The sequence below is a fragment of the Triticum aestivum genome, chromosome 7D (assembly GCF_018294505.1).
Source record: "Triticum aestivum cultivar Chinese Spring chromosome 7D, IWGSC CS RefSeq v2.1, whole genome shotgun sequence".
Lineage (NCBI taxonomy): Eukaryota > Viridiplantae > Streptophyta > Magnoliopsida > Poales > Poaceae > Triticum > Triticum aestivum.
The window spans coordinates 546,251,782-546,323,870 of NC_057814.1; the positions used below are offsets into that span (position 1 = coordinate 546,251,782).

A 72,089-nucleotide genomic window follows, 5' to 3' on the forward strand; every position below is an offset into this window, starting at 1 on the left:
TCCGGAGAACGGCGTTTTAGTCATCTTGCCCATGAGGCACGGTTCGCAAGTATCAAGTGATTCATAATCAAGTGATTCCAAAATCCCATCAGTATGGAGTTTCTTCATGCGCTTTACACCAATATGACCTAAACGGCAGTGCCACAAATAAGTTGCACTATCATTATTAACTTTGCATCTTTTGGCTTCAATATTATGAATATGTGTGTCACTACGATCGAGATCCAACAAACCATTTTCGTTGGTGTGTATGACCATAGAAGGTTTTTATTCATGTAAACAGAACAACAATTGTTCTCTAACTTAAATGAATAACCGTATTGCAATAAACATGATCAAATCATATTCATGCTCGACGCAAACACCAAATAACACTTATTTAGTTTCAACACTAATCCCGAAAGTATAGGGAGTGTGCGATGATGATCATATCAATCTTGGAACTACTTCCAACACACATCGTCACCTCGCCTTTTACTAGTCTCTGTTTATACTGCAACTCCCGTTTCGAGTTACTACTCTTTAGCAACTGAACCAGTATCAAATACCGAGGGGTTGCTATAAACACTAGTAAAGTACACATCAATAACATGTATATCCAATATACCTTTGTTCACTTTGCCATCCTTCTTACCCACCAAATAGTTGGGGTAGTTCTGCTTCCAGTGACCAGTCCCTTTGCAGTAGAAGCACTTAGTCTCAGGCTTAGGACCAGACTTAGGCTTCTTCACTTGAGCAGCAACTTGCTTGCCGTTCTTCTTGAAGTTCCCCTTCTTCCCTTTGCCCTTTTCTTGAAACTAGTGGTCTTGTTAACCATCAACACTTGATGCTCTTTCTTGATTTCTACCTTCGTCGATTTCAGCATCGCGAAGAGCTCGGGAATTACTTTCGTCATCCCTTACATACTATAGTTCATCACGAAGTTCTACTAACTTGGTGATGGTGACTAGAGAATTCTGTCAATCACTATTTTATCTGGAAGATTAACTCCCACTTGATTCAAGCGATTGTAGTACCCAGACAATCTGAGCACATGCTCACTAGTTGAGCGATTCTCCTCCATCTTTTAGCTATAGAACTTGTTGGAGACTTCATATCTCTCAACTCGGGTATTTGCTTGAAATATTAACTTCAACTCCTGGAACATCTCATATGGTCCATGACGTTCAAAACGTCTTTGAAGTCCCGATTCTAAGCCGTTAAGCATGGTGCATTAAACTATCAAGTAGTCATCATATTGAGCTAGCCAAACGTTCATAACGTCTGCATCTGCTCCTGCAATAGGTCTGTCACCTAGCGGTGCATCAAGGACATAATTTTTCTGTGCAGCAATGAGGATAGTAGTCATCATATTGAGCTAGCCAAACGTTCATAACGTCTGCATCTGCTCCTGCAATAGGTCTGTCACCTAGCGGTGCATCAAGGACATAATTTTTCTGTGCAGCAATGAGGATAATCCTCAGATCACGGATCCAATCCGCATCTTTGCTACTAACATCTTTCAACATAATTTTTTCTCTAGGAACATATCAAAAATAAACACAGGGAAGCAACAACGCGAGCTATTGATCTATAACATAATTTGCAAAATACTTCAGGACTAAGTTCATGATAAATTTAAGTTCAATTAATCATATTACTTAAGAACTCCCACTTAGATAGATATCCCTCTAATCATCTAAGTGATTACGTGATCCAAATCAACTAAACCATGTCCGATCATCACGTGAGATGGAATAGTTTCAATGGTGAACATCACTATGTTGATCATATCTACTATATGATTCACGCTCGACCTTTCGGTCTCCGTGTTCCGAGGCCATATCTGTTATATGCTAGGCTCGTCAAGTTTAACCTGAGTATTCCGCGTGTGCAACTGTTTTGCACCCGTTGTATTTGAACGTAGAGCCTATCACACCCGATCATCACGTGGTGTCTCAGCACGAAGAACTTTCGCAACGGTGCATACTCAGGGAGAACACTTATACTTTGATAATTTAGTGAAGGATCATCTTATAATGCTACCGTCAAATAAAGCAAGATAAGATGCATAAAGGATTAACATCACATGCAATCAATATAAGTGATATGATATGGCCATCATCATCTTGTGCTTGTGATCTCCATCTCCGAAGCACCGTGCTTGTGATCTCCATCTCCGAAGCACCGTCATGATCACCATCGTCACCGGCGCGACACCTTGATCTCCATCGTAGCATCGCTGTCGTCTCGTCAATCTTATGCTTCTACGACTATCGCTACCGCTTAGTGATAAAGTAAAGCATTACATGGCGATTGCATTGCATACAATAAAACGACAACCATATGGCTCCTGCCAGTTGCCGATAACTCGGTTACAAAACATGATCATCTCATACAACAAATTATATCACATCATGTCTTGACCATATCACATCACAACATGCCCTGCAAAAACAAGTTAGACGTCCTCTACTTTGTTGTTGCAAGTTTTACGTGGCTGCTACGGGCTTAGCAAGAACCGTTCTTACCTACGCATCAAAACCACAACGATAGTTTGTCAAGTTGGTGCTGTTTTAACCTTCGCAAGGACCGGGCGTAGCCACACTCGGTTCAACTAAAGTGAGAGAGACAGACACCCGCCGGTCACCTTTAAGCAATGAGTGCTCGCAACGGTGAAACCAGTCTCGCGTAAGCGTACGCGTAATGTCGGTCCGGGCCGCTTCATCTCACAATACCGCTGAACCAAAGTATGACATGCTGGTAAGCAGTATGACTTATATCGCCCACAACTCACTTGTGTTCTACTCGTGCATAGCATCAACGCATAAAACCTGGCTCTGATACCACTGTTGGGGAACGTAGTAATTTCAAAAAAATTCCTACGCACACGCAAGATCATGGTGATGCATAGCAACGAGAGGGGAGAGTGTTGTCCACGTACCCTCGTAGACCGACAGCGGAAGCGTTATCACAACGCGGTTGATGTAGTCGTACGTCTTCACAATCCGACCGGTCAAGTACCGAACGTGCGACACCTCCGAGTTCTACACACGTTCAGCTCGATGACGTCCCTCGAACTCCGATCCAGCCGAGTGTTGAGGGAGAGTTTCGTCAGCACGACGGCGTGGTGACGATGATGATGGTCCACCGACGCAGGGCTTCGCCTAAGCTCCGCAACGGTATTATCGAGGTGTAATTTGGTGGAGGGGGGCACCGCACACGGCTAAGAGATCACAAGGATCAATTATTGTCTCTGGGGTGCCCCCCTGCCCCCGTATATAAAGGAGCAAGAAGGAGGCAGCCGGCCAAGGGAAGAGGCGCGCCAAAGGGGGGAGTCCTACTCCCACCGGGAGTAGGACTCCTCCTTTCCTTGTGGGAGTAGGAGAAGGGAAGGGGGAAGGAGAAAGAAGGAAGGGTGCGCCCCCTTCCCTAGTCCAATTCGGACCAGACCATGGGGAGGGGTGCGGCCACCTTTTGAGGCCTTTCTCTCCTTTCCCGTATGGCCCATTAAGGCCCAATACGAATTCCCGTAACTCTCCGGTACTCCGAAAAATATCCGAATCACTCGGAACCTTTCCGAAGTCCGAATATAGTCGTCCAATATATCGATCTTTACGTCTCGGCCATTTTGAGACTCCTCGTCATGTCCCCGATCTCATCCGGGACTCCGCACTCCTTCGGTACATCAAAACTCAATAAAACTGTCATTGTAACGTTAAGCGTGCGGACCCTTCGGGTTCGAGAACTATGTAGACATGACCGAGACACCTCTCCGGTCAATAACCAATAGCGGGACCTGGATGCCCATATTGGCTCCCACATATTCTATGAAGATCTTTATCGGTCAGACCGCATAACAACATACGTTGTTCCCTTTGTCACCGGTATGTTACTTGCCCGAGATTTGATCGTCGGTATCTCGATACCTAGTTCAATCTCGTTACTGGCAAGTCTCTTTACTCGTTCCGTAATACATCATCCCGCAACTAACTCATTAGTCACAATGCTTGCAAGGCTTATAGTGATGTGCATTACCGAGTGGGCCCAGAGATACCTCTCCGACAATCGGAGTGACAAATCCTAATCTCGAAATACGCCAACCCAACAAGTACCTTTGGAGACACCTGTAGAGCACCTTTATAATCACCCATTTACGTTGTGACGTTTGGTAGCACACAAAGTGTTCCTCCGGTAAACGGGAGTTGCATAATCTCATAGTCAGAGGAACATGTATAAGTCATGAAGAAAGCAATAGCAACATACTAAACGATCAGGTGCTAAGCTAACGGAATGGGTCAAGTCAATCACGTCATTCTCCTAATGAGGTGATCTCGTTAATCAAATGACAACTCATGTCTATGGCTAGGAAACATAACCATCTTTGATTAACAAGCTAGTCAAGTAGAGGCATACTAGTGACACTCTGTTTGTCTATGTATTCACACATGTATTATGTTTCCGGTTAATACAATTCTAGCATGAATAATAAACATTTATCATGATATAAGGAAATATATAATACTTTATTATTGCCTCTAGGGCATATTTCCTTCAGATAGTGCTTAGCGGCGACTAACCCCTAGCCTAGAGGTCGAGTGCGCGTCTATCTGTTCCTTTTCTGTCCTCCTTTGGTTCGCAGGGCACATGAGCACTTCTGCTGAGCTACTCGGAAAGAAGGAAACGGACCGGCGCCCCGACCCCGGCGAACCAGAGTTGCCGGGGGCTGCAAGCACAAGGATCCAACCGCGGCAAGATGAGATTGCCGGGGGCTGCATATCCAGATAAGTCTTTTATCCTCTGTCATGCATTTCGGAACCGGACTGGGGTATGTGAAACCTCGTTTTTATCTCTAGGCTGCCGTGCTCCCCTTTTTCATATACCTAAGGATTATTTTCCAGGGTCCAGATTTGGTTGTAGCCGCGGCGGCAAGGAGGTAGAACGAGGAGCCTAAAGCCCACTTCATCCCTGCCTCCGCCAAGAGCGCGAGAACGGTCGAGTGGAGTGGGGGAACGGCAAGGCCTGCTGCCGGGCGAAAAACGTTTATCTTAAACAATAACAAGGATTCGCTCCTTGTCGCGGGATTTACCCACGAACGATAAACCCGGCAAGCATCCCTTTTTCATTAAAGACATCCCATACAGGTACAGTTCATACAGAATGAAAAACATGAGCAAGGGGATTACAAGTTCTAAATTTAACGAAGGTCCGCGGGCTTACAAACTAAAAAAGAGATAAGGTGCTCGTAATCCCTTTCTTGTCCCTCTCCTCAGGAGGCAGGTCAAGGAGGTGAAAGGGCAAAAGGGGCGCCTAGGCGAGCTACGAGCAGCAGAAAACACCAAGAGAACACCTCGGTGGCCGCCCACGGGTGGGCCGGTGATGACGGTGCCGGGAAAGGAGCTAGAAGACGAGGCGGCAGGACCGGCAATACGCGATGAAGGCGTCGGCGCCTGCGTACTCCGAGTTGACGGCCTTGCCGCCCGCCCTCTTCCTCTTCCACAGCCTCCCGATGCCAGCCGCCCAAGGAGACGGCCCCGAGAAGTTCAAGGAGCTGGCCCCGCCCCCGGCAAACCTCTGCCGGAGGAGCGGCCAGGTGCAGATCCTGCTGCTGCCGCACCCGCCCAGGCGTGGGGCGTCCGACGACTAGTCGGACTCGTCCCCGTCATCTGCCCCGCTGTCCTCGTCATCACTTTCGCTCGAGGAAGAGCTTCCATCGTCAGAATCTCCATCGGAGGAGCTCTCCACGCAGCACTTCAGACGAGTTCCAAATTCTCCGAAGACCTTGACGGAGAGCAGGCTGTCCTCCATTAATTTGAAGTAGAGGACGAGCCCCGCCATCAGGCTGTGGATGCGAGCGAACGTCTTCCACCCACGACGGAGGTACATGACCCGAGGAGCAGGGAAGTCGACGTCGACCCGCGTGCCCCCATTCCCACAACCCCTCATGTGCAATATGAGGGATTGGGGCCGGTCACGCTCCATCTCCCGAGCGAACGGGGCAGGAAGACGGAGACGACTACGCGGAGGCCGGCGTAGCCTGATGAAGAACTCGCGGGGCTGGTCTTCGACATGGCCTTCGATCGGGAAAGGCACCATTGGCGGGGGCGAAGCCGGCGCGCCGCCCCGTCCCCCTCTTCCCCGAGCAATGCGACCTCTGCCCCGGCCTTGCCCCCTCCCCCTTCCCCTCGCGGCCGGTTCCACCACCACGGGCTCAGGGGGAGGAGGGACACGTTGTCGAGCGGCGACCCTCGCCGCCACCGTCGAGGGACCGGGATTCCCCTTCTCCATGACGAGTGAGGGGAAGAAGCAGAAGCAGGAGGAGATAGAAGATAGAAGAATGTGGGATGCCATCCCCCCCTTCCCTCTCTTTATAAAGGAGCAGGGTCGGGGCTCGGCCGCCCCGCTCGGCCAATCCAGCCACCGGAGGCGCGGGGAATCAGAACCGACCCGCTGCCCCAACCAGCGACGGCCCGGTTTCCCGCCTCCACCGCTTGCCACCCCAGACGCATGAAGGACGCATGGCGAACGTGCAGAACCGAGGGAACGAGTGAAGCGACCTCTCCTCACCCCGTGATCAAGGGGTGTGGGCGCCTTGAAGACCGTGGCCCGGCCCCATTCTGTACATGAGCCGCGCCTCCACGCCTCCCTCTTTTTACAGGGAAGGCGCGAGCCGCCTCTTTACTGCGATGTGACACATGCGTGCGGAAACCGCCCCACGCATGCCGCTCACGTCACGCACACCCCTCCACGCCGCGCCGCGCACGCGGGTCATGGGAAGCGCAGCACGCAAAAAGTCTTACCGCGGTAAAAACCGCCCCGCCTGCCCGCGCACCGTTTTGGGCCTGACCCAACAACGTGTCGCGCTTATGTGTGGCCCAGGCCCGGGGGCTCCTGTCGGTGTACAAAAAAGAGGGGTGCATTTTTGTACCCCCTATACATGTGCACGGGCAGTCGGAGCCGCGCCTACGGTCACGCTAAGCAGAACAGGGGAGGTGAGGCAAGGTAAGACCGAAGCCCAAGATAATCAGAGCAACGCCAAGACCAAGACCACAAAGAGCAGAGGGATGAAGCAGGTTCCCCTGGCAAGACCCTTGCCGGGGCAGCCTCAGCAGCCCCGGCAAGACCCTTGCCGGGGCAGCTCGCCCCACACCAACAGAGCGAGCCACCCTTGAACCCACGGACCCCAACGCCATCATCCACGTGGGGCCAGGGCTCGGGAAGGCACCTCTATGGTGGCATGCAGATCTTTGTGAAGACATATTCAAGATCAGATGAGGATTAGAAGACGACGATCCTCGGCAAGATCCTTGCCGAGGAAGGCCACCAGACCCCCGGCAAGGCACTTGCCGGGGACGACAGCGCGCCACGGCAAGACCCTTGCCGGGCCACCCGGCAAGGCCCTCACCAAGAACGCCAGCAGGGCCACCACCAGGCCCACGTCAACCAAGCTTCCACCGCCGTTCACATGCAGCTGCCAGCCCAACCAGCTGGGCGGGCACCTGCGTGGCAACATGCAGCTCCCAGGCCAACTCATCAAGCGCCTGCGTGGCGGCATGCAGATCTTCGTGAAGGCTCCACCATCGCGCCACCTCAGCTGCCTGCCTGCCTACATGGCACCGCACGCATCACTGGCCGAGGCGCGTGTCGAAGCGAGGAGCAGCGGCGACGGACGGGACGGGCCTCGCCCCCGTCCCCGATAAAGCAAGGGGACACCTAAGCTACGCATTAAATGCGTCTTGTCCTGTAATACGAGCGATAAGCTCAGGGCACTGTACGCCTTTCCACCTCCTATGTGCCACTGTGGCAGCCCCTTCTGACTATAATAGGAGGCCCATGGCATACTAGAGAGGGATTCGGCTCTTTCGAACCACACTCTGACCACAGCTAGTTCGAGAGCTCAAGAACTCTCTGAAATACACCCACCAAAGCAGGACTAGGGTTTTACGCATCCTCGCGGCCCAAACCTGGGTAAACGATCCTTGTGCTGTCTACTAGCCCTGCTCTTCTTGCAACCCCGCGCCCCGGCAACCGTAGTAGGGATTCTTGTGATCCCATAGGTGTCGTTCCACACCGACAGGACCCCGCTGCCACGGTGGGGTAGGACAAAAGATGGCATGCAAGTTCTTTTCCATAAGCATGTATGACTATATTCGGAATACATGCCTACATTACATTGATGAATTGGAGCTAGTTCTGTGTCACCCTATGTTATGACTGTTACATGATGAACCGCATCCGGCATAATTCTCCATCACCGATCCAATGCCTACGAGCTTTTCACATATTGCTCTTCGCTTATTTACTTTTCCGTTGCTACTGTTACAATCACTATAAAACCTAAAAATATTACTTTTGCTAATGTTACCGTTATGACTACTATCATACTATTTTCCTACTAAATACTTTGCTACAGATACTAAGTTATCCAGGTGTGGTTGAATTGACAACTCAACTGCTAATACTTGAGAATATTCTTTGGCACCCCTTGTGTCGAATCAATAAATTTGGGTTGAATACTCTACCCTCGAAAACTGTTGCGGTCCCCTATATTTGTGGGTTATCAAGACTATTTTCTGGCGCCGTTGCCGGGGAGCATAGCTCTATTCTTTGAGTCACTTGGGATTTATATCTGCTGGTCACTATGAAGAACTTGAAAGACGAGAAAACAAAAATGTATCCCTCAACTATGAGGGGAGGTAAGGAACTGCCATCTAGCTCTGCACTTGATTCACCTTCTGTTTTGAGTAAGCTTGCGACACCTAAACCTGATTCTGTTATTAATTCTGATATGTCGCATGTTATTGATGATGCCACTTCTGCTATGCATGATACTTATGATGAAACTACTTCTATGCTTGATACTACTGTGCCACTTGGTGAATTTCTTGATGAACAACTTGCTAGGTCTAAAGAGAATGAAATTATTGAAACTGATAATATTGATGAAAGTGATGATGAAGACTCTCCCCCTAAATATGAATTGCCTGTTGTGCCTGAGGGCTATGTTATGGATGAAGAAACAGATAGAGACTTTCTTGCTTGCAATGATAGAAGTGATCTTAAGAAATTATTAGCTAAGCTGAAACAAAAAACTCTGAATGCTAGAATGAAATATGATCCTGCTTATGCTACTTCACCTATCTTTGTTACCTATAAGGATTATGAATTCTCTGTTGATCCTGATATAATTACTTTGGTTGAATCTGATCCTTTCTATGGCTATGAATCTGAAACTGTTGTGGCACATCTTACTAAATTAAATGATATAGCCACCCTGTTCACTAATGATGAGAAAACTCGCTACTATTATATCCTTAAAATATTTCCGTTCTCATTAAAGGGTGATGCTAAGATATGGTTTAATTCTCTTGATCCTGGTTGTGTGCGTAGTCCCCAAGATATGATTTATTACTTCTCTGCTAAATATTTCCCTGCTCATAAGAAACAAGCTGCTTTAAGGGATATATATAATTTTCTGCAAATTGAAGAAGAGAGTCTCCCACAAGCTTGGGGGAGGCTTCTCCAATTACTTAATGCTTTGCCTGATCATCCTCTCAAGAAAAATGAAATACTTGATATCTTTTATAATGGACTAACTGATGCTTCCAGAGACCACCTGGATAGTTGTGCTGGTTGTGTTTTCAGGGAAAGAACACCAGATGAAGCTAAAATTTTATTGAATAATATTTTGACCAATGAAAATAATTGGACACTCCCTGAACCAACTCCTAAGCCAACTTCGAAGAAAAGGGGTGTTCTATTCTCAGTCCCGAAGATATGCAAGAGGCAAAGAAATCCATGAAAGAAAAGGGTATTAAAGCTGAAGATGTTAAGAATTTACCTCCTATTGAAGAAATACATGGTCTTAATTTACCGCCTGTTGAAGAAATACATGATTTTAATTCATCACCTATTGAAGAAGTACACGGTCTTGATAACCCGACACAGATAGTAAAGGTAAATTCTCTCTATAGATTTGATAAAGCTGAAATCCCTCCTACTAAGTTTGCTGGCCAATGCTTAGATGAGTTTGATAATTTTATGGTTAAGCAAGAATATTTCAATGCTTATTTTGGTAGACAATTAAAACACAATGCTTATATGATTGAACACTTGGGTGATTATATGTCTAGAGTTAAAGGTGAAGTTAAACTCATTAATAAACATGCTTCTATGGTTACCACTCAAGTAGAACAAGTACTTAAAGCTCAAAATGATTTGCTCAATGAATTAAATAGTAAGGATAATGATTTTGCTGTTAGAGTGGCTACTAGAACTGGTAAAATGACTCGGGAACCTTTGTATCCTGAAGGCCATCCTAAGAGAATTGAGCAGGATTCTCAGAGAAATAATATTGATGCACCTAGTCCTTCTAAAAAGAAGAAAAAGAAAATGATAGGACTTTGCATGCTTCTAGTGAACCTATTGCTGAACCACCTGAGAATCCAAATGATATTTCTATTTCTGATGCTGAAACACAATCTGGTAATGAACATGAATCTAGTGATAATGTTAATGAAGATGTTCATGCTGATGCTCAACCTAGCAATGATAATGATGTAGAAATTGAACCTGTTGTTGATCTTGATAACCCACAATCAAAGAATCAACGTTATGATAAGAGAGACTTTGTTGCTAGGAAGCACGGTAAAGAAAGGGAACCATGGGTTCAAAAACCCATGCCTTTTCCTCCCAAACCATCCAAGAAAAAGGATGATGAGGACTTTGAGCGCTTTGCTGAAATGATTAGACCTATCTTTTTGCGTATGCGATTAACTCATATGCTCAAAATGAATCCTTATGCTAAGTATATGAAAGAAATTGTTACTAATAAAAGAAAGATACCAGAAGCTGAAATTTCCACCATGCTTGCTAATTATACTTTTAAGGGTGGAATACCTAAGAAACTTGGAGATCCAGGAGTACCAACTATACCATGCTCCATTAAAAGAAATTATGTTAGAACTGCTTTATGTGATCTTGGAGCCGGTGTTAGTGTTATGCCTCTCTCTTTATATCGTAGACTTGATTTGAATAAGTTGACACCTACTGAAATATCTTTGCAGGCTGATAAATCAACTGCTATATGATGTCTACTACGCAACCTTCTTCTTGTAGACGTTGTTGGGCCTCCAAGTGCAGAGGTTTGTAGGACAGTAGAAAATTTCCCTCAAGTGGATGACCTAAGGTTTATCAATCCGTGGGAGGCATAGGATGAAGATGGTCTCTCTCAAACAACCCTGCAACCAAATAACAAAGAGTCTCTTGTGTCCCCAACACACCCAATACAATGGTAAATTGTATAGGTGCACTAGTTCGGCGAAGAGATGGTGATACAAGTGCAATATGGATGGTAGATATAGGTTTTTGTAATCTGAAAATACAAAAACAGCAAGGTAACTAATGATAAAAGCGAGCACAAACGGTATTGCAATGCTAGGAAACAAGGCCTAGGGTTCATACTTTCACTAGTGCAAGTTCTCTCAACAATAATAACATAATTGGATCATATAACTATCCCTCAACATGCAACAAAGAGTCACTCCAAAGTCACTAATAGTGGAGAACAAACGAAGAGATTATTGTAGGGTACGAAACCACCTCAAAGTTATTCTTTCTAATCGAACTATTCAAGAGTCCGTAGTAAAATAACACGAAGCTATTCTTTCCGTTTGATCTATCATAGATTTCATACTAGAATAACACCTTAAGACACAAATCAACCAAAACCCTAATGTCACCTAGATACTCCAATGTCACCTCAAGTATCCGTGGGTATGATTATACGATATGCATCACACAATCTCAGATTCATCTATTCAACCAACACAAAGTACTTCAAAGAGTGCCCCAAAGTTTCTACCGGAGAGTCAAGACGAAGACGTGTGCCAACCCCTATGCATAAGTTCACGAGGTTACGGAACTCACAAATTGATCACCAAAACATACATCAAGTAGATCACGTGATATCCCATTGTCACCACAGATAAGCACATGCAAGACATACATCAAGTGTTCTCAAATCCTTAAAGACTCAATCTGATAAGATAACTTCAAAGGGAAAACTCAATCCATTACAAGAGAGTAGAGGGGGAGAAACATCATAAGATCCAACTATAATAGCAAAGCTCGCGATACATCAAGATGGTACCACCTCAAGAACACGAGAGAGAGAGAGAGAGAGAGAGAGAGAGAGAGAGATCAAACACATAGCTACTGGTACATACCCTCAGCCCCGAGGGTGAACTACTCCCTCCTCGTCATGGAGAGCGCCGGGATGATGAAGATGGCCATCGGAGAGGGATCCCCCCTCTGGCAGGGTGCCGGAACAGGGTCCCGATTGGTTTTTGGTGGCTACACAGGCTTGCGGCGGCAGAACTCCCGATCTATCTGCTTCCTGATGGTTTTAGGGTATATGGATATATATAGGCGAAAGAAGTCGGTCAGGGAAGCCACGAGGGGCCCACGAGGGTGGAGGGCGCTGATACGTCTCCAACGTATCTATAATTTTTTTATTGTTCCAAGCTATATTATATTCTGTTTTGGACATTAATGGGCTTTATTATACACTTTTATATTATTTTTGGGACTAACCTATTAACCGGAGGCCCAGCCCAGAATTGCTGTTTTTTGCCTATTTCAGAGTTTCGTAGAAAAAGAATATCAAACGGAGTCCAAACGGAATGAAACCTTCGGGAACGTGATTTTTGGAACGAACGTGATCCAGAGGACTTGGACCCTACGTCAAGACATCAACCAGGAAGGCACGAGGTAGGGGGGTGCGCCTACCCCCCTAGGTGCGCCCTCCACCCTCGTGGGCCCCACGTTGCTCCACCGACGTACTTCTTCATCCTATATATACCTACGTACCCCCAAACTACCAGATACGGAGCGAAAAACCTAATTCCACCGCCGCAACCTTCTGTACCCGTGAGATCCCATCTTGGGGCCTTTTCCGGAGCTCCGCCGGAGGGGGCATCGATCACGGAGGGCTTCTACATCAACACCATAGCCTCTCCGATGATGTGTGAGTAGTTTACCTCAGACCTTCGGGTCCATAGTTATTAGCTAGATGGCTTCTTCTCTCTTTTTGGATCTCAATACAATGTTCTCCCCCTCTCTTGTGGAGATCTATTCGATGTAATCTTCTTTTGCGGTGTGTTTGTTGAGACCGATGAATTGTGGGTTTATGATCAAGTTTATCTATGAACAATATTTTAATCTTCTCTGAATTCTTTTATGTATGATTGGTTATCTTTGCAAGTCTCTTCGAATTATCAGTTTGGTTTGGCCTACTAGATTGATCTTTCTTGCAATGGGAGAAGTGCTTAGCTTTGGGTTCAATCTTGCTGTATCCTTTCCTAGTGACAGTAGGGGCAGCAAGGCACGTATTGTATTGTTGCCATCGAGGATAACAAGATGGGGTTTATATCATATTGCATGAGTTTATCCCTCTACATCATGTCATCTTACTTAAAGCGTTACTCTGTTCTTATGAACTTAATACTCTAGATGCATGCTGGATAGCGGTCGATGTGTGGAGTAATAGTAGTAGATGCAGGCAGGAGTCGGTCTACTTGTCTCGGACGTGATGCCTATATACATGATCATACCGAGATATTCTCATAACTATGCTCAGTTCTGTCAATTGCTCAACAGTAATTTGTTCACCCACCGTAATACTTATGCTCTTGAGAGAAGCCACTAGTGAAACCTATGGCCCCGGGGTCTATTTTCCATCATATTAATCTCCCGTCAACAAGTTATTTCTAGCGTCGTCTTTATTTTGCTTTCTTTACTTTGCATCTTTATCATAAAAATACCAAAAATATTATCTTATCATATCTATCAGATCTCACTCTCGTAAGTGACCGTGAAGGGATTGACAACCCTTTTATTGCGTTGGTTGCGAGGATTTATTTGTTTGTGTAGGTGCGAGGGACTCGTGCGTGGCCTCCTACTGGATTGATACCTTGGTTCTCAAAAACTGAGGGAAATACTTACGCTACATTGCTGCATCATCCTTTCCTCTTCAAGGGAAAACAAATGCAGTGCTCAAGAGGTAGCAGGCGCGCCCAGGGGGGTGGGCGCGCCCCTGCCTCGTGCCTTCCTCGTTGCTTCCCTTACGTACACTCCAAGTCTTCTGGATTTCTTCCGTTCCAAAAATAACTCTCCCGAAGGTTTCATTCCGTTTGGACTCCGTTTGATATTCCTTTTCTGCGAAACACTGAAACAAGGGAAAGAACATAAACTCGCACTAGGCTCTAGGTTAATAGGTTAGTCCCAAAAATCATATAAAATAGCATATAAATGCATATAAAACATCCTAGATGGATAATATAATAGCATGAATACTTCATAAATTATAGATACGTTGGAGACGTATCAGCATCCCCAAGCTTAATTCCTGCTCGTCCTCGAGTAGGTAAATGATAAAGGAAATAATTTATGAAGTGTGAATGCTAGCAGGTGCACAAGTTTGATCAATGATAATTCCAATCACCTTTTCTAGCATCATTATATGTCATAACAGTAGCTCAACTCATAAAACTTTTCATGATCAAGTAACAAGCTATTCACATGTTAAAGCATAGACCATAAACTTTCTTGAAAACTAACAAACTATGTTCTCAGTCATCAAACAATTGCAATTAATCTTATTTTCAGGAAGGGTCTATGTAAGAGCTTTGATTTAGCAAATCCCACATACTCAACTATCATATAGTCTTCCATGATTGCTACCACTCAAAGCATATGTTTAGAACAAATAGCATTCATCGAACACAGAGAAAGATAGGGGCTTAATGTTTTGCCTCCCAACCTTTTACCTCAAGGGTAATGTCAACAATAATAATTCATGATCAAATATATTTGAATGGCCATATATGCTTAGATCTTTCTCCACCACATGATGCTTGCCAACTAAAGAGTAGGTTGGAATGAGAAGGAATACTACTGACTCTTGCATAAAAGTAAAAGATAGACCCTTCGCAGAGGGAAGCAGGGATTTGCAGAGGTGCCAGAGCTCGAAGCTAAAATAGAGATGAAAATAATTTTGAGAGGTATGCTTTCATTGTCAACATAATGACCAAGAGTTCCCAATATCTTCCATACTAGATACATTATAGGCGGTTCCCACGCAGAAAGGTAAAGTTTTTACTCCCCCTCCGCCAACATTCACACTCCAAGGCTTGTCCGAAACAACGGGTGCCGTCCAACTATCAACATTCCTAGGGGAGTTTTGTTTAAATTATTTGCAATTTTGTTTTTGATCTTTTGATCATAGGACTGGGCATCCCAGTTACCAGCCATTTTCTCGTGAATGATGAGCGGAGTCCACTCATCGTGAGAATAACCCACCTATCATGGAAGATACTGACAGCCCCTAGTCGCTACATGAGCGATTCGGGCATACAAAACAGATTATTATTTGAAGGTTTAGAGTTTGGCACATGCAAATTTACTAGGAACGGCAGGTAAATACCGCATATTGGTAGATATGGTGGACACTCGTGGAAGAAACTTGGTTCAAGGAATTTGGATGCACAAGCAGTATTCCCGCTTAGTACAGATATTTTGGCTAGCAAAGGATTCTAAATAGCAAGCACCACATGTTAGGGGATCCATAACAATATAACTCCTATACAAATATACCCAAGCATAACTCGTTATGTTCTCTTCCTTGTCCAACTTCAACTAATTTGCTCAGGTTTCAAAATAATTAATGGGGCTCACAATCATAGAAGATGTCCAAGATAGTATATTTATATGTGAAATCTCTCTTCCTTCAATATTCTTTCATGAATTGTTCAAGTGACCAATACAATGTTTGCTAACCTTCAATGAATTTACCACCTCTACTTCTTATATGTGAAGTCATTACTCCCCATGGGATAAGCATATGAAACATATATAATTTCAGATTTATGATATTCAATTCATTCAACCATTTACTCATAGGATATAAGTGAAGCACACGAGTAAATGACAAACTACTCCAAAAAGATATAAGTGAAGACCAATGAGTAGTTAAATAATTATGTAGCTATGTGAAGACTCTCTCTCATTTAAGAACTTCAGATCTAATGTATTTTATTCAAGCAGCAAGCAAAGCAAAACAAAATGACATTTCAAGGATAGCACACATCATGTGAAGAAGCAAAAACTTAGGCTCAACCGATACTAACCGATAATTGTTGAAGAAGAAAGGTGGGATGCCTACCGGGGCATCCCCAAGCTTAGACGCTTGAGACTTCTTGAAATATTATCTTGGGATGCCTTGGGCATCCCCAAGCTTGAGCTTTTGTGTCTCCTTAATTCCTCTCATATCACGGTCTCCCTAAATCTCAAAAGCTTCATCCACACAAAACTCAACAAGGACTCGTGAGATAAGTTAGTATAAACCAATGCAAAAACCTTATCATACTCTACTGTAGCAAATAACTAAAATTCTTATTCAACATTGCATACTAAATGCCTCTGCATATTTAATAGTCCTATCCTCAAATAGAATCATTAAAGAAGCAAACATATGCAAACAATGCAAACATAACAGCAATCTGCCTAAACAGGACAGTAAGAATGCAGCAAGATCCATACTTCCCTAGCTCCAAAAATCATGAAAGAAAATTCCCACTGTAGTAAATTTATCAGAGCTTATTATGCAAAAGGTTTCAACATTTTATCACATTCTGAATTTTCTAGGGAATTTTTGCAACAGCGGTAAACTTTCTGTTTTCAAACAGCAACATGTAGACTTGTAAAATAGGCATAGTAAAGTCTATCAATGCCACTTTTATTGAAATAAAAGATGCAAAACATTGTTCTAAATAACAGAAATAAAATCCTAACAAAATAAATTGACGCTCCAAGCAAAACACATATCATGTGGTGAATAAAAATATAGCTCCAAGTAAAGTTACCGATGAACGAAGACGAAAGAGGGGATGCCATCCGGGGCATCCCCAAGCTTAGGCTCTTAGTTGTCCTTGAATATTGCCTTGGAGTGCCTTGGGCATCCCCAAGCTTAGGCTCTTTCCACTCCTTATTCCATAGTCCATCGAATCTTTACCCAAAACTTGAAAACTTCACAACACAAACTTAACAGAAGATCTCCTGAGCTCCGTTAGCGAAAGAAAACAAAACACCACTTCAAGGTACTGTAATGAACTAATTATTCATTTGTATTGGTGTTAAATATACTTTATTCCAACTTCTCTATGGTTTATAAACTATTTTACCAGCCATAGATTCATCAAAATAAGCAAACAACACACGAAAAATAGAATCTGTCAAAAACAGAACAGTTTGTAGTAATCTGTAACAAACGCAAACTTATGGAACTCCAAAAATTCTAAAATAAATTGGTGGGCCTGAGGAATTTGTCTAGTAATAATCTGCAAAAAGAATCAACTAAATAGCACTCTCCAGTAAAAAGTTTTAGCTAATCTCGTGAGCGCTAAAGTTTCTGTTTTTTACAGCATGATCATAAAGACTTCACCCAAGTCTTCCCAAAGGTTCTACTTGGCACAAACACTAATTAAAACACAAAAACACATATAAACATAAGCTAGATGTATTATTTATTCCTAAACAGAACCAAAAAGCAAGAAACTAAAATAAAATTGGGTTGCCTCCCAACAAGCGCTAACGTTTAACGCCCCTAGCTAGGCATGATGATTTCAATGATGCTCACATAAGACATAAGAATTGAAACATAAAGAGAGCATCATGAAGAATATGACTAGCACATTTAAGTCTAACCCACTTCCTATGCATAGGGATTTTTTGAGCAAACAACTTATGGGAACAATAATCAACTAGCATAGGAAGGCAAAACAAGCATAACTTCAAAACTTTAAGCACATAAAGAGGAAACTTGATATTATTGCAATTCCTACAAGCATATATTCCTCCCTCATAATAATTTTCAGTAGCATCATGAATGAATTCAACAATATAACCAGCATCTAAAGCATTCTTTTCATGATCTACAAGCATAGAAATTTTACTACTCTCCACATAAGCAAAATTCTTCTCATTCGGAATAGTGGGAGTATCATAAGAGACTTGAATACTATAAATTGTTTCCACATTAAAAGAGTAATGTTCAGAAAAAGGGTAATCATAATCATGACAAGTTTTATAAATATAATCATCACTGCTTTTTATAGCATAAGTTTCATCACAATAATCATCATAAGTAGCAACTTTGTTCTCATCATAATCGATTGAAACCTCTTCTAAGATAGTGGACTCATCACTAAATAAAGTCATGACCTCTCCAAATCCACTATCATAACTATTATAAGATTCAATGTCCTCCAAAATAGTGGGACCGTTACTTCCTAAAGTTGACACTCTTCCAAACCCACTTTCATCAATATAATCATCATAAGTAGGAGGCATGCTATCATCATTATAAATTTGCATATCAAAACTTGGAAGACTAAAAATATCATCTTCATTAAACGTAGCATCCCCAAGATTGGGACAAACATTAATTGCAGCAAATATATTCTCAAAAACATCATCTTCATCAAACATAGCATCCCCAAGCTTGGGCCTTTTCATATCATAAGCATAATCACTCTCATCATTAATAGTATGGATAGCATCAATAGTATAGCAATTATCATCATCACAATGAGTAGTAGGAGCAACATCATTTGGGAGGGATACCTTTTTACCTTTGCTTCTCCGTTTTTTCTTTTTCTTCTTCACATCATATGCGGGTTTATCCCTCTTTTTTGAGCTCCTTATTGATGAGATTGGTTGAATAGAAGGCTCCTCCTCGTTGCCTGATTCATCATAAGAAATAATAGGAGAATATTGGGAAGTCTCTTCCCTTTCATTAGTATTCTCTTCATCTTCTATTTGTTTTGTTTTCTTTATGTAATTGGCAATATAAAGATTTTCAATGCAATTCACCGCACAATACATATAAATCTCTTCTAGATCAATATCGAGGAATTTCTCGAGGTTATATTCTGGAATAAACTTAGTTTGACGTTTCAATTCTTCATAACCCAAAAGCAGACTAAGTTCATTATGATGTGCAAGGGAAATCAAGTCATCACAATTTTTGGACATGATTCGATCATGAAACAATTTGCATTTGGTATTTAAATGACCATGTTCATTGCAAAGTTCACAAGTATGGCTAACATATTTTAAATTTTCAGCACCAACATTTAGCCGCTCTTGCAACCATTTAGTTTCTAAGTACTTGTGCCTCTTACAAAATATATCTTCCCTTTTTGGTATGTATTTGCAAACTCTATGCACTCCACAAAAATCGACATGCTTATAAGAGATATTTTCATCATGACTACTGCAAACATCATTAGTACCATGGATATTCAAGGAGTTCATACTAACAACATTGCAATCATGCTCATCATCAAAGATTTAGTGCCAAACATTTTAATGCATTCTTCTTCTAACACCTTGGCACAATTTTCCTTTCCATCATACTCACGAAAGATATTAAAAAGATGAAGCGTATGAGACAAACTCAATTCCATTTTTTTGTAGTTTTCTTTTATAAACTAAACTAGTGCTAAAACAAGAAACAAAAAGATTCAATTGCAAGATCTAAAGATATACCTTCAAGCACTCACCTCCCCGGCAACGGCGCCAGAAAAGAGCTTGATGTCTACTACGCAACCTTCTTCTTGTAGACGTTGTTGGGCCTCCAAGTGCAGAGGTTTGTAGGACAGTAGAAAATTTCCCTCAAGTGGATGACCTAAGGTTTATAAATCCGTGGGAGGTGTAGGATGAAGATGGTGTCTCTCAAACAACCCTGCAACCAAATAACAAAGAGTCTCTTGTGTCCCCAACACACCCAATACAATGGTAAATTGTATAGGTGCACTAGTTCGGCGAAGAGATGGTGATACAAGTGCAATATGGATGGTAGATATAGGTTTTTGTAATCCAAAAATATAAAAACAGCAAGGTAACTAAGGATAAAAGCGAGCACAAACGGTATTGCAATGCTAGGAAACAAGGCCTAGGGTTCATACTTTCACTAGTGCAAGTTCTCTCAACAATAATAACATAATTGGATCCTATAACTATCCCTCAACATGCAACAAAGAGTCACTCCAAAGTCACTAATAACGGAGAACAAACGAAGAGATTATTGTAGGGTACGAAACCACCTCAAAGTTATTCTTTCTGATCGATCTATTCAAGAGTCCATAGTAAAATAACACGAAGCTATTCTTTCCGTTCGATCTATCATAGATTTCATACTAGAATAACACCTTAAGACACAAATCAACCAAAACCCTAATGTCACCTAGATACTCCAATGTCACCTCAAGTATCCGTGGGTATGATTATACGATATGCATCACACAATCTCAGATTCATCTATTCAACCAACACAAAGTACTTCAAAGAGTGCCCCAAAGTTTCTACCGGAGAGTCAAGACGAAGACGTGTGCCAACCCCTATGCATAAGTTCACGAGGTTACGGAACTCACAAATTGATCACCAAAACATACATCAAGTAGATCACGTGATATCCCATTGTCACCACAGATAAGCACATGCAAGACATACATCAAGTGTTCTCAAATCCTTAAAGACTCAATCCGATAAGATAACTTCAAAGGGAAAACTCAATCCATTACAAGAGAGTAGAGGGGGAGAAACATCATAAGATCCAACTATAATAGCAAAGCTCGCGATACATCAAGATCGTACCACCTCAAGAACACGAGAGAGAGAGAGAGAGAGAGAGAGAGAGAGAGAGAGATCAAACACATAGCTACTGGTACATACCCTCAGCCCCGAGGGTGAACTACTCCCTCCTCGTCATGGAGAGCGCCGGGATGATGAAGATGGCCACCGGAGAGGGATCCCCCCCCTCTGGCAAGGTGCCGGAACAGGGTCCCGATTGGTTTTTGGTGGCTACACAGGCTTGCGGCGGCAGAACTCCCGATCTATCTGCTTCCTGATGGTTTTAGGGTATATGGATATATATATAGGCAAAAGAAGTCGGTCAGGGAAGCCACGAGGGGCCCATGAGGGTGGAGGGCGCGCCCAGGGGGTGGGCGTGCCCCCCTGCCTCGTGCCTTCCTTGTTACTTCCCTTACGTACACTCCAAGTCTTCTGGATTGCTTCCGTTCCAAAATTAACTCTCCCGAAGGTTTCATTCCGTTTGGACTCCGTTTGATATTCCTTTTCTACGAAACACTGAAACAAGGGAAAAACAGAAACTGGCACTAGGCTCTAGGTTAATAGGTTAGTCCCAAAAATCATATAAAATAGCATATAAATGCATATAAAACATCCTAGATGGATAATATAATAGCATGAATACTTCATAAATTATAGATACGTTGGAGACGTATCATTATACCTGTCGTATTTGTGAGGATGAGCCTGTTGTGGTTGCAAACGTTACTATTTTAACGGACTTTGTTATTCTTGATATTCCCGAGGACGATAGTATGTCAATTATTCTTGGAAGACCCTTTTTGAATACTGCAGGGGCTGTTATTGATTCTAATAAAGGCAATGTCACTTTTCATGTTAATGGCAATGAACATACAGTACACTTTCCGAGGAAACAACCTCAAGTCCACAGTATCAATTCTATTGGAAAAATTCCATCGATTATTTTTGGAGGTTTTGAATTTCCTCTTCCTACTATCAAAAAGAGATATGATATTCTTATTATTGGGGACGTCCATATCCCCGTTGAGGTGGCATAGTGTTATTCGAAATTTCTCCGGTTTCATGCAATTCGGAATGAGTTTGTTAACAAGACCTGATCAACCTTGTTAGTGGATTCCTTTTGATGAGCATGAGATGGATGAAGTTAGAAGGCACAACCTTCTGTACCCTTCTTTTACTTTCTGTTATTTAGAATAAATAAAGCAAAAATAGTATTTTTCTGTCTGTTTTCTGAATTGTCCGTGCAATATAAAAATACCCCGAAAATAAAAGTTCTCCAAATGCCCTGAAATTGAAATATGATTTTTTCTAGAATATTTGAGAATACCTGGCACTGAGAACACATCAGGGGGAGCAAGCACCTGGGCACGAGGGTCCAGGGCGCGCCCCCTGCCTCGTGGGCCCATGGTGGCTCCCCTCCACTTATTTCTGCACCCACACACTTCTTCTTCCTCCCAAAAAAATCACCAACCAACTCAAGCACGAGTTCTAGCTCATTTTGCTGCGATTTTTGATCTCCTAGCTCAAAGCACCTCTCACAAAACTGCTTTGGGGATTGTTCCTTGGTATGTGACTCCTCCATTGGTCCAATTAGTTTTTGTTCTAGTGCTTTATTCATTGCAAATTTTTGCTGCCTAGGTGACCATGTTCTTGAGCTTGCATGTCAAATTTATATGGTTCCAAGTAGTTCTAATGCATGATATAGGCTCTAGGCACTTGTAGGAGTAGTTGCTATCAATTTTGTTGAGCTTGGTTCACTTTTATTTGAAGTTACTAAAAATTCAGAAATTTTCAGAAAATGATGAAGAGATTTTTGAGGGGCTCATCGAGCCGAAGCTTGAAGGAAAAGCAAAGTGAAGAAGCAGAGAGGCCCAAATATAATCTGCCTCGCACCGTGGAAGTTCGGCCATGTGAATGGCCTTGTGATGATTTCTTGAGAGCAGCCGGGATTTTTGATGATTTTTATGAGTTGGCTGAGAACGCAGGCCTCACCGACTTCCTCCGCGACCAATGCGAACAGTATCTCTTACTCGCCAATACCTTTGTGCAAAATTTTCATTTCCATTCTAGGAGGTCACCACCTATGGTGGATTTTTATTTATATGATGAGTATAAGGAGATGACCCTTCGTGAATTCTGTGAGGTGTGCAAGTTACCTTTTCCGGGTTTCATAGAGGAACCACATAGTAACAATGTGGAGGGGTTTATTGATACAATTGTTGTAGGGGAAACGAGGAAGGTTTCCGGCGCACGAATCACTAGCATACACTTTCCTGTTCTACGTTACTTTGCTATATTTGCTAGTAGATGCTTAATTGGTCGCGGAAACTGTGGAAACTTGAGTGTCCCCGATATTATTATTTTGTTCCATGCCTTGTTTCGTGATGACACATTTAGTATGGCCGCTATTGTTGCAAAGCGGTTAAATCTTAACCGTACTAAGGGCCCCATCTTGGGAGGCATCTTCGCCTCGCGCCTCGCTGCATACTATAAGATACCTATTAGGCACTATGAGAAAGAAGAAAAGTTGTTGCCTACTGTTTTTCTAGACTATAAGAGTATGGTAGCGCATGATTTTATTGTTAAGAATAGGGAAAGGGCGCTTAAATACAAACTGTTATTTGATAAAAATCACCCTGAGACTATTACCTTGCCTGCTCCTTCCTTGTTTGATTTGTCTGCAGGCAAGTATCTCGTTCCGCTGGCGGCCATCCACGCCTGCCGGAACCCTACATCAGCTACAGAGCCAGAGCTAGAACCACAATTTGATCCTCCACGACAGTCTAATTACCAGTGGGATCCGGAGGCGATTGCCACCCAGTGGCAATCCGAGGCTTCTTCTCAGTACGACCCCAGCTACAACTTTGGATATCCGCCAGGCCAGCCGTGGCAATAGACCAACTTAGGCCAAAAGTCTAAGCTTGGGGGAGTACGTATTTCTCACCGACATTACATTTATGTCCACACACTCATGCTAGTTGTCGGTGCTCATACTTTTTCACTGTAATATCCATGCTAGTTTACTTTCCTTTTTCTTGCTTTCTTCTTGTGTGTTCGATAAACCTTAAGAAAAACTAAAAAAAGTAGTAGTAGCGTTTAGCTAGTTTACTTTCTTGCTGTAGTAGTAGTAATTAAAAGAAAACCCAAAAATATTTCTCGTTCTTCTTTTGCTTGTTGGGAGCTTTCCCGTGTAAATAAGTTTTTATTCCTTTCCTTTTCTTTGGGGGTCGATAGGAGAAGACCATGATGAAATTGTTAAAATGGCTCTTATATGCATTATTGTTGATTTAAGCAAGAGCCCATATTACCTTGTCTTCTCCTGTTTATTGAATGCTCGCAGATTCCAGCTTAGTCCAATGCACGTGCACTATTATTATTATTCACATCGTTCGGTCGTGCAAGTGAAAGGCAATTATGACGACATATGATGGACTGATTGAGATGAGAGAAGCTGGTATGAACTCGACCTCTCTTGTTTTTGTAAATATGATTAGTTCATCGTTCCTGATTCAACCTATTATGAATAAACATGTTTGCAATGACAATTAGAGATTATAGTTACTTATGCCATGCTTAATTATCTAGGAGCTTATAATGGTTTACCTCGCGTGCCAACATGCTATTAAAATGGTGGTGATGTGGTATGATGGGGTGGTATCCTCCTTTGAATGATTCGAGTGACTTGACTTGGCACATGTTCACACATGTAGTTGAAACAAAATCAACATAGCCTCCATGATATTTATGTTCATGGTGGATTATATCCTACTCATGCTTGCACTCAATGTTCATTAATTTTAATGCATGTTCATGACTGTTGTCGCTCTCTAGTTGGTCGCTTCTCAGTCTTTTTCTAGCCTTCACTTGTACTAAGCGGGAATACTGCTTGTGCATCCAATCCCTTAAACCCCAAAGTTATTCCATATGAGTCCACCATACCTTCCTATATGCGGTATCTACCTGCCGTTCCAAGTAAATTTATATGTGCCAAACTCTAAACCTTCAAATGAAATTCTGTTTTGTATGCCCGAATAGCTCATGTATCAACTAGGGTTGTCTGTATCTTCCATGTTAGGCGGGTTATCTCAAGAGGAGTGGACTCCGCTCCTCACTCACGAGAAAATGGCTGGTCACCGGGATACCCAGTCCCATGCTTTATGCAAATCAAATCAAAATAATTGCAAACAAAACTCCCCCAGGACTGTTGTTAGTTGGAGGCACTCGTTGTTTCGAGCAAGCCATGGATTGATGCTTGTTGGTGGAGGGGGAGTAAAAACTTTACCATTCTGTTTGGGAACCGCCTATAATGTGTGTAGCATGGAAGATATCGCCATCTCTTGGTTTTTATGTTGACAATGAAAGTATACCGCTCAAAATATTATTTATCTCTATTTCAAAACCGAGCTCTGGCACCTCTACAAATCCCTACTTCCCTCTGCGAAGGGCCTATCTATTTACTTTTATGTTGAGTCATCACCCTCTTATTAAAAAGCACCAGCTAGAGAGCACCGCTGTCATTTGCATGCATTACTGTTAGTTTATATTGGGTATGACTATGACTGGATCTCTTTTACCATGAATTACAATGTTTAGTCAGTCCTTGATCTTTAAAGGTGCGTGCTCTGCATTTATGTTTTGCGGTCTCAGAAAGGGCTAGCGAGATACCATCTTGTTATATCATATCATGATTGTTTTGAGAAAGTGTTGTCATCCGAGATTTATTATTATTGCTCGCTAGTTGATTATGCCATTGACATGAGTAAACATGAGACCTAAATGTTATTGTGAATATGGTTAGTTCATAATCTTTGCTGAAAACTTGAATGCTGGCTTTACATATTTACAACAACAAGAGCAAACAGAGTTTATAAAAGTTTTTCTTTATCACTTTCAGTTTATCAACTGAATTGCTTGAGGACAAGCAAAGGTTTAAGCTTGGGGGAGTTGATACGTCTCCGTCGTGTCTACTTTTCCAAACACTTTTGCCCTTGTTTTGGACTCTAACTTGCATGATTTGAATGGAACTAACCCTGACTGACGTTGTTTTCAGCAGAATTGCCATGGTGTTATTTATGTGCAGAAACAAAAGTTCTCAGAATGACCTAAAACTTCACGGAGATTATTTTTGGAAATAATAAAGAATACTAGCGAAAGAATCAAGGCCAGGGGGCCCACACCCTTTCCACGAGGGTGGGGGCGCGCCTGCCCCCCTGGGCGCGCCCCCTGCCTTGTGGGCCCCCTGGAGCTCCACCGACCTCAACTCCAACTCCATATATTCGTGTTCGGGAGAAAAAATCAGAGACAAAGATTCATCGCGTTTTACGATACGGAGCCGCCGCCAAGCCCTAAACTCTCTCGGGAGGGCTGATCTGGAGTCCGTTCGGGGCTCCGGAGAGGGGAATCCGTCGCCGTCGTCATCATCAACCATCCTCCATCACCAATTTCATGATGCTCACCGCCGTGCGTGAGTAATTCCATCGTAGGCTTGCTGTACGGTGATGGGTTCGATGAGATTTATCATGTAATCGAGTTAGTTTTGTTAGGGTTTGATCCCTAGTATCAACTATGTTCTGAGATTGATGTTGCTATGACCTTGTTGTGCTTAATGCTTGTCACTAGGGCCCGAGTGCCATGATTTCAGATCTGAACCTATTATGTTTTCATGAATATATGTGAGTTCTTGATCCTATCTTGCAAGTGTATAGTCACCTACTATGTTTTATGATCCGGCAACCCCGAAGTGACAATAATCGGGACCACTCCCGGTGATGACCGTAGTTTGAGGAGTTCATGTATTCACTATGTGTTAATACTTTGGTCCGGTACTCTATTAAAAGGAGGCCTTAATATCCCTTAGTTTCCATTAGGACCCCGCTGCCACGGGAGGGTAGGACAAAAGATGTCATGCAAGTTCTTTTCCATAAGCACGTATGACTATATTCGGAATACATGCCTACATTACATTGATGAATTGGAGCTAGTTCTGTGTCACCCTATGTTATGACTGTTACATGATGAACCGCATCCGGCACAATTCTCCATCACCGATCCAAGGCCTACGAGCTTTTCACATATTGCTCTTCGCTTATTTACTTTTCCGTTGCTACTGTTACAATCACTATAAAACCCAAAAATATTACTTTTGCTACTGTTACCGTTATCACTACTATCATACTACTTTGCTACTAAATACTTTGCTGCAGATACTAAGTTATCCAGGTGTGGTTGAATTGACAACTCAACTGCTAATACTTGAGAATATTCTTTGGCTCCCCTTGTGTCGAATCAACAAATTTGGGTTGAATACTCTACCCTCGAAAACTGTTGCGATCCCCTATACTTGTGGGTTATCAGTCCGCATGCTTAACGTTCAGTGACGATCGGTATTATGAGTTTATGTGTTTTGATGTACCGAAGGTAGTTCGGAGTCCCGGATGTGATCACGGACATGACGAGGAGTCTCTAAATGGTCGAGACATAAAGATTGATATATTGGATGACTATATTCGGACACCGGATGAGTTCCGGGGGTCACCGGATAATTATCGGAGTGCCGGGGGGTTATCGGAACCCCCGGGAGAACTAATGGGACAACATGGGCCTTGTGAGAGAGAGGAGGTGGCCTTAGGGCTGGCTGCACGCCTCCCTTGAGGAGTCCGAATTGGACAAGGAGGGGGGCGGCGCCCCCTCTTTCCCTCCCTCTCTCCCTCTCCTTCCTTCCCCCTCCTAGTAGGACTAGGAAAGGAGGAATCCTACTCCTACTAGGAGGAGGATTCCTCCCCTCCTTGGCGCGCCTATAGGGCCGGCCGGCCTCCTCCTTTATATACGGGGGCAGGGGGCACCCTAGAACACATAAGTTGACAGTTGTCTTAGCCGTGTGCGGTGCCCACCTCCACAGATTTCCACCTCGGTCATATCGTTGTAGTGCTTAGGCGAAGCCCTACGTCGGTAACTTCATCATCACCGTCATCACGCCGTTGTGCTCCGAGCTAAACGTGTGCAGATCACAGAGGTGCCGTACTTTCGGTACTAGGATCGGTCGGATCATGAAGACGTACGACTACATCAACCGCGTAGTCATAACGCTTCCGCTTTCGGTCTACGAGGGTACGTGGACAACACTCTCCCCTCTCATTGTTATGCATCACCTAGATGGATCTTGCGTGTGCGTAGGAAATTTTTTTGAAATTAGTGTGTTCCCCAACACGCCCTGTCGAAGGGGAATATTAAGTATAGTTGCAGCGTTAGGGGCAATGAAAGTTTGGCGAACCAACTGCTCATTCCACCTCCAATTCTCCGTGTTCATAAGACTCGAGACATGTTCAATATTAGTAGCTGGTGGTTTCAGCAAAGGTAGCATCGAAATAGTTCCTAGGATCCATTTATCTGTCCAAACCGCAATAGAACTACCATCGCCAACCCGCTTTATCAGGCCAGCCTTGAGCGCCTCCCTCCTGCTATGATTGTGCACCATGTTGTCGAGGCTGTTTTTGGCATCGATGCATTCAGGAAATCGCCATTAGGAAAGTATCGGCCCCTCAAGACTCTAGCACACAAGTAGTCTGGTTTAGTCATGAGCCTCCAGCCATGTTTCCCAAGCAATGCTAGATTGAATAGCTACATGTCACGGAACCCCATACCACCATTGCACTTGGGTGTAGCAAGTTCTTTCCAAGACACCCAATGCATACCTTTCTTGTCAAGAGAACTACTCCAAAAATATTCGGCCATTGGTGAAGTAATACTCTTACAAACTTTCTTTGTCAAACGAAATGTACTCATACTTTATGTAGGCATGGCCTGCACAACTGATTTCAGTAGCACATCACGTCCTGCATACACAAGCAATTTTTTCGACCACCCTTGAATTTTGCTCCTTGCTCGTTCAGCAAGGTGATCAAAGGTACCACTGGTGATCTGCCCAATAGCTGTAGGTAGCTCGAGATATCGCTCGCTGAAAGACTCAACCTGGATATTGAGCAAACTTTTGAGTTGGTTTCTGACCGGCTGCGGTGTGTTTGGACTGAAATAAATAGCACTTTTCTCACGATTCACACACTGCCCAGAAGCCGAAGCATAGACCTGCAGAATAGTATTCAACCGTGCTCCGCTTTGCTGATTTGCACTGATGAAAATTAGACTATCATCTGCAAATAATAAGTGGCTCACCCAAGGAGAACCATAGCTAACTCTGATTCCTCTATCAATGTAGCCAGCATCATAAAATTTCAACAGAGAGGAAAAAATTTCTGCGCACAACAAGAACAGGAATGGGGAGACCGAGTCACCTTGTCTCAAGCCCTTCGAAGGTGTGAAAAAAGGTAGAAGGTCACCATTTACCCTCACCGAGAATCTGACCGAAGTGACGCATTTCATGATCAGTCTCACAAAATTGCCGCTGAAACCCAACTTGAGCATGATTGCTTTGAGATAATGCCACTCTACTCGATCGTAGGCTTTCATCATGTCGAGTTTGACGGCATAGGCATAATTCTTCCCTTTCTTTCTTCTTTTCATCGTATGAATAGATTCATAGGCCACAAGTACATTATCCGTGATCAAACGACCCGGAACAAAAGCACTTTGTTCCTCACTAATTACCTCTTCCATATGCACTCTCAATCTGTTGGTGATAGCTTTAGCAGCAACCTTGTATAATACTGGGCAAAGCGCAATTGGACGGTACTGGGATATATACTGGGGATGTCTTACCTTAGGGATCAGAGTAATGGAAGTGTCATTGAGTCCCGCCGGTAGTTCCCCTCCATTGAGAAAATCCAAAACTACCACTGTGATTTCATCCTTGAGAAGATCCCAGTGGCGTTGATAGAAACCTGCTGTAAAGCCGTCTACTCCGGGGCTTTTGACGGGGCCATTTGAAATAACGTCGTCTTCACCTTGTCTGCCACAAACGGTTTGTCCAGCAACTCATTCATCTCTTCCGTGACTTTTGTTGGGACATGACGTAGTAGCTCACTAGCATCAGACAAACCTTGTGGTTGATAGAGCTGCTGGTAGAATGATTGCACCTCGTGCTTGTCCTCGTCCTCATTAGCACATGCAGAGCCATCCGAACAGCGAAGGCCAGAAATTATGTTAGTTCTTCGCCGTTGTGCAGCCTGCGCCTGAAAGTAACCTGTATTACGGTCACCCTCGCGAAGCCAAGGTACCCTCGAACGTTGTCGCATCCATACTTCCTCTTGATACAGAGCTTCTCTAAGCTTATTAATCACTGCCCTTTCCTCATCCGACGGACCACGACCGACTGAGAGGCTGCGTAGTTTATCGAGTTATTCCTGAAGTTGACGCACTGTCCGTGTAAGAGACCCAAACTCTCGCGCTCCCCAAGGCTGAAACGTTTGCTGAAGATGTTCAAGTGCGTGTGCAACACCTCTTAACACGGGGCCATGTTGCTGCTCAGTCCAAGCATCCCTAACCACACGATCATAATCCACATGTGTCTGCCAAACATTCTCATATCTGAAACACCTCTTGGATCTCTGACTCATTGTTAGGTTTTCTCGTATCTCCGCTACAACGAAGCAATGATCAGACTCGGCTGCACTAATATGCCTAACACGAGTATGAATAAAACGTTGCCAGAACTCCTCATTAGCAAAGGCTCGATCGATCCTTGCTTTGACATTCGCGTCTCCCTGTTGGTGATTGTCCCAAGTATAGGGGACTCCGGTCCAACCGAGATCCTGAAAGGAGATATCATCAGTCACTTCCCGGAAGGCTCGCATCTGCCACTCCGGTCTTGCTGATTTGCTGAAGTGTTCGCAAGCATATAGTGTCTCGTTAAAATCTCCCATGCCAAGCCACTCAGCATGTTGAACGGCATAAAGTGTACGAAGGAGCCTCCAACTGTTATGTCTATTCTAAGCTCGTGGTGCCCCATAAAACCCTGTAAATCTCCACTCTCGAGAATTTTGTTCATCATTTTTAACCATTACATCAATATGGCTTGAGCTATAGGATTTCAGCTCAACCAAAACTTTCCTGGACCAGAATAGACCTATGCCACCACTTAGGCCCACACTGTCCACGGCAGAGCAGCCTCCAAAACCCAATAAATTCTTCAAATCCTCCACTCTCCTTCCTCTAATCTTTGTCTCCATAACAAAGAGAAGAGAGGGAACTTCTTGCTTCACCATACTGCGGAGCTCGCGAACTGCCCCGGGGGTCCCAAGCCCCCGGCAGTTCCAGCTCAACACACTCATTGGGATGGGCAGGGCTGCCCTGCAGCCTCTGCCGAATTCTTAGGAGTTGGTTTTTTCTTCTTTGGTTCACGTTCCACTACCGAGTCATCTGTGTCCACAGTTCCTTTGTCCCCAGCAAGCTCCCCCACGGTAGTACTAGTAGCAGCCCCCATAGTGATCATGAGTGACTTATTCGCAACAGGCCTATAGACTTGCTCTGGTGCTCCCTTCCATTTTTGCTGCTGCGACTTCTTCGTTGGCGAATTAACTTCAACACCGGCTCCTTTCTCTCCATGCGAGCTCGAGTTTTTGGATTCGCGATGACTGCTTGTTTTCTGAGCTTGTTCTTTGGAAAAATTATCATTGGACGCTGGTTGTTTGTAGTCCTCAGGCGCCTGAAGATAGGCACCCCACTGTAGGTTTCCATGCTCATCCCTTGACCTCGGAGCTGGGCAATGAAGATCAGAATGACCCAAGCGTCCGCAAGAGAAGCAGAAGTACGGTAGTTGTTCATATTGGATGTCATAAGGGTCGACCGTCTTCCTCCTCGCCTAATCAATCAAAATCCATCGTCTCAGGGGCTTCTCAACTTCAATGGAGACGCGAGCACGCAGAAAGCCCCCGACATGATTAGACCGCACCATTGTGGCATCCTTATCAATTTGTACAGCGATCTTCAGACCCCACGTATCGTTCCTCATGTGGTAAGGTAAATTCAAGATCCTAACCCATATCAGGAGCCGATCAAATCTGACCTCGTCCGGCCTCATATGCTCCTCAAATTCAGCCAAAACCACAGCGTTCTTGCTTACATGCCACGGAGAACCACCCCAGATCCGATCTCTGTCTCGTTGATTTTCAAATTCTGCAACAAAAGTATTGGAGCCCATCGAGTTAAATTTGATACCTCTAGGGTTTCCCCAAGCAGGCCTAAGAGCGTTGGTGATTGTCTGGATGTGGAGTTGGTTCCGGTGCAGAATCTTCCCCACCATCAACAACTTCTTTGGCCCCTCCTCGCGATCATCTATTATCAGAGGCGTAGCTTCCTCCTCTGATATGTCCAACTTTCCCAAAGCTTCCTCCAAGGGAGATCGAGACGACCTTCCCCTGTCAGATTCCGTCCCTCTGCCTCCGGCGGTCGCCGCCGCCATCGTCCCAGAATCACAGGAGCGCACCGTCGAAGAAGATCGAACGAGCGCCGGCTAGGTTCACTCGAAACGTCGCCAGAGATATTAGGTTTTTCGGGAAAAGGATGTTTGGTGCGGCATTGATCTCTCTATTCTAAAAAAATCCTACTGCTTGTACGTGGGCGTCCGGCATGCAACTACATGTGAGAGTGCCTGCAAGCACCTCAACATACAACTAGTCTATTCGCAACACACACGCGCGCGCACGCGCGGAGAGAACTAGTGCCAGACAAACTTTAGAAATAAGATCCTACCACTCACGCGCACCGCTATGGTTGACTTGTAGAATTCCAAAAATGCCATTTCTGAGCATCCACTGCTCTCTTTTTTCTTTCCTCCGGTTGTTCATGTTCTCTATACTACTCCCTCCGTTCCTAAATATTTGTCTTTTTAGAGATTTCAAATGAACTACTACATACAGATGTATATAGACATATTTTAGAGTATAGATTCACTCATTTTGCTCCGTATGCAGTCACCTGTTGAAATCTCTAGAAAGACAAATATTTAGAAATGGAGGGAGTACTTGTCAATATTTTCCGTGTGATGCTATGATTGACTTATATATTTTTTAAACATCATTTTTAGCATCAACCTTGTGGATTTTATCGTGTGGTTGTCTTTTATTTCTGTTAGCCAATATTCTTGTGCAGCCCAACTACAGAGTACATATAGAGAAGTGATAAAATCAAGTTGTCACACAATTCTAATAATATATAAAGGGTGTGTATACTACTCCCTCCCTGATTCCATCTACATCCGGTTGAGCGACAATTAATATGGGACAGAGGGAGTACTATGGATAATTGTTTCCTTTTTTACATCAAACTTAATCGCTTCCTACTTATTGTAGCAAAGTCTAACTGACCTTTGAGCAAGGCCTCGCCTTGAACCCTAGTTACTTTTTGCATCTATTCAGAAAACTAATTATTGGGTTGGATACAAGCGAGGCCCATATAAATGTGCACAACAATGAACAAAAAAATGGATGGGCCAGCCCAGAGATGGAAAGGCCGACATCGTCGACTGAGAAATAATGGAAACATTGGGAATCAACCGACTGAAAACATCTCACGCGTCCACCACTTCCTCCACTTGCCACATGCCCCGTGGGGTCCGCACACCACTGACCGTTTCACCTTATCTCCTCCGAGCCCACCTTCTCCTACCTCCTCGATCCTGCCATGGATCCCCCCTTATCCTACCTTCCCTACCCAGCCATGGATCCCCTCTTCTCCTACCTCCCGATTCCACCATCGATGTGCCTCCCTCGATGCACCCAAATCGACGGTGTCCATATGCACCCCAAGAGATCAAGCTTAGGATAGCTTACTACAAAGCTAGCGCGAGGTTGCATCAAGATTGCATCTCAACTCTCGCGTGCTGCAAGGCCAGGAAGAGACTGTTGCAAGTCTTTGCTTTAAGCCGGCATCCCAAATCCGGCGAGCTCCAGGCGGTGTGCTGCAAGGGCAGAGGTGTGGCTGCTGCAGGCTGACATAGCAGCTCCAGCAAGCACCAGAACAGCGTGCTGCAAGGAAGTGTGTAGCCGGCATCGCAACTCCGACAGGCACCAAGATGCCGTGCTGCAAGGCCGGGGCGTGGTTGCTGCAACTTTAGTGAGTTTCGAACGGCATGCTAAAGGGGCATGCTTGCTGCAAACTTGGTGAGTTTCAAAGGACATGTTGAATGCCGGTGCGTGGCAACATCTGCTATGTTCCTGAAACATGAAGAATGTTTACGGCAACATGACTCGTGTTGCAAAGTTGGGCACAACCGACAGCAGATCGGACGCGGCTAAATTTCTCCGCGCCTCAGCCGACTAACAAGTTACGTGTAGCATGCGCCGAGGGATCGGCTGAGATGGAGGTGCCCCCATGAAGGGTGCAGAGACCGGGAGACTTGCTCTTTCTTGAAAAAAGAAACTCATATGCTTTAAACATTCTGAAACTGCTTTTCTTTTCTAGTCTAGACTAGATGCAAACTGCTTAGCGGTTCAGATATCGCCATCAGCCAAATATACCCCGACCTGGCGCTCCGCGGATCAGGATAAGATGAACAATTTTGTCAATGTCAAGGAGGTGATGTTGCCATGTCATGTGGCCACAGGTAATCTAAAGAACTCAGGCGGTCGGTGTCGTGTGCATTACTCCAATCCTGGTCATGCTCCAAGTCAATCACAGAGCGCGTTGGCATTGCACCGCGGACGCAGCACGCACATCACGCGTGCCATCAGAGCGTGTACGGATAGACCCGGAGCGTCGAATCAGCACCTGATCCAAAGTGAGATTCCATCATCAGCACACTGCCGACACGCACCTGTCCTCATCAGCGCCTTAAACCAGATGCGAGACGCAGCACCACACGACATGCAAATGAATTCAGGCAATCAAGCTGCCCCCCGCTTGCTTACAGTGCCTGCAACAGCACGGGCAAAGGGCAATTTCGTGTGGGTGCGGCACCAGCCAGCCAAGGCCATTGCGCACTTGCACCGCACCCGTGTGACCCTACGGTCGCTTGTTCGAAGCTGGAAGCTTCTTCACCTGACACTGACAGATAACGTGCCCGGTGTCGTCTCAGATATCACCGACCAAATTAACAAACTGTAACCACGGCTGGACCGGTGAGCCGCTGCAGCATCACCCGACATTCATTTCCGAAAAAGAGAAAAAAAAGGCTTTTCACCGGCATCACTGTATAAGAAGGGTGCTAAATATATACAGAATGGAAGCTAGGGTAAATGAAAATCTATTGCAAACGAACGGCGGCGGCAGAGGGTTTCTGTTGCTACTTTTTATGCACAGGAAGTCCGGGCTGGAGCGGCACCTAGCAACGACGGGGGCAGGAAAAGAAACGAAAAATGGGCGGGGGTGGAGTTTCCTGAAGGCTGCGGCATCACATCGCGGCTGCAAATCCTTTTCTTTATCAGCTGGTTCTATTAAGTAGTACGCCCGATCACCGACCATATCTTGTATCCCTGGAGAAAGCATCATACATTAGAAAGAGTCGGAATTGAAAGAGAAAGAAGATAACTCGATCAAGTTTGTTGTTATACAAAAGCAAATTCTATAAATCGGAAGGTGACAATCATGCTGAATTTGATGGTTAGCCTCAAAATACTACTCCTTGCAGCATAAAATCCCCACACAAAAATTGTGTTGGCAGCTAAATCTGAAGTCCTAAACAGCTGCTCATGCATACAGAACAGATAGGAGAAGATGGTTACTACAGGAAGCAGTTTCCCACAAAAAAAAAATACAGAAAGCAGTCATATTGGTGATGGTTTGGACTAGTATGCAGCTATTGGGTACTCCCTCCATTCTGAATTATAAGATGTTTCGAATATTTCAATATGGACTACATACGGATTGAAATGAATGAACCAACACACTAAAACAGCTATAATAGAGAACGGAGGGAGTACTTGTGTACTTTAGGACCATGTGGTTACAATATAAGAATAGCAGATTTTCTATACTGACCTGTAATGGAAACTGGCCATTCTTCCTGGTGTTGCCATACTAGGTACTGCCCCTGTAACAATGTACTCATCATCGATTTCATCAAATCTGAGTTCCCTCAGGTCAACAGCTTGTGTCGGAACCTCGAGATTGAAGTTCTCCAGATGAGCCTGATTGCTGTTCCTCCTTCCACTTCCTCTATTGTCCCTTCCTCTCCCTCTTCTTCGGCTCCTTGGATATCTACAAAAAGCCTTGCAACAAATAAAAGACCACCACTTCCTCCTAACCCTGCGGAGCACTTCATAGTCATCTCCAGTATCATCATCCCCATATTCAATGACATAGTCTCCGAGAACGATGCCATTAGGAACTTGTGCATGTATTGTGCTCAAGACATCCACGATATCAGAAGATTGCTGGAAGTTGTCCCAATCGACTTGCCTGGCAGGGTCGATTTCTGAAGGGCGTGAATCTGGATGCTTTTGTTGTGTGTGCTTCTGAAGCTCATTGAAGTTGCCAGTAAAGGAGCAGCAATCCTCTTCACAGCATCTCTTCTTCTGGTTAAGATGCAGACGAGCCTCGCTGATTACAATCCACCCGATAACATCACCTCTGCACAACGGGCAACTTGGGCGATTGTTTGCGTGAGACGACACGATGTGGATGCTATCAAGAGGGGCCACAGCTATAGACGAGACCTTGACATTGGCAGGCAGCTCATAAGCACCTTTGAACCTCTCAAGACAGTTGGAGCGGGTCTGGTCGGTGTCGCACACAAACGGCCTGCAGCCCTTCTCATAAGATGTGCACCTCAGTAGGACTGCATTGTGGGGGTAATCCAGACAGATTGGGCAGGTAACGTCCTCCTTCCAGCTTTTGTCGAGATGTATGTCGAGGTCAAAAGAGCTGGGCCTCACCACCTTCTTCACCATCAGGTTTCCTGAACCCATGTCGAACTTGGTAGCAGAACTCGTGTCCGTTAACAGATGCAACTTTTCATCACAGCCTGCATGGCATCAACAAGCAAAACAGATAATTAGCCTTCGAGTTCTCCTTTTTAAACATAGCATGTATTTTCCATCACACATGCCTGCATTTAGCACTTTCATCAATACAGAGCATAGTAGCTGATGAATGATGACAGTCTATGTATGGCACAATGAAGACATCTTCAGTACCAAATCAGTCCATGTAATCATTAATTTTCCCATAAGCTCTTTTGATCCGCTAATGATTTGCTAAGAGTCCATTTCATTTATGCTACAAAACAAAAACCAAAAAGAGAATCCCGGCCCAACCCCCTAACGCAAGTGCTGCTGGTTTTGCTACCGTCGTCCGATTTCAACCCCCCAAGATCATCATAGCCCTCTGACCAAAACCAGCCATCCATCCTACCAATGAAAATCCTAACACGAGAAATCCTAACAACAGAAATGGAAATCAGTAAAGCAAAATCCCAAATAAAAGTCGATCTGGGTGGTCACTGACCCAAAACTAATCAAAACTCCTAACCAGCCCCTTCAATCCGCATCTGGGCAGGGCGCCTCACCGGCCGCGCGGAGGAGATCGGGATGGAGCCGCCCGTCAAATCAAATCACGCTACGCGAGTATATTCGCGGCCTAAACCCCGGAGCTCTAGGAATCACTCCAGCCCACCAAAAGCAGCGGCGAGGGGGGCTAAACAAACAGCCCCAAAATCCACCGGAACGAAATCCGCGGAGCACGCGCGCCGCGCGGCATCCCCACAAAATCTCTTCCGAAACCCAACAACCCGTAGGGGGAGAAGCGGGTCGACCGGCCAGGAGCGCCGATCGCCCCAAGGGGACAGCAGAGGACGTCGAAATCCAGCGGCAAAAAATGGGCGGAGGGAGGGGGAGGAGGGCCGTACCGTCGCCGCTGGCGCCGCCGCGGCGCGGGGTAGGTGGCGGTGGTGGGAGGGGAGACGAGAGGGAGAGGGAGGGGAGAGGTGAGGGGAGTTGAAAAAACCGTACCCTCCTACAGCTCGCACGCACGCACGCACGCTCGCCAAGGACTTCCGAGGTGGTGGTGGTGATGATGCAGCCACCCTCTCCCTCTCTCTCTCCCTCTTCTCTTTTCTACTCGCGCATCCAAGTCGCCATCCATTTCGGCTCTTCCGTTCAGTTTTCTTATACCGGGTCGCACTCCCCTTTCCTCTGCCTTTTTTCCCTTCCTTTTTCACGGGAAAATCGACCCTTTTGTTTTTTCTGTTACTATTATTTTAATTTTTCTCCAGGTTATTAGTCCCTCAGTTCACAAATATAAAGATATTTTGGATATTTAATATGCGTTATGTACGGACTGAAATGAATGAGCAAACACAGTAAAACATGTTTATATACATCTGATTCAGAAAAAAAATGTTTGCCCCGCGAGGTGCTCGGACTCCTCGATTCCGATCCGGAGTGCCATCGCATTTTTGAGGCGGTGTCGGCGGGCGTCCGTCTTCGCCGAGGCGGATGACATAGCGGAGGATCTTGTTGTCATCAGCGGTGAGCGAAAGTGGCTCCAATCTGCATGATCCGTAGGCGGGCCGGCTGGAGGCTGGTAGCTGCGGCTGCGGCTTGGCGTGTGGGCAAAAGCACCCAACGCGCCAGGGAGGAGCAAGGCCTAGAGGTGTCGAGAACCATCGGTTGCCCCGCTATCTAACTGGGGAGGGCATGGACAGCTGCCCATCCGGGCCACTAGGGGAGGCCGTGGAGCTTGAATTGTCGCCCTTGTCCATCTGCAACCAAACGAGGGGCAATGCGGAGTGCGAGCTCCTCGTCATCCAGAGCAGATGAGCTGAAATCCTCCTTAAGGAGCATTGCCCAGTCGATTGGATCGAACACGATGTCGGAACCACTGCCGGAGCCGGCCATGGTGGAGGGGATGGGACGAGGACGGGCAGTGAGACAACGGACGGTGTAAACAAAGCGGTTGAGAAGAGTGTGGACTTTGACTAGGGTTTGAACTGAAGTGGGGTATTTATGGGGACGCGGTGAAGACAGGGGTAGGCCAACGTGGGCCAGATCCGACATGATGGACGTGTCCGACCACCCCCACATATGGACTAGGTTTTGGGGGTGCGAACAGCCCGAACATATATAGACTAGCAGTTTGAGGTGCCCTGTAGGGTGATTGGATGGTACTGGTTGTAGATGTTAGTCATAAATTACTGTTGAATTAAGACAGGGCCATGTTTGTGGCAATTCATATTCGAAAGGCACATTTGAAACATGCACTAACTTAGGAGAGACGGGAGTAAAATTAACCTGCTCCGGGAATGTTCCCACGGAATCGTCAAATGACGTTTTGCGTAGGCAGTGAATTGTGTGTGGGAGAATATGAAAGCGTTTGCGCGCAGAGCAGAATAATAAGATGGGAAAGGGACGGCCGGACGGTTGACGTGTGGAGGAAGAACATGGCATATGCCAATTGAAAAAAGAAAGCAAGACTCCGTTACAACTCAACCACAGACACAAAATTCACACCTGCTACCACCTCTTACTCTACTCTACTGCCATCAGGTATGAAATGTGGACGCAGGCAACTCGAGTTTAGTATGTGGAAGAAATGGGTGGCGGTAAAACTTCACACGGCCCGGTCACTACTCCAGAGTAGTACCCGCGTTAGGTGAGGAGACCCCGACCTCCTGCTACATTTCATCTGCAAATGTCACGTTTGTGGGATCACACTGAAGCAACCTCTCGGTCTACCTCAGCGAAGATCGTTCAAGCGCAAAAGACTCAAAACGGAATCCAACAAGGCCACATATCATTTTCTCGACAAGTCGTCATACGCTGCATTACAATTTAGTCAGTCTCCCCGTCGCCACAAGACTAGTCATAGGTTCAACTGGGCTGAACGGTGTAAATAGTAGTAGTGTCGATACCAGCAGCCACCCAAAACTTCGACAAAGGACGCCATTATTCTAGATAGATATCATCGACAAAACACACCCATGGCGCAAGGGAAGTAGTGCTGGAGCTCCGCAGACTGCTGCTCCTACAGGAAGAGCGGGCGTCGCGACTAGTACGGGACGTTCTTGGGGAGGTTCCGGATCACGTTGCTCTTCATCCCGATCTTCGTCCTCATCGTCTCCACCCCGCTCTTGTTCATCGCTCGGAGCACCTTCAGCCTCACCATCTGCTCCTTGGACTGGACCGTCACCAAACCCATGCTCTTGTAGCTGAAGATGGGGAACAGAAACCACAACACAATTAAACCTAAGAAGAGTTTTGGCAATTTATGGTAGCAACATGATGAAGATACTTGAATGGAAAGATGAAAAATGCAGGACTCAGACCTGGAAGCCAGGGAAAGCGCAAGGGCACGATCTGCTGCAACCGAAGGCCGTGGCTTCTGGCGGTAGTAGCGAATGAACTCTCGGGAACCAAGAGTCGTCACGCGTCTTCCCTTCTCGCTCTTGCTTGTGATCACAAGCTCGGATCCACCACCTCCCAGTTCAATGCTGTTGTCCATGTCACCCGCAGTAACCAGCTGCTTACCCTCCACATCCACATAGCTGCAATGAGAATAAAACCAGGCCGTTAGGTGATAGATGTGCGCAGACTCCACACATTTCACCACTAAAGGATAAGTCATAACCTATACTGTCCACAACTACTACGTAACTGTGATTTAGTGGACAGATGAAACAAAAAATGCAAACCTAAGCATTCCAGACTAACTTTAGTCAATTCTCAACATAATTGGCTAATTAACAGAATACAATTATCAACAGCAGTTCAGTTTCAATCTAAGCATTCATAGAACAGATAAGAAAGAGCCAACGCAAAGAGCCTAGAATTTGAGAAACATATGCTAAAATGAGTATGTTCTCCAACAGGATGTCACAAAGAAATCCTCTCAGAAGCCAAACTGGAACCCTAATGTGATCAAAACTAATGATCTTATACAGGAAACAAGAAGGCAAGTAACAATTTTGTGAGAAGAAACTTTTAATACAAAGTTTAGCCCAGTACAAACCTGCTGCTGTAATCATAGAAATCCTCAAGGTCAGCATCTTCATCCTCCCCACCATCTCCATAACGTAACTTGCAGTGACCTTTTGCATCCATATGCTTCCTGACAGCCTCAAGACTTTGAAAAGGCTGGCATCTGTCATTGCAGTAGAGGCACATAAAGTCACGCTTCACCTGCAGGAAGAATAACCAATACAAGATGATGTTAAAAAACATGCAACTAGCGAACATGAACCATTAGTACTGGCGGGAAAATGCCTACCTTCAGTCCGACATATATAAGAAGGCCATTGGGATCTTTCAAGTATTCACTGTCAGGTATGAAGAAACCATGCTTTTTGTGCATATGGATCATGCAATCCTCTATGTTGTCATGCTTGAGATCACACATGAAGCAGTCCGAGGGATCCAACATTTCAAGATCAGCCATCTCATCATCTGATTTAGAGTCCTCATCAACTTGCATGTTTGAAGTAGACTCCAGCTCACTTGGGTCCACTTCAACCCACTCTTCCTCCTCATCCTCATCCTCATCTTCATCTTCTTCCATTGCAGAGGGGGCTCTACGAGGAACTCGCTCAGGAAGTGGCTTGACTACTGCAGCAGTGGAGGCATTGGGCTCCTGGGAAGCTCTCAAGAGATGTGATCGCGTGGTGAGATGTTGGGCATGAGCTTTTGCACTCCTGTACCCTTTTCCACAAAGAGCACAGCTGTAAGACATCGGAGGAGCAATGGTAGAGTTGCTCCCCTCTGCTAAAACAGTTTGTCTAGCAATAAAGAGAGCCTCGGTAACTCCAGGAACTCCAGCCACCTGAGAAACAGTGAATGTCAAAATGATGCACAACAGAAATGCAGCACTGAGGTAAGCAAGAAGCAACAAAATAAAACAGTTCCCAGGAACGTGCTACAGGTAAAGTTGTCAAGTTGATCATAGAGAAATACAATAGCAATTTTCCCTCTGTAGGGTTTAATTGCCAGCTAACAGAGTATCTGGAAACAAACAATTAAATCGACTTGCCTCCATTTTGTTCAACTGAACTTGCCTACCACAAGGTCCTTTACAGATAAGGAATATAGTTTCTTCTCCAATAAGTAAGATAATCCTACCTCATCCTCTAACAAAATTAGACATGTATAATCTACAGCTGGGACAAGCTACAGCCTGCAGGGCATCATCTCATGAACAAAGCAGGCCTGTATAACATTTCTTCCAGGAACAGATTGGTGCATTCCAAAAGACAAATCACAGCTAGCCCTTTTTCTACGATCTTAACCAAAGCAGAGTAGGAAGCTTGCACATAGCCTCCTTTCTTAAGTTGACAGTATAGAGTATACCTAAAATTTCTAATTAAACTGCTCACCCTGCAATCTAGTGCCTCCAGTTACCTCAAAACAATGAGCAAAAAAATACTCATTCTGATCATCCATGAGCACTAACACGAGCCAGCCGCCTAAACCTAACAAAACAAGCAATAAAAATTCGCAGGGGAAGTGTTTGCGCAGGCCTACTAGGCATCACAATCTCCGCCCCAGAAGCGCGCAACGCATCACATACCCATTTATATCGCCTGCGGAACGCATCATCGGCTGCTACCTAACACGAACCCTAACGGAAAACACACACCAATCCCGCGGGACCGGCGCGGGGAAGACGGTGGTAAGCATACTACCTTGCGCTTGAGGTTGTAGCGGTGCCACTCGGAGCGGTAGTGGAGGCGCTGCTCCTCCTCCTCCTCGAACGCCGCGTTGCAGGCGTTGCAGGTCACCGTCGGCATCTTGGCCGCCTCTTCCTGCCCCCTCGGGTACGGCTCGGACCAAGCTTCGGAGGGCTGGCGGGCGGTGGCGGCGAGGTGGTGGCGGCGGTCGCGGGGAGTCCTCGGCTTGGGGTTGCGTTTCTCTCTTTCGCGGTGTGGTTTGGAGTGGTGGCGGCGGGGGCGGCTGGAGGAGAGGAAGCCAACTAGGCGAGGGCGAGGGGGGGACGCGCTCGGCGGTGACGTGGGCGCTTGGGTCAGGCCTCCTCTACCGCCTCTAGGTTTGGGCCTTTATTGGGCTCTCGGTCGTTGGCGCTTAGGCAGGCTTTAGCCGCGTCGTAAGGCAAAGCCCATTCACGGCTTTCAGCTCCGCAACACGTTCGGCACTTCTATTTGGCTGGCGCTTATAAACCCCTCAAAATAACCTTGGTCACATTCTATAATCCTGGGTCGGAATCCCTACGTATCCCTAAAAAGAAATGTGTGCAATCAATCATATGCATGAGTTTATTGAATAAGAAGCAATTTCTGTTCATGAGTTCTTACTCGGTTGCTGTTCGCATCGCCGCCGTCGGCATACACAGCAAAGTCTCTGCTAGATTTGTAGGCGTCGTCGAAGGAGTCCATCGGCGCACACTATAACACGTGAACATGCAAATCAGATTATAACCACACACAAAATATATAACTAAGAATGTGCATTCGATTGAACTGTAGTCAAAGTCACAGTTGCTATTTTGACTACACATTTTCAAAAACATGACCTATTTTACGTTAATATGCATGATAGAATCTGGTAAGAATATGACATAACCTATCTATGTTGCCAAATCAAGTTTTCTTTTTGACGGCATTGCCCTTATTTGGTGTAAACTATCAACACTACTTATGCCTAGGAGGAACTAGTGAATGCAACTAAAAGAATACCGGATGTTTTGGAGATTAGCTCTTGTGCACTGACTTCCAAACTAGTGGTCTACTTCGATAAACACATTTTTTTCATAAAAGCTGTGTACGATATATAAATCTGTGATAGTCTCTAGGTACATTTTGTCCGTTTGCATGAACTTTGAATAATAGGTGAATCCAATCACAAGAAGGCTAAATCTAGCATTGATGTGGACAATTTCACTAGCCCAGCCCATCACAAGAAGGTCGCATAGCTCTGTGCATATTTAATCGAGGGTCTTCAAAAAAATCTGCAGGTTGGGGGAGTCGTGGCCCCTACTGGTCCCCCTAGCTCTACCATTGCTTAGCACAAATGCATAGAATGTTGGATGCAGTCATGCATACATTCCAAAAATCGCTAAACAAGGGCGAAACTTCTTCAGGACCAAAGGAGGCATATGCCCCGCCCCCCTTTAATTTCTAGAGGATCCAAGAATTATTCAAATAATACAACATGACCAATAGTAGTCAATTCCTCCTCTTCTCCTTCCAAGTTAGAGAAGATGAATGATAATTCAAGGGGGTCTATCATAAATGCCATCGATATCTACAAGTGCCTGCTGATTACTGCAAAATCGCGTCATTGTAGGTGCTACGTGTGAACTGCGTTGGGATTTCCCGGAAGAGAAGAGAATGATGCAATACAGTAGAGATAAGTATTTCCCTCAGTTAAGAACCAAGGTTATCAATCCAGTAGGAGAACCAAGCAACACCTCGTTAGTAGCACTTGCACACAAACAACAAATCCTTACAACCCAACGTGAACAAGGGGTTGTCAATCCCTTGACGGTTACGAACAAAATTAAATTGTATGGTATTTGATAGATAGATCAGACAAAAATACAAAATACAAAATAAATAAAGTAAAATCGTAGCAAGGTATTTTTGGATTTTAATATATGATAAAAGATAGACCCGGGGGCCATAGTTTTCACTAGAGGCTTCTCTCGAGAAAATAGCATACGGTGGATAGACAAATTACTGTTGGGCAATTGATAGAAAAGCAAATAATTATGATGATATCCAAGGAAATGATCATGTACATAGGCATCACATCCGAGACAAGTAGACCGAAATGATTCTGCATCTACTAGTAATACTCCACACATCGACCGCTATCCATGATGCATCTAGAGTATTAAGTTCATAAAGAATGGAGCAACGCCTTAAGCAAGATGACATGATGTCGACAGATAAACTCACGCATGAATAAACCCCATCTTTTTACCCTTAATAGCAACGATACATGCGTGTCATGTCTCCTTCTGTCACTAGGATTGAGCACCGCAAGATCGAACTCATTACAAAGCACCTCTTCCCATTGCAAGATAAATCAATCTAGTTGGCCAAACCAAATCAATAGATCAGAGAAGAAATACGAAGCTATAACAATCATGCATATAGAGAGTTCAGAGAAAACTCAAATAATATCCATGGATAGATCTGATCATAAACTCACAATTCATCGGATCCCAACAAACACACCGCAAAAAAAGAATTACACCGGATAGAACTCCAAGAACATCAAGGAGAACATTGTATTGAAGAACATCGAGAGAAAAGAAGCCATCTAGCTACTAACTACGGACCTATCGTGATTGATTCCCCCTCCAGCGGAGTACCAGAAAAGGTCCCCAGATGGGATCTCTCGATAACAGAGGCTTGTGGTGGCGGAAAAAATTATTTCGTTGACTCCCTTGCTGGTTTCCTAATTTTAGAGAATTTATAGAGGCGGAGTTAGATCAAACGGAGCCATGTGGGCCCCACAAGCTACTGTTGTCGCTTGAACTATGTCGGTATTTCCCCAAAAAGGAAGGGATGATGCATCACAGTTATGGTAGGTATTTCCCTCAGTTATGAAACCAAGGTATCAATCCAGTAGGAGAACCAAGCAACACTATGTAAACGATACCTGCACACAAAGAACAAATACTTGCAACCCGACGCGTAAGAGGGGGTTGTCAATCCCTCCACGGTAAAAAGATAGATAAATTTGTGATATATTGGATAGATAGCTCTCGATAAGACGCGAAATAAAATAAGTAATGAAAAAGTGCAGCAACGTATTTTTGGACTTTTGGAATAATAGATCTGAAAACAAAAGCGAATAAAAATAGATCTCAAAGCAAATGTGATAAAAAAATAGACTCGGGGGCCGTAGATTTCACTAGTGGCTTCTCTCAAGAAAACAGCACACGGTGGGTAACAAATTACTGTTGGGCAATTGATGGAAGATCAAATAATTATGACGATATCCAAGGAAATGGATCAATATATAGGCATCACGTCCAAGATTAGTAGACCGACTCCTGCCTGCATCTACTACTATTACTCCACACATCGACCGCTATCCAGCATGCATCTAGTGTATTAAGTTAATAGAAAAATGGAGTGATGCAATAAGAACGATGACATGATGTAGACGAGATATATTCATGTAGGAATAGGCCCATCTTGCTATCGTTATAGCAACGATACATGCGTGTCTTGTTGCCCCTTCTGTCACTGGAAAAGAACACCGCACGATCGAACCCATCACAAAGTACCTCTTCCCATGGCAAGAAAAATCGATCTAGTTTCTGTTTAATCTTTTGCAAAAAGAATCAACTTAAAAGCACTCTTCTGTAAAAAAAATGACAGCTAATCTCGTGAGCGCAAAGTTTCTGTTTCTTACAGCAAGATCGGATTAACTTTCACCCAAATCTTCCCAAAGGTTCTACTTGGCACTTTATTAAAACAAAAGCTATAAAACATGATTACTACGGTAGCTTAATCATGTGGACACACAAAAACAGTAAAGGTAAATATTGGGTTGTCTCCCAACAAGCGCTTTTCTTTAATGCCTTTTTAGCTAGGCATGATGATTTCAATGATGCTCGTATAAAAGATAAGAATTGAAACATAAAAAGAGCATCATGAAGCATATTACTAACACATTTAAGTCTAACTGTAACATCCCAAATTTTCAATTTGGTATGTTATACATAGATCATCATTGCATATCATATTTTATAGCATTTTGACAAATCCTCGATAATCCTAAGCAACTCAAGGACCCTCGGAGAGAGTTGGGGATTTTCTCGAATTTTCATATTTGATTTTCATCAAATAATAAGACGAGGATTTTGGTTTTAATTATCTTCTCTCCGGAAAAATATTTCATTAAACAAAATAAATGAGAGGAGAAAATATGACTTCTCCAAAACAATTGAAATACTGGAGGAAAATTTTAAAATCATTTATTGGAATTTATTTGGATTTTATTTGCAATTTTTATTGCATTAAAAATATTGCATGTGTTCAAAATATTTATTTTGTGTTAAAAAAATGTTCCCCTTATTCTAGATTTTCTAACTAGACGGGGAAAATTTATTTCATATTTTTTGGACTTATATTTATTTTTCTACGAATTATTTTCCGCGGAACTTAAAAAAAAAACCGCGCGACGCCCGACCGAGCCGCAGCCCAGCCGAGCGCCGGCCCACCCCGCGCCCTCTCCTTCCCCCGCACGGGAGCGCCGCCGCGCCGTGTCCGCCATGGACACGGGAGTCCGAGCCCCGCCGGAGCTTGCCCCCTCCTCCAAGCCGAGCACCCCCCTTTATATACCCCCCTCTTCTCTCACCTCGCCCGCCGCCGCCCGCACTCGCCGAGCCGCCGCCGCCCCGTTCGCCGCCAAGCCCCGCCGGAGCCGCCCCCTCGCCGCCCCTCGCACCCTCGCACCCCCGCACCCTCGCCGCCCCGAGCCCCGAGCCGCCGGAGCCCCGCCCCGACGAGGTACTGCCTCGCCTCGTTTTTGCCGGTTTTCTAAAAAAAACCCTTCGTTTTAAAAAAAACCCTAGATCGGTTTTTTTTCGGTTTTATTATTTTGCGAGCGTTCACCGAACCGTTCGTTTTAACGAACGCGTTCGTCGGTTTTTCTCTGATAACGAACGTCCGTTCTTTAACCGTTCGTCTGTTTTTCTTTTTCGTCGGATTTTTTCGCTATTTTCTCAGATTCGATTTCTGATCGAATCTTCGTTTCTGTTTAACTTCTCGCTCGTTTATCGGAATCAGGCGATTCAAGCGCCTAGAGTTTCGTCTCGAAATTCTCTTTCCGTTTAACCTACTCAAACAAGTTTTTGCTACAGTAAAATTTGACCTAGATCCAGATTAGTAAACGAAGCTTGTTTCTTTCGCAGTTTGACTTTCGTTGCTTCTTTCGAGTTGATTCTTTTTGCAAACCGGAGTTCTTAAGTTGAACTTTCTGGTTGGATCTTTTATTTGAGTTTTATCTGTGCATTAGATGAGTACTGATTGTATGCTTGTTTTGTTTGCGATAGAGTACCCGGAGTGTGCCGCTTGTTACTTCGAATCGCTAGGTTTTGCGGATCATCAGCAAGGCAAGTAACACTTTGATCATACCTTCCATACCCAGTTTTATTGCATTAGATCTATTCCTCAAACAATTGCATGATTAGGATCTGATTAAATTGTGGGAACTGGGAAGTAGTTGAGGTAGTACCTATTACCTGTTTTATTATCAAACCCTTGGGAGTTACTTCTACGTTTGCTATTATATTGCCATGCTATGCTCGTAGACGTGGATTGGGTTTGAGAGATTTCCATGACAGATGTGAGATTGTTAATTAATGGTTTACTTAAGGTGGCAACTAAAACTCACATCTGGGTGGATTGAGGTACCTGGGTATTCCAGGATTGCCTGTTTTTCTTTTGGACCGCCACCCAGGTTCAAAGGGATCATGAGATTATTCATGCTAGAAACTTCCGTGTGCAGCCGCAAGCTATTATGGGCTCTAGCATAGTTGACTAAGTTGTGTGAACTCTTACGGTGGTAGACTAGCAGATGTAGGGGAAAGTAGGTGTAACTGTCTACCCATACGTAAGGTGCAAACACTTCTGAAAGACTGTGTCTCGGTCATCCGTTACTCAAACACCATGTAGTGCGAGTAATCCAACGGAGGAGATCGAGTCTTGTGGGGAAAAGTGCACAAACCTCTGCAGAGTGTACAAACTAATCATGGTTAGCCGTGTCCCTGGTTATGGACAACTTGAGTATCTAGTACTTGGATTATCATGTGAATCTCATCACTATGTTACTTCTAATTAATTTTGTTGGGTTATTGATGACATTTAATTGGGATTGAGATGCTGTCAACCATCTCAATGTTTCACAACCACCATGATAGTTAAATAAAATTTATTCCTTTGAAGTAGGATAAAATTGGCTTTTCGCAAAATTGTAACCATAGAGCTTTCCACCAGCCATATATGCATGTAGTATAGCATTATTATTGTTCATTATTCTCTATGTGTTACATTGCCAGCATATTCTATGTGCTGACCCGTTTTCGGGCTGCAACGTTTCATGTTGCAGACTTTTCAGACGACGAGTAAGGTGCCTTAGGTCGTGGTCTTATACTCAGTGATGCCGCTGGAGTTGATGGACTCACTTATCTTCCAAGTCTTCCGCTGTTATCGTTATCAGATGGCCTTAAGCCATGTTTATCATACTTAATCTCTTTGGAGATATTTGATGTAATAAGTGTGTGATTGCTACTCTGTTATAAATCCTCCATTTGTACTGTGCGTGTCAGCATTACTGATCCAGGGATGACACTGGTGCACAGCAGCACAGACCATTTGAGGTCTGGTCGCTACACTAACCCACTTCCTATGCATAGGGATTTTGTGAGCAAACAACTTATGGGAACAATAATCAACTAGCATAGGAAGGCAAAACAAGCATAACTTTAAAACTTTAAACACATAGAGAGGAAACTTGATATTATTGCAATTCCTACAAGCGTATATTCCTCCCTCATAATAATTTTCAGTAGCATCATGAATGAATTCAACAATATAACTATCACATAAAGCATTCTTTTCATGAGCCACAAGCATAGAATTTTTATTACTCTCCACATAAGCAAATTTCTTCTCATGAATAGAAGTGGGAGCAAACTCAACAAAATAACTATCATGTGAGGCATAATCCAATTGAAAATTAAAATCAAGATGACAAATTTCATGGTTACCATTATTCTTATAGCATACATGTCATCACAATAATCATCATAGATAGCAACTTTGCTCTCATAATCAATTGGAACCTTTTCCGAAATAGTCGATTCATCACTAAATAAAGTCATGACCTCTCCAAATCCATTTTCATAATTATCACAATAAGATTCAACACCCTCCAAAATAGTGGGATCATTACTTCCTAAAGTTGACACTCTGCCAAACCCACTTTCATCAATATAATCATCATAAATAGGAGGCATGCTATCATCAAAATAAATATTCTCATCAAAACTTGGGGGACTAAAAATATCATCTTCATCAAACATAGCATCCCCAAGCTGTGGCTTTGCATATCATTAGCATCATGGATATTTGTCAGGACCCCGATTCCAAGTCACACCGATCTAGCCTGTAACACCTTAACATTGCGGCCTCACGCACGGTACTCCCACGGGTGTCGCCTTACCATGGCCCAGGACCGTTTGCGCCTTTTGGCTCACGTATATGATAATGTCGCTAGCATCCATATGACAGAGAACTCGGGCCGACATGGCTAGTCGTGAACCCAAAGCGGCACTAACGTATGGGGACAGGCATACATGAATCAACATCGAACGTGTCGGTCAGCAGCGTGTGAATCCGGGCTGTAGCACTGGGCTAACAGGACTCCGGGAACCCGGGCTGTAGCAGGCTAGGCAGGACTCCGGATGTCACCGCGTGACATTTCCCCGAAGGGACAGACACAGGAACGATATGACTCACATGCCGGCCAGTCAAGTGTCCAGAGCAGTAGTGCTGGGCTAGCAGGACTCCGGTGAACCGGGCTGTAGCGGACTACTATGGCTCAAGGAGGCACTAGACTACATTTCCCCATAAGAGAGGCTGCTAAAGATAAACAACTAGATTGTCGGATCCCACACATACCAAGCATTTCAAACATACACACAATATGCTCGATATGTGCAAATACAACATGGCATCACAACAAAACTCTACAACTCAAGTACTTTATTTAAAGGGCTCCGGAGAGCCTTACATAACTTGTTCATACAGATAGGGGTCACATGACCCGACACTCAAGTCATACAATCATACAAGCACATGCGGAAGCAAACTGTCTGGGTACAGACACTAGAAAGAAAGAAGGCTTGACGAAGCCTGTCTATCTACATAGGCCCTTCACAAGCCTAGATCACCACCTGGGTGGCGCGTCACTCGTCGTCGTCGAGTTCTACGTAGAACCCGTCCGAAGGGGCGGTGTTGTCGTCTGAAAACAGTAATTAAAGCAAGATGAGTACAAAGGTACTCAGCAAGTCTTACAACAGATCCTACTATACATGTTCATTCTCAAGAAGGTAGTGGGGTTATTGCAGCAAGCCAGCTTTGACTCTTGGCTAAGCTATCCTACGATACACCACTTGTGAAATAGTTTTCGCACACGAGTCCACTAATCACCATCTCAATACTCCACCGTGGATCCTCCCTCGTCATCCAACGAGAGGGCCATCCGCGGTACTCACACTTATCTTGAGGCTTTTAGTAGTATCCATTTACTTGTCTATGAACTGCATAAGCGACCAAGTAGTCCTTTACCGCGGACGCGGCTATTCGAATAGTTTCATACCCTGCAGGGGTGTACTTCGTCACACACGCTCTCACCACTTATCGTCGCTACACGACGTGTACTCGGCAACCTTCAAGCGGAAGCCCAACGTGGGTGTCGGCCACAGCCTACCTAAACACTCGAGTCTCTAGTCCAGGTTTATCGCCTATTCAGGTTCCATCCGCAGGGAGTCCGGCCGAGGTTTCCACTTACGGCCCTGAACGATGTGTGCAGGGTTCCCGGTCACCAAACGGGCGACTCGGTACACCGGGCCACGAGCCTACCGCATCACAGCCCACCCCTTGGTCAGCGCTGTCCACGGCCTCCAGCTTACTACAAACACCAGAAACTACGTGCAACTCCTGGACAGAGGACAAGGGTGATTAAGAAGCCGAGGGGGTCCATTGGTTTCGGGCCCAATGTGTGGTAGTAGCTGAATCTTAAATCACGCATACAGATCTCAGTTCTTAGGGACGGTCTCAATGAAACAACCCACCATGTACTCCTACATGGCCTCCCATCGATACCTTTACCAAATCGTGTTCAACACTTCACTCTCTTTACCGACACACACACTTTCACTCTAGTTCATCACCCTGATGAGACAGACCTGACACAACTCTAAGCATAGCAAGCATAGCATTGTAGGAACACAACATGGCTCAATCAACTCCTACACATGCTAGTGGGTTTCATCTAGTTACTGTGGCAATGACAGGTCATGCAAAGGAAAGTGGGTTCAACTACCGCAACACACAGCAGTTTGAATCGCGTTGTCTTAATGCAGTAAACGAGAGCAGAAGCGAGAAGATGGGTTTGTATCGAAATGATCAATGGGTTGCTTGCCTGACAGAGTGGTGGTGGGATACTGCCCTTCAGTTGGATACTCGTGAATATCCTCGGAGGCAGGACCTACCACAATGAACACATCGAAGCACAATCAACATCAAGCAAGTGCAACAATATGATGCATGCATGGGACATGGCAAAATGGATGTATTGGGCTAATGCAACTAAGGCCAGAAGGGTTTGGACTAATTTGAATCAAAGATTCAAATTCCAAGTTCATAAATGGCCTATATTAGTGCTTTATCTTGTTCTGTATAAAACAGTAGGTTAACTTGCTTAATCATGCATGAAACCAGTACAGATGGATAGAATGGATTTTTCTGATCATTTTTCATATATAAATCTTTTCATTCTGAGCTATAGATTATTTTCTATGATTTTTTTGAAGTTTGTGATAATTTCTGGAATTTCCAATATAAGAATAATTCCAGTAAATGCTTTACTGCGTCAGCCTGACGTCAGTGTGACGTCAGCAAGTCAACGGGGTCGTCCAGGTCAAACCTGACGTGTGGGTCCCCTGTGTCAGTGTCACTGTTAGGTAATTAGTTAATTATAATTAGTTTTAACTCTAACCCAGATTTATTTAGCAGGCGGGCCCCACTTGTCAGTGACCCTGGGGGGGTCAAACCGTGGTCAAACCACGCTGACTCACCGGCGTTTAGCCGCCGGCGACGTCCAGACGCGGCGGTGGAGTGCGGGTTTGCTCCTCCGGCGACCAAAAGGACGGCGGAGAGCACCTACGTGTAGCTGGGGGCGAACCGCGTCGACTGGTGGTGGTAGTGGAGCTCGGGGTTGCCGGAATCGATGCCGGCGACGAGCCGTGCGGCTGCCGGGGTACGGGCGTGGTTGAAACCGTAGCTAGAGAGCACGGCGAGGGGCAAGCGATGGCGCTACGGGTTCCTGGTGTTGCGGTGAAGCTAATGGCTACGGTGGTGCGGCCGTTAGATGGCCGGAGCCTCGTCGGCGACGAGCTCGTGCGGCGGCGCGTTCGGGTGAGCTTCGTGCGGTGGCTACAGCGCTCGAGAGAGAGAGAGAGGAGAGGATGGGAAGGTGGCCATGCTCACGGCGGTTGCGACGGAGCAGACGGCGAGGTCGGAGACGAGCTGTAGCAGTGGCGACGGCGGAGGGGATCTCCGACGGTGAGCGGCGAAGGCGAGGTCGGTGGCGGAGCTTCGGGGCAAACGAGCGCTCAGGGCTCGGCTTGCTCGAAGGAGTGGGCGACGGCGGTGCTGTAGGACACGGTGGTACGGCGCGAGGTCGACGGTGGGCGCGGCTACTCCGGTGAGGTGGCTGCGGCGGCGTCGGCCATGGTGGGGAGAAGGCGAGGGAGAGGCGATGGGGGAGAATGGCGATGTCCGGGGGCTCGGGGCGCGTCGAGGGAGGTCGACCAGCTCATCCGCGGCGAGGGCGGCAAGCAGGTGGCGCGGTGGCGAGCTCGCGCTCGCCGGCGTCACCTCTCTGCCTGCTCTGGCGAGAGCAGGCAGCTGACTGGCGTGGGCCAGCACAGTGCTGGGCCGCCAGGTGGGCTGCCAGGTAAGTTTCTCTGCCTTCTGTTCTTTTCTCTTTTTTATTTATTTCTGTACTGTGTTTTGAAATAGTAAAAATACTATTTCATTTGGAAAAATCCTGAAAATATTCTGAGGCACCTTTGAGATTATTCCCAACAGCCTAAAAATACCTTCAAGATTATTTGGGCATTTAAAAATATTTATAGCATTTAAAATGCCCAAATGCAAATACTTATGGCTTGTGCAAAAATCCAAGATGGCCTCCAAAAATATGAAACCATTTTTGGCAGAGGTTTTAGCCAAGACCAAAGGTGGTGAACATTTATGGAGGGCATTTCAGGTTCATTGAAAAGAATTTTAGTAAACCCTAGTTGTTCCAGGGGGGGTGCTGGGGGTTTCTGGCATCCCCATTTCAGGTTTCTGTGAAATGTAGACATGATGCAACACTCTAATACATGAACTAACTAGGATGTGACAATATTCAAGGAATTCATACTAACAACATTGCAATCATGCTCATCATATAAAGATTTAGTGCCAAACATTCTAATGCATTCTTCTTCTAGCACTTGAGCACAATTTTCCTTTCCATCATTTTCACGAAAGACATTAAAAAGATGAAGCATATGAGGCACCCTCAATTCCATTTTTTTGTAGTTTTCTTTTATAGACTAAACTAGTGATAAAACAAGAAAGAAAAAGATTCGATTGCAAGATCTAAAGATACACCTTTGATATGTCCATTTTGCATCATGCTTTTATATCGATATTTATTGCATTATGGGCTATTACTTCACATTATGTCACAATACGTATGCCTTTTCTCTCTTATTTTACAAGGTTTACATGAAAAGGGAGAATGCCGACAGTTGGAATTCTGGGCTGGAAAAGGAGCAAATATTAGAGACCTATTCTGCACAACTCCAAAAGTCCTGAAACTCCACGAAAGTCAGTTTTGAAAGATATTAAAAATATTGGGAGAAGAAAGCACCAGAGGGGGGCCACCCACTGTCCACGAGGGTGGAGGGCGCGCCCCCTGCCTCGTGGGCCACCTGGAAGCCCCCCGATGCCCATCTTCTGGTATAAGGTGTCTTTTGTCCTGGAAAAAATAAGAAGGAAGCTTTCGGGATGAAGCGCCGCCGTCTCGAGGCGGAACCTTGGCGGAATTAATCTAGGGCTCCGGCGGAGCTATTCTGCCTAGGAAACATCCCTTTGGGAGGGGGAAATCGTCACCATCGTCATCACCATCGATCCTCTCATCGGGAGGGGGTCAATCTCCATCAACATCTTCACTAGCACCATCTCCTCTCAAACCCTAGTTCATCTCTTGTATCCGATCTTTGTCTCAAAACCTCAGATTGGTACCTGTGGGTTGCTAGTAGTGTTGATTACTCCTTGTAGTTGATGCTAGTTGGTTTATTCGGTGGAAGATCATATGTTCAGATCCTTTATGCATATTAATACCCCTCTGATTATGAACATGAATATGATTTGTGAGTAGTTACGTTTGTTCCTGAGGACATGGGAGAAGTCTTGTTATAAGTAGTCATGTGAATTTGGTATTCGTTTGATATTTTGATGAGATGTATGTTGTCTTTCCTCTAGTGGTGTTATGTGAACGTCGACTACATGACACTTCACCATTATTTGGGCCTAGGGGAAGGCATTGGGAAGTAATAAGTAGATGATGGGTTGCTAGAGTGACAGAAGCTTAAACCCTAGTTTATGCGTTGCTTCGTAAGGGGCTGATTTGGATCCACATGTTTCATGCTATGGTTAGGTTTACCTTAATTCTTCTTTCGTAGTTGCGGATGCTTGCGAGAGGGGTTAATCATAAGTGGTATGCTTGTCCAAGGAAGGACAGTACCCAAGCACCGGTCCACCCACATATCAAATTATCAAAGTAACGAACGCGAATCATATGAGCATGATGAAAACTAGCTTGACGATAATTCCCATGTGTCCTCGGGAGCGCTTTCCTTTATATAAGAGTTTGTCCAGGCTTGTCCTTTGCTACAAAAAGGATTGGGCCACCTTGCTGCACCTTGTTTACTTTTGTTACTTGTTACCCGTTACGAATTACCTTATCATAAACTATCTGTTACCGATAATTTCAGTGCTTGCAGAGAATACCTTAGTGAAAACCGCTTGTCATTTTCTTCTGCTCCTCGTTGGGTTCGACACTATTACTTATCGAAAGGACTATGATAGATCCCCTATACTTGTGGGTCATCAAGACTCTTTTCTGGCGCCGTTGCCGGGGAGTGAAGCGCCTTTGGTAGGTGGAATTTGGTAAGGAAAAATTTATATAGTGTGCTGAAATTTACTGTCACTTGTCACTATGGAAAATAATCCTTTGAGGGGCTTATTCGGGGTATCTTCACCCCGACCAGTAGAGCAAAGAGTTGCTCCTCAACCTACTGAACCTACTGAAAATGTTTACTTTGAAATTCCTTCGGGTATGATAGAGAAACTGCTAGTTAATCCTTTTACAGGAGATGGAACGTTACATCCCGATATGCACCTAATCTATGTGGATGAAGTTTGTGGATTATTTAAGCTTGCAAGTATGCCCGAGGATGTTATCAAGAAGAAGGTCTTCCCTTTATCTTTGAAGGGAAAGGCATTGACATGGTTTAGGCTATGTGATGATATTGGATCATGGAACTACAACCGATTGAAATTGGAATTTCATCAGAAGTTTTATCCTATGCATCTGGTTCATCGTGATCGTAATTATATATATAACTTTTGGCCTCGCAAAGGAGAAAGTATCGCTCAAGCTTGGGGGAGGCTTAAGTCATTGTTATATTCATGCCCCAATCATGAGCTCTCAAGAGAAATTATTATTCAAAATTTTTATGCTCGGCTTTCTCTCAATAATCGCTCCATGCTCGATACTTCTTGTACTGGTTCTTTTATGATGAAGACTATTGAATTCAGATGGGATTTATTGGAAAGAATTAAACACAACTCTGAAGATTGGGAACTCGACGAAGGTAAGGATTCAGGTATAACAACTAAGTTTGATTGTGTTAAATCTTTTATGGATACCGATGTTTTTCGTGAATTTAGCACTAAATATGGACTTGACTCTGAGATAGTAGCTTCTTTCAGTGAATCATTTGCTACTCATGTTGATCTCCCTAAGGAGAAGTGGTTTAAATATCATCCTCCCATTGAAGTAAAAGTAGTTGAACCTGTTAAAGTTGAAGAAAAGACTGTCACTTATAATGTTGATCCTATTGTTCCTACTGCTTATATTGAGAAACCACCTTTCCCTGTTAGAATAAATGATCATGCTAAAGCTTCAACTGTGGTTCATAAGAGTAAAGCTAGAACATCTACACCCTCTGAGAAATTAAAGTTGAACCTAATATTTGTATGGTTAAGGATCTCTTGGTCGATAATATTGATGGGCATGTTATTTACTTCTGTGATGAAGCTACTAAAATTGCTAGACCCGATACTAAAAATAAACATAGACCTGTTGTCGGCATGCCTGTTGTTTCTGTTAAAATAGGAGATCATTGTTATCATGGCTTATGTGATATGGGTGCTAGTGCGAGTGCAATACCTCATTCCTTATATAAAGAAATTATGCATGATATTGCACCTGCTGAGATAGAAGATATTGATGTAACAATTAAGCTTGCCAATAGAGATACTATTTCACCAATTGGGATTGTTAGAGATGTTGAAGTCTTGTGTGGGAAAGTTAAATATCCTACTGATTTTCTTGTTCTTGGTTCCCCACAAGATGACTTTTGTCCCATTATATTTGGTAGACCCTTCTTGAATACTGTTAATGCTAAGATAGATTGCGAAAAGGATATTGTTACTGTTGGTTTAGGGGATATGTCTCATGATTTTAATTTTGCTAAATTTCGTAGACAACCCCATGATAAGGAATTGCCTAGTAAAGATGAAACTATTGGTCTCGCTTCCATTGTCGTGCCTCCTAATGATCCTTTAGAACAATACTTGCTTGACCATGAAAATGATATGTTTATGAATGAAAGAAGGGAAATAGATGAAGTATTCTTTAAACAGGGACCTATTTTGAAACACAACTTGCCTGTTGAAATTCTAGGGAATCCTCCTCCACCCAAGGGTGATCCCGTGTTTGAACTTAAACCACTACCTGATACTCTTAAATATGCTTATCTTGATGAGAAGAAGATATATCCTGTTATTATTAGTGCTAACCTTTCAGAGCAGGAAGAAGAGAAATTATTGAAAACTCTGAAGAAGCACCGTGCTGCTATTGGATATACTCTTGATGATCTTAAGGGCATTAGCCCCACTCTATGCCAGCACAAAATAAAACTGGAGAAAGATGCTAAACCGGTTGTTGATCACCAACGACGGTTAAATCCTAAGATGAAAGAAGTGGTAAGAAATGAAATACTAAAGCTTCTCGAGGCAGGTATAATTTATCCTGTTGCTGATAGTCAGTGGGTAAGTCATGTCCATTGTGTCCCTAAGAAGGGAGGTATTACTGTTGTTCCTAATGATAAAGATGAATTGATCCCACAAAGAATTGTTACAGGTTATAGAATGGTAATTGATTTACGCAAATTAAATAATGCTACTAGAAAAGATCATTACCCTTTACCTTTTATTGATCAAATGCTAGAAAGATTATCCAAACATACACATTTTTGCTTTCTAGACGGTTATTCTGGTTTCTCTCAAATACCTGTGTCAAAAGAGGATCGGGAAAAGACCACTTTTACTTGCCCTTTCGGTACCTTTGCTTATAGACATATGCCTTTTGGTTTATGTAATGCACCTGCTACCTTTCAAAGATGTATGTTATATTCTCTGACTTTTGTGAAAAGATTGTTGAGGTTTTCATGCATGATTTCTCCGTGTATGGAACTTCTTTTGATGATTGCTTAAGCAACCTTGATCGAGTCTTGCAGAGATGTGAAGAAACTAATCTTGTCTTGAATTGGGAGAAGTGCCACTTTATGGTTAATGAAGGTATTGTCTTGGGGCATAAGATTTATGAAAGAGGTATTGAAGTTGATAAAGCTAAAGTTGATGTTATTTAAAAGATGTCGTGTCCCAAGGACATCAAAGGTATAAGAAGTTTCCTTGGTCATGCCGGTTTTTATAGGAGGTTCATTAAATACTTCTCTAAAATTTCTAGGCCTCCGACTAATCTCTTACAAAAAGATGTTCCTTTTGTCTTTGATGATGATTGTGTAGAAGCATTTGAAATACTTAAGAAAGCCTTGATTTTTGCACCTATTATTCAGCCACCTGATTGGAATTTACCCTTTGAAATTATGTGTGATGCTAGTGATTATGATGTAGGTGCTGTTCTAGGACAAAGAGTTGATAAGAAATTAAATGCTATCCAATATGCTAGTAAAACTCTAGACAGTGCCCAGAGAAATTATGCTACTACTGAAAAAGAATTTTTGGCAGTTGTATTTGCTTGTGATAAGTTCAGACCTTATATTGTTAATTCCAAAGTAGCTGTTCACATTGATCATGCTGCTATTAAATATCTTATGGAAAATAAAGATGCTAAACCTAGACTTATTAAATGGGTTCTCTTGCTACAAGAATTTGATTTGCATATTATTGATAAAAAGGGAGCTGAGAACCCCGTTGCAGACAACTTATCTAGGTTCGAGAATGTTCTTGATGACCCACTACCTATTGATGATAGCTTTCCTAATGAACAATTAGCTGTCATAAATGCTTCTCGTACTGCTCCATGGTATGCTGATTATGCTAATTACATTGTTGCTAAATTTATACCACCTAGTTTCACATACCAGCAAAAGAAAAAGTTTTTCTAGGATTTAAGACATTACTTCTGGGATGACCCACACCTTTATAAAGAAGGAGTAGATGGTGTTATTAGACGTTGTGTACCTGAGCATGAACAGGAATATATCCTACGCAAGTGTCACTCCGAGGCTTATGGAGGACACCACGCTAGAGATAGAACTGCACATAAGGTATTGCAATCCGGTTTTTATTGGCCTACTCTTTTCAAAGATGCCCATAAGTTTGTCTTGTCTTGTGATGAATGTCAAAGAATTGGTAATATTAGTAGACGTCAAGAAATGTTTATGAACTATTCACTTGTTATTGAACCATTTGATGTTTGGGGCTTTGATTATATGGGACCTTTTCCTTCCTCTAATGGGTATACACATATTTTAGTTGTTGTTGATTATGTTACTAAGTGGGTAGAAGCTATTCCAACTAGTAGTGCTGATCATAATACTTCTATTAAGATGCTTAAATAATTTATTTTTCCGAGGTTTTGAGTCCCTAGATACTTAATGACTGATGGTGGTTCACATTTTATTCATGGTTCTTTTCATAAAATGCTTGCTAAGTATGATGTTAATCATAGAATTGCATCTCCATACCACCCACAGTCTAGTGGTCAAGTAGAACTGAGTAATAGAGAAATTAAATTAATTTTGCAAAAGACTGTTAATATATCTAGAAAGAATTGGTCCAAGAAACTTGATGATGCATTATGGGCCTATAGAACTGCATATAAAAATCCTATGGGTATGTCTCCGTATAAAATGGTTTATGGGAAAGCATGTCACTTACCTCTCGAACTAGAACATAAGGCATATTGGGCCATTAAAGAGCTCAATTATGATTTCAAACTTGCCGATGAGAAGAGACTATTTTACATTAGCTCACTTGATGAATGGAGAATCCAGGCTTATGAGAATGCCAAACTGTTTAAAGAAAAAGTTAAAAGATGGCATGACAAAAGGATACAAAAGCATGAGTTTAAGGTAGGTGATTATGTTTTTTTATACAACTCTCGTTTAAGATTTTTTGCAGGAAAACTCCTCTCTAAATGGGAAGGTCCTTACGTCATCGAGGAGGTCTATCGTTCCGGTGCCATAAAAATCAACAACTTCGAAGGCACAAATCCAAAGGTGGTGAATGGTCAAAGAATCAAACATTATATCTCAGGTAATCCCATAAATGTTGAAACTAATGTTATTGACACCATAACCCCGGAGGAGTACATAAGGGACACTTTCCAGAAACGTTTCAGACTCCGAAAAGGAATAGGTATGTGGTACGGTAAGTAAACCGACTCCAAAATAGTTCTAATAGCATTTTTTTCTCTGTTTCGGAATATTTAAGAAAATAGGAAAATAAGAAGTAGTCTGGGAAGGACACGAGGCATCCACAAGGGTGGAGGGCGCGCCCTACCCCCTGGGCACGCCCCCCTGCCTCGTGCGCTCCTCGTGTGCCCTCCAGACTCCGTTTTCCTGCACGATACTTCTTTTGGTCGGTAAAAATTCATTATATAATCTCCCGAAGGTTTTGATCACCGTATCGTGGAAAAATCCTCTGTTTTTGTTTTTGAGTTGTTTATGCCGCAGATTAGATCAAGATGTCTTCTCAAGAGTCAGTTGGGGAGAGCCGGGTATCCCACCCAACAACGTGGCCAAAAACAAACAGCGATGCCGATCACTTTGGGCCATCAACTCAAGAAGAGATGGAGGCCGACTTGAAAAGGATAGATACCATGGAGGAAGATCAAGAAATTACCTCTCGTCTCCAAGCCAGATTTATGATGGAGGTGTTGGGAAGCGTAGTAATTTCAAAAAAATTCCTACGCACACGCAAGATCATGGTGATGCATAGCAACAAGAGGGGAGAGTGTTGTCCACGTACCCTCGTAGACCGTAAGCAGAAGCGTTATGACAACGCGGTTGATGTAGTCGTACGTCTCACGATCGACCGATCCTAGTAACGAACGTACGGCACCTCCACGATCTACACACGTTCAGCTCGGTGACATCCCACGAACTCACGATCTAGTAGAGTGTCGAGGGAGAGCTTCGTCAGCATGACCGCGTGATGACGGTGATGATGAAGCAGCCAACGCAGGGCTTCGCCTAAGTAGTACGACGATATGACCGAGGTGGATTATGGTGGAGGGGGGCACCGCACATGGCTAAGAGATCAATGATCAACTTGTGTGTTTATGGGGTGCCCCCTCCCCCGTATATAAAGGAGTAGAGGAGGGGGAGGGCCGACCCTCCTATGGTGCGCCCCATGGGGAGTCCTATTCCCACCGGGAGTAGGATTCCCCCCATTCCCTAATTGGACTAGGAGTGGAAGGAAGGGGGAGAGAGGGGGAAGGAAAGGGGGGGCCCACCCAATTCAGATTGGGCTTGAGGGGGGTGCGCCCCCTACTAGGCCTCCCTCTCTTCTCTCCCACTATGGCCCAATAAGGCCCATATACCTCCCGGTGCACCGATATATGCCCGAACTAACCCGGAACCATTCCGATGTCCAAACATAGGCTTCCAATATATCGATCTTTACGTCTCGACCATTTTGAGACTCCTCGTCATGTCCGTGATCATATCCGGGACTCCGAACTACCTTCGGCACATCAAAACACATAAACTCATAATACCGATCGTCACCAAACGTTAAGCGTGCGGACCCTACGGGTTCGAGAACTATGTAGACATGACCGAGACACGTCTCCGGTCAATAACCAATAGAGGAACCTATATGCTCATATTGGCTCCCACATATTCTACGAAGATCTTTATCGGTCAAACCGCATAACAACATACGTTGTTCCTTTGTCATCGGTATGTTACTTGCCCGAGATTCGATCATCGGTATCTCAATACCTAGTTCAATCTCGTTACTGGCATGTCTCTTTACTCGTTCCGTAATGCATCATCCCGCAACTAACTCATTAGTTACAATGCTTGCAAGGGTTATAGTGACGTGCATTACCGAGAGGGCCCAAAGATACCTCTCCGACAATCGGAGTGACAAATCCTAATCTTGATCTATGCCAACTCAACAAGTACCATCGGAGACGCCTGTAGAGCACCTTTATAATCACCCAGTTACGTTGTGACGTTTGGTAGCACACAAAGTGTTCCTCCGGTATTTGGGAGTTGCATAATATCATAGTCATAGAAACATGTATAAGTCATGAAGAAAGCAATAGCAGTATACTAAACGATCAAGTGCTAAGCTAACGGAATGGGTCAAGTCAATCACATCATTCTCTAATGATGTGATCCCGTTAATCAAATGACAACTCATGTCCATGGCTAAGAAACTTAACCATCTTTGATTCAACGAGCTAGTTAAGTAGAGGCATACTAGTTACACTCTGTTTGTCTAAGTATTCACACATGTACTAAGTTTCCGGTTATTACAATTCTAGCATGAAGAATAAACATTTATCATGATATAAGGAAATATAAATAACAACTTTATTATTGCCTCTAGGGCATATTTCCTTCAGTCTCCCACTTGCACTAGAGTCAATAATCTAGATTACATAGTAATGATTCTAACACCCATGGAGTCTTGGTGCTGATCATGTTTTGCTCGTGAGAGAGGCTTAGTCAACGGGTCTGCAAAATTCAGATCCGTATGTATCTTGCAAATCTCTATGTCTCCCTCCTTGACTTGATCGCAGATGGAATTGAAGCGTCTCTTGATGTGCTTGGTTCTCTTGTGAAATCTGGATTCCTTTGCCAAGGCAATTGCACCAGTATTGTCACAAAAGATTTTCATTGGACCCGATGCACTAGGTATGACAGCTAGATCAGATATGAACTCCTTCATCCAGACTCCTTCATTTGCAGCTTCCGAAGCAGCTATGTACTCCGCTTCACATGTAGATCCCGCCACGACGCTTTGTTTAGAACTGCACCAACTAACAACTCCACCGTTCAATATAAACACGTATCCGGTTTGTGACTTAGAGTCATCCAGATTAGTGTCAAAGCTTGCATCAACGTAACCATTTACGACGAACTCTTTGTCACCTCCATAAACGAGAAACATATCCTTAGTCCTTTTTAGGTATTTCAGGATGTTCTTGACCGCTGTCTAGTGATCCATTCCCAGATTACTTTGGTACCTCCCTGCTAAACTAATAGCAAGGCACACATCAGGTTTGGTACACATCATTGCCTACATGATAGAGCCTATGGCTGAAGCATAGGGAACACCTTTCATTTTCTCTCTATCTTCTGAAGTGGTCGGGCATTGAGTCTGACTCAACTTCACACCTTGTAACACAGGCAAGAACCCATTCTTTGCTTGATCCATTTTGAACTTCTTCAAAAATTTATCAAGGTATGTGCTTTGTGAAAGTCCAATTAAGCGTCTTGATCTATCTCTATAGATCTTGATGCCCAATATATAAGCAGCTTCACCGAGGTCTTTCATTGAAAAACTCTTGTTCAAGTATCCTTTTATGCTATCCAGAAATTCTATATCATTTCCACTCAACAATATGTCATCCACATATAATATTAGAAATGCTACAGAGCTCCCACTCACTTTCTTGTAAATATAGGCTTCTCCAAAAGTCTGTATAAAACCATATGCTTTGATCACACTATCAAAACGTTTATTCCAACTCCGAGATGCTTGCACCAGTCCATAAATGGATCGCTGGAGCTTGCACACTTTGTTAGCATCCTTTGGATTGATAAAACCTTCAGGTTGCATCATATACAACTCTTCTTCCAGAAATCCATTCAGGAATGCAGTGTTTACATCCATTTGCCAAATTTCATAATCATAAAATGCAGCAATTGCTAACATGATTCGGGCAGACTTAAGCATCGCTACATGTGAGAAGGTCTCATCGTAGTCATCTCAGATTTCATGGCCTCAAGCCATTTCACGGAATCTGGGCTCATCATCGCTTCCTCATAGTTCGTAGGTTCGTCATGGTCAAGTAACATGACTTCCAGAACAGGATTACCGTACCACTCTGGCGTGGATCTTACTCTGGTTGACCTACAAGGTTCGGTAGTAACTTGATCTGAAGTTTCATGATCATCATCATTAGCTTCCTCACTAATTGGTGTAGAAGTCACAGGAACCGATTTCTATGATGAACCACTTTCCAATAAGGGAGCAGGTACAGCTACCTCATCAAGTTCTACTTTCCTCCCACTCACTTCTTTCGAGAGAAACTCCTTCTCTAGAAAGGATCCATTCTTAGCAACGAATGTCTTTCCTTCAGATCTGTGATAGAAGGTGTACCCAACAGTTTCCTTTGGGTATCCTATGAAGACACATTCCTCCGATTTGGGTTCGAGCTTATCAGGTTGAAGCTTTTTCACATAAGCATCGCAGCCCCAAACTTTAAGAAACGACAACTTTGGTTTCTTGCCAAACCACAGTTCATAAGGTGTCGTCTCAACGGATTTAGATGGTGCCCTATTTAACGTGAATGCAGCCGTCTCTAAAGCATAACCCCGAAATGATAGCGGTAAATCAGTAAGAGACATCATAGATTGCACCATATCTAGTAAAGTACGATTACGACGTTCGGACACACCATTACGTTGTGGTGTTTCGGGTGGCGTGAGTTGTGAAACTATTCCGCATTGTTTCAAATGAAGACCAAACTCGTAACTCAAATATTCTCCTCCATGATCAGATCGTAGAAACTTTATTATCTTGTTACGATGATTTTCCACTTCACTCTGAAATTCTTTGAACTTTTCAAATGTTTCAGACTTATGCTTCATCAAGTAGATATACCCATATCTGCTCAAATCATCTGTGAAGGTGAGAAAATAACGATACCCGCCGCGAGCCTCAACATTCATCGGACCACATACATCAGTATGTATGATTTCCAACAAATCTGTTGCTCGCTCCATTGTTCCGGAGAACGGAGTTTTAGTCATCTTGCCCATGAGGCATGGTTCGCAAGTACCAAGTGATTCATAATCAAGTGATTCTAAAAGTCCATCAGAATGGAGTTTCTTCATGCACTTTACACCAATATGACCCAAACAGTAGTGCCACAAATAAGTTGCACTATCATTATCAACTCTGCATCATTTGGCTTCAGTATTATGAATATGTGTATCACTACTATCGAGGTTCAATAAAAATAGACCACTCTTCAAGGGTGCATGACCATAAAAGATATGACTGATATAAATAGAACAACCATTATTCTCCGATTTAAATGAATAACCGTCTCGCATCAAACAAGATCCAGATATAATATTCATGCTTAACGCTGGCACCAAATAACAATTATTCAGGTTTAAAACTAATCCCGAAGGTAGATGTAGAGGTAGCGTGTCGACCGCGATCACATCGACTTTGGAACCATTTCCCACGCGCATCGTCACCTCGTCCTTAGACAATCTTCGCTTAATTCGTAGTCCCTGTTTCGAGTTGCAAATATTAGCAACAGAACCAGTATCAAATACCCAGGTGCTACTGCGAGCATTAGTAAGGTACACATCAATAACATGTATATCACATATACCTTTGTTCACCTTGCCATCCTTCTTATCCGCCAAATACTTGGGGCAGTTCCGCTTCCAGTGACCAGTCCCTTTGCAGTAGAAGCACTCAGTCTCAGGCTTAGGTCCAGACTTGGGCTTCTTCACTTGAGCAGCAACTTGCTTGCCATTCTTCTTGAAGTTCCCCTTCTTCCCTTTACCTTTTTTTTCTTGAAACTGGTGGTCTTGTTGACCATCAACACTTGATGCTCTTTCTTGATTTCTACCTCCGCGGCCTTTAGCATTGCGAAGAGCTCGGGAATTGTCTTATCCATCCCTTGCATATTATAGTTCATCACGAAGCTCTTATAGCTTGGTGGCAGTGATTGAAGAATTATGTCAATGACACTATCATCGGGAAGATTAACTCCTAGTTGAATCAAGTGATTATTATACCCAGACATTTTGAGTATATGCTCACTGACAGAACTATTCTCCTCCATCTTGCAGCTGTAGAACTTATTGGAGACTTCATATCTCTCAATCCGGGCATTTGCTTGAAATATTAACTTCAACTCCTGGAACATCTCATATGCTCCATGACGTTCAAAACGTCGTTGTAGTCCCGGTTCTAAGCCGTAAAGCATGGCACACTGAACTATCGAGTAGTCATCAGCTTTGCTCTGCCAGACGTTCATAACATCTGGTGTTGCTCCTGCATCGGGTTTGGCACCTAGAGGTGCTTCCAGGACGTAATTCTTCTGTGCAGCAATGAGGATAATCCTCAAGTTACGGACCTAGTCCGCGTAGTTACTACCATCATCTTTCAACTTAGCTTTCTCTAGGAACACATTAAAATTCAACGGAACAACAACACGGGCCATCTATCTACAACAACATAGACATGCAAAATACTATCAGGTACTAAGTTCATGATAAATTAAAGTTCAATTAATCAAATTAATTAAGAACTCCCACTTAGATAGACATCCCTCTAGTCATCTAAGTGATCACGTGATCCAAATCAACTAAACCATGTCCGATCATCACGTGAGATGGAGTAGTTTTCAATGGTGAACATCACTATGTTGATCATATCTACTATATGATTCACGCTCGACCTTTCGGTCTCAGTGTTCCGAGGCCATATCTGCATATGCTAGGCTCGTCAAGTTTAACCCGAGTATTCTGCGTGTGCAAAACTGGCTTGCACCTGTTGTATGTGAACGTAGAGCTTATCACACCCGATCATCACGTGGTGTCTCGGCACGACGAACTTTCGCAACGGTGCATACTCAGGAGAACACTTATACCTTGAAATTTAGTGAGAGATCATTTTATAATGCTACCGCCTAAGCAAAATAAGATGCATAAAGGATAAACATCACATGCAATCAATATAAGTGATATGATATGGCCATCATCATCTTGTGCCTTTGATCTCCATCTCCAAAGCACCGTCATGATCACCATCGTCACCATCTCGCCAACTATTGCTTCTACGACTATCGCTACCGCTTAGTGATAAACTAAAGCAATTACATGGCGATTGCATTTCATACAATACAGTGACAACCATATATGGCTCCTGCCAGTTGCCGATAACTTCGTTACAAAACATGATCATCTCATACAATAAAATTTAGCATCATGTCTTGACCATATCACATCACAACATGCCATGCAAAAACAAGTTAGACGTCCTCTACTTTGTTGTTGCAAGTTTTACGTGGCTACTACGGACTGAGCAAGAACCGTTCTTACCTACGCATCAAAACCACAACGATTTTTCATCAAGTATGTGCTGTTTTAACCTTCAACAAGGATCGGGCGTAGCCACACTCGATTCAACTAAAGTTGGAGAAACTAACACCCGCCAGCCACCTATGTGCGAAGCACGTCAGTAGAACCAGTCTCGCGTAAGCGTATGCGTAATGTCGGTCCGGGCCGCTTCATCCAACAATACCGCCGAATCAAAGTATGACATGCTGGTAAGCAGTATGACTATTATCGCCTACAACTCACTTGTGTTCTACTCGTGCATATAACATCTACACATAAACCTGGCTCAGATGCCACTGTTGGGAAACGTAGTAATTTCGAAAAAAATCCTACGCACACGCAAGATCATGGTGATGCATAGCAACGAGAGGGGAGAGTGTTGTCCACGTACCCTCGTAGACCGTAAGCGGAAGCGTTATGACAATGCGGTTGATGTAGTCGCACGTCTTCACGATCGACCGATCCTAGTACCGAACGTATGACACCTCCGCGATCTGCACACGTTCAGCTCGGTGACGTCCCACGAACTCACGATCCAGTAGAGTGTCGAGGGAGAGCTTTGTCAGCACGACGGCATGATGACAGTGATGATGAAGCAACCGGCGCAGGGCTTCGCCTAAGCACTACGACGATATGACCGAGGTGGATTATGGTGGAGGGGGGCACCGCACATGGCTAAGAGATCAATGATCAACTTGTGTGTCTATGGGGTGCCCCCCCGTATATAAAGGAGTAGAGGAGGGGGAGGGTCGACCCTCCTATGGCGCGCCCCATGGGGAGTCCTACTCCCACCGGGAGTAGGATTCCCCCCTTCCCTAGTTGGACTAGGAGTGGAAGGAAGGGGGAGAGAGGGGGAAGGAAAGGGGGGGCCGGCCCCCCACCCAATTCGGATACAAGACCCCTTTTCTTCGGAGTTGGCTTAGGAGTTGGTTCAGGAAGTGTCCAAGTGTTTTCATTTGTCAACATATTATTCAATAGAATTTTAGCTTGATCAGCAGTTCTTTCCCTGAAAACACAACCAGCACAACTATCTAGGTGGTCTCTGGAAGCATCGGTTAGTCCATTATAAATGATATCAAGTATTTCATTTTTCTTGAGAGGATGATCAGGCAAGGCATTAAGTAATTGGAGAAGCCTCCCCCAAGCTTGTGGGAGACTCTCTTCTTCAATTTGTACAAAATTATATATTTCCCTTAAAGCAGCTTGTTTCTTATGAGCAGGGAAATATTTAGAAGAGAAGTAATAAATCATATCCTGGGGACTACGCACACAACCAGGATCAAGAGAATTAAACCATATCTTAGCATCACCCTTTAATGAGAAGGGAAATAATTTAAGGATATAATAGTAGCGAGTTTTCTCATCATTAGTGAATAGGGTGGCTATATCATTTAATTTAGTAAGATGTGGCACAACAGTTTCAGATTCATAGCCATAAAAAGGATCAGATTCAACCAAGGTAATTATCTCAGGATCAACAGAGAATTCCCATTCCTTATCAGTAACAAAGATAGGTGAAGTAGCATAAGCAGGATCATACTTCATTCTAGCATTCAGAGATTTTTGTTTCAGCTTAGCTAATAATTTCTTAAGATCACTTCTATCATTGCAAGCAAGAAAGTCTCTAGCAGTTTCTTCATCCATAACATAACCCTCAGGCACAACAGGCAATTCATATCTAGGGGGAGAATCTTCATCATCACTTTCATCAATATTATCAGTTTCAATAATTTCATTCTCTCTAGCCCTAGCAAGTTGTTCATCAAGAAATTCACCAAGTGGCAAAGTAGTATCAAGCATAGAAGTAGTTTCATCATAAGTATCATGCATAGCAGAAGTGGCATCATCAAGAACATGCGACATATCAGAATTAATAGCAGAAGCAGGTTTAGGTGTCGCAAGCTTACTCAAAACAGAAGGTGAATCAAGTGCAGAGCTAGATGGCAGTTCCTTACCTCCCCTCGTAGTTGAGGGATAAATTTTGGTTTTCTCGTCTTTCAAGTTCTTCATAGTGACCAGCATATATAAATCCCAAGTGACTCAAATAATAGAGCTATGCTCCCTGGCAACGGCGCCAGAAAATAGTCTTGATAACCCACAAGTATAGGGGATCGCAACAGTTTTCGAGGGTAGAGTATTCAACCCAAATTTATTGATTCGACACAAGGGGAGCCAAAGAATATTCTCAAGTATTAGTAGTTGAGTTTTCAATTCAACCACACCTGGATAACTTAATATCTGTAGCAAAGTATTTAGTAGCAAAGTAGTATGGAAGTAACGGCAACGGTAGCAAAAGTAATATTTTTGGGTTTTGTAGTGATTGTAACAGTAGCAACGGAAAAGTAAATAAGCAAAGAACAATATGTGAAAAGCTCGTAGGCATTGGATCGGTGATGGAGAATTATGCCAGATGCGATTATTCATGCAACAGTTATAACATAGGGTGACACAGAACTAGCTCCAATTCATCAATGTAATGTAGGCATGTATTCCGAATATAGTCATACGTGCTTATGGAAAAGAACTTGCATGGCATCTTTTGTCCTACCCTCCCGTGGCAACGGGGTCCTAGCGGAAACTAAGGGATATTAAGGCCTCCTTTTAATAGAGTACCGGACCAAAGGATTAACACATAGTCAACACATGAACTCCTCAAACTGTGGTCATCACCGGGAGTGGTCCCGATTATTCTCACTTCGGGGTTGCCGGATCATAACACATAGTAGGTGACTATAGACTTGCAAGATAGGATCAAGAACTCACATATATTCATGAAAACATAATAGGTTCAGATCTGAAATCATGGCACTCGGGCCCTAGTGACAAGCATTAAGCATAGCAAAGTCATAGCAACATCAATCTTAGAACATAGTGGATACTAGGGATCAAACCCTAACAAATCTAAGTCGATTACATGATAAATCTCATCGAACCCATCACCGTCCAGCAAGCCTACGATGGAATTACTCACGCACGGTGGTGAGCATCATGAAATTGGTGATGGAGGATGGTTGATGATGACGATGGCAACGGATCCCCCTCTCCAGAGCCCCGAATGGACTCCAGCTCAGCCCTCCCGAGGGAGATTAGGGCTTGGCGGCGGCTCCGTATCGTAAAATGCGATGAATCCTTCTCTCTGGCTTTTTTCTCCCCGAACACGAATATATAGAGTTGGAGTTGAGGTCGGTGGAGCTCCAGGGGGCCCACGAGGCAGGGGCGCGCCCAGGGGGGCAGGCGCGCCTCCCACCCTCGTGGACAGGGTGTGGCCCCCTGGCCTTGATTCTTTCGCCAGTATTTTTTATTATTTCCAAAAATAATCTCCGTGAAGTTTTAGGTCATTCCGAGAACTTTTATTTCTGCACAAAAATAACACCATGGCAATTCTGCTGAAAACAGCGCCAGTCCGGGTTAGTTCCATTCAAATCATGCAAGTTAGAGTCCAAAATAAGGGCAAAAGTGTTTGGAAAAGTAGATACGTTGGAGATGTATCACTAAGCTAACGGAATGGGTCAAGTCAATCACATCATTCTCTAATGATGTGATCCCGTTAATCAAATGACAACTCATGTCCATGGCTAGGAAACTTAACCATCTTTGATTCAACGAGCTAGCTAGTTAAGTAGAGGCATACTAGTGACACTCTGTTTGTCTAAGTATTCACACATGTACTAAGTTTCTGGTTAATACAATTCTAGCATGAATAATAAACATTTATCATGATATAAGGAAATATAAATAACAATTGCCTCTAGGGCATATTTCCTTCAAGAGGAACTCGAGAGCTCAGCAATTCCAAATTCGGTCATCCCTCCCAATGCTAGATTTCTTTCTTATGAAAATATGAAAAAGAGTGTTACTTGTTCTCCCACAGCTATGCAACATCCATGGGTGAAAGAAGCTTTAGCCGTCACGGGTAAACTCTGGAAGGAAACAATGGATCTTAAGCAGCAAATCAATAAGCTCGATGAAGAGAACCGTATCCTAAGGGGCATCATCGCCAAAAATATCACATCACTACCTCCGAAGAAAGAGACATAAACACGTGGGTATGGGCACTCCCCTTGGCAACTGCCAAGCTTGGGGGAGGTTCCCCGGAATCGTAGCACCATCACACTCCTATCTTTACCGTTTTTCTTAGCTCGATCCTTTTGGTTATATCTTGATCTAGTAGAATAAAGTTTAGTATGATCTAGCTTTGAGTTTTTGTGTTGATCCTTATCTATGTAATCGAGTCCGTGAGCTATATATAATGAAGATTAGTTTTGAGTCGAGGGCTTTGCTATCTTGCTATGATCTTGAGGGAGTAAAAGAAAAATAAAGAAGAAAAAGAAACAAAAAGATCATATTGACTTATGGAGAGTAATGACTTCACATATAAAGAGTATGATGAATAAAAGTTGTTGGGAGTTAACAAACATAGTTTTGGTCATCGTTGTAATTAATAGGAAGTAATAAAGGAAGAGAGGTTTTCACATATAGATATACTATCTTGGACATCTCTTATGATTGTGAGCACTCATTAAAATATGACATGCTAAAAAGTTGATGTTGGACAAGGAAGACAACGTAATGTGTTATGTTTTCTTACATCCGAAATAAATTATATTGTCATGGATCATCCAACATGTTGAGCTTGCCTTTCCCCCTCATGCTAGCCAAATTCTTTGCACCAAGTAGAGATACTACTTGTGCTTCCAAGTATCCTTAAACCCAGTTTTTCCATGAGAGTCCACCATATCTACCTATGGATTGAGTAAGATCCTTCAAGTAAGTTGTCATTTTTGCAAGCAATAAAAATTGCTCCCTAAATGTGTATGATCAATTAGTGTGGAGAAAATAAGCTTTATACGAGCTTGTGA

General features: G+C 43.8%; 2 protein-coding genes across 3 annotated transcripts; both read right to left on the minus strand.

Annotated features, from left to right (window-relative positions):
- Window positions 1-34,721: 34,721 nt before the first annotated feature.
- LOC123166085 (uncharacterized) lies at window positions 34,722-37,639 on the minus strand. 2 transcript variants are annotated; one of them, XM_044583849.1, is made up of 3 exons: window positions 37,509-37,639; window positions 35,539-36,523; window positions 34,722-35,033 (listed from the first exon to the last, which is right to left on the minus strand). In XM_044583849.1, exons 2-3 carry the CDS (start codon window positions 36,465-36,467, stop codon window positions 35,012-35,014), a joined length of 951 nt encoding a protein of 316 aa, XP_044439784.1. In that variant the 5' UTR covers window positions 36,468-36,523; window positions 37,509-37,639; the 3' UTR covers window positions 34,722-35,011. The 2 variants fall into 2 exon arrangements, with proteins under 2 accessions (XP_044439784.1, XP_044439783.1); XM_044583848.1 differs by having other exon boundaries at window positions 37,406-37,638.
- A 1,632-nt stretch (window positions 37,640-39,271) lies between these two features.
- LOC123165905 (cytoplasmic 60S subunit biogenesis factor REI1 homolog 1) lies at window positions 39,272-42,468 on the minus strand. The gene is made up of 5 exons (XM_044583652.1): window positions 42,173-42,468; window positions 40,765-41,313; window positions 40,507-40,676; window positions 39,824-40,042; window positions 39,272-39,706 (listed from the first exon to the last, which is right to left on the minus strand). The coding sequence occupies exons 1-5, from the start codon at window positions 42,275-42,277 to the stop codon at window positions 39,547-39,549; spliced, it is 1,203 nt and encodes a 400-aa protein (XP_044439587.1). The 5' UTR covers window positions 42,278-42,468; the 3' UTR covers window positions 39,272-39,546.
- Window positions 42,469-72,089: the final 29,621 nt, after the last annotated feature.

Excerpts from the sequence above, each read along its gene's own strand:
- LOC123165905 (XM_044583652.1), bottom strand. The coding sequence starts at position 42,277 with ATGCCGACGGTGACCTGCAACGCCTGCAACGCGGCGTTCGAGGAGGAG. Across the intron at positions 41,314-42,172 it reads GCTACAACCTCAAGCGCAAG|GTGGCTGGAGTTCCTGGAGT; the intron begins GTAGTATGCTTA and ends ACTGTTTCTCAG. Across the intron at positions 39,707-39,823 it reads GCGCTTTCCCTGGCTTCCAG|CTACAAGAGCATGGGTTTGG; the intron begins GTCTGAGTCCTG and ends CCCCATCTTCAG.
- LOC123166085 (XM_044583849.1), bottom strand. The coding sequence starts at position 36,467 with ATGGGTTCAGGAAACCTGATGGTGAAGAAGGTGGTGAGGCCCAGCTCT. Across the intron at positions 35,034-35,538 it reads ATGGCCAGTTTCCATTACAG|GGATACAAGATATGGTCGGT; the intron begins GTCAGTATAGAA and ends TGCTTTCTCCAG.